Here is a 60,948-nt window from a genome sequence, read left to right as displayed (position 1 = left end):
TGATTTATTAGATAAATAATAAAAATTAATTGGATTTCGTTATAATATACATTTAAAAAGTATTAAAAAACATAAATATATTTTAATCATAAATTTATGAATTATTAAATTTTTATTTAATTGATATGAATATTATTATTAATGTAAAAATGACCAACTTGGAGTGAAGTCGAAGAGATTTTGAGTAATGTTTCCTTTTACTTTTTGATAGCAGATGGTATAGATAATGTATAAGCTAACGACATACGCAGCGAAGAACAGAGAGTAAATTGCGGATGTGAAGTTAAAAATGGAAGGGGTGAGAGCTTGTTTTGAATTGATTGTTAGACAAAGAAAACCCACATGGTGAGGTGGTGTTTGGGTTCTTACCACACTGCACTGCAGACACCTTTCCCACATAAAATAAATTTGTTTTCCCATGTTGCCTCTGTCTTCTAGCATCTACCTTCTCACTCTCACTCTCACTCTCACCCTTTCCTTTCCCTTCTCACTACTTACTTGCTCCACACTTCTTTTTCTTCTGTTCTACATTTTGTCTACAATGGATACCCTCAACCTTCCTTCTTTCACCATTTGAGTCTGGGTTCCTTTTGGTCTTCTTCATTACCTGACCTTCGAGATCTGGGTTTTCAACATTTGTTGTTTGCTGGTTGTAGTGTGAGTAAGACCCACTGAACTGAAAATGGCTCCAAGCTTAGATTTCTCGAATTGGTGGCCAAAGGATGCTAGGAAAGGGACACCCGTGGTAGTAAAAATGGAGAACCCTAACTACTCAGTGGTGGAAATCGACGGCCCAGATGCTGCATTCAGGCCTGTGGAAAAAAGCAGAGGCAAAAATGCAAAGCAAGTGACTTGGGTTTTGCTTCTCAAGGCTCATCGTGCCGTCGGTTGTCTCGCTTGGATTGCTTCACTCTTCTGGGCATTGCTTGGAACCATAAAGAAAAGGCTGATCTTTAGGCAAGATGTTGCAATGGCCAGTGAAAAACTGGGGAAAGGAAAGCTGCTCTTCACAGTCATTAAAGCCTTCCTAGTGACTTCCCTCACAATTCTGGCCTTCGAAGTTGTGGCTTATCTCAAGGGATGGCATTATTTTCGAAATCCAAGTTTGCACATTCCGAGGAGCACTGATATCCAGGGCTTGCTTCACTTGGTTTATGTCACTTGGTTGTCAGTCCGGGCCGATTACATTGCACCACCAATTCAAGCTTTGTCTAAATTTTGTGTAGCTTTATTCCTTATCCAATCTGTAGATCGTATGATACTTAGTTTAGGCTGCTTTTGGATTAAATACAAGAAGATTAAACCCAGAATTGAGGGGGATCCTTTCAAGTCAGATGATGTTGAGGGATCAGCCTATGAGTATCCCATGGTTCTTGTTCAAATCCCAATGTGTAACGAGAGAGAGGTAATCAAAACTCAACTACCTCTTCTAGGGTTGGTGTTTTTTTTTTTTTCTGGTATACTTTACAATTTTACTTTGATTTATATAGCTCCTGAGGGATTTAGGACTTGCATATTCATTGAGTTGTTATAATAGTAAAAGAATTCTTGTAAGGAAACAGTAATTAAGTCTTGTAACTAATTTTACATGTAAATGGGAATAGCAAACAAGTCCCTGTGAATTGTGATAGAAAAGACTTAGCTAGGACCAAGAACATCCAAGAATGGAATAAGGTAATATTAGGTGTATTGTGTTGATTTTTCTTGGCGTTGATAACTTTTTTCACCGACCTCATACAGGTTTATGAGCAGTCTATCTCTGCTGTCTGCCAACTTGATTGGCCAAAGGATCGATTATTGGTTCAGGTTCTTGATGATTCTGATGACGAAAGCATCCAGTATTTGATTAAAGCGGAGGTTGCTAAGTGGAACCAAAAGGGTGTTAACATAATTTATCGGCACCGCTTGGTAAGAACTGGTTACAAGGCTGGGAATCTCAAGTCTGCAATGAGCTGCGAGTATGTACAGGCCTATGAGTTTGTAGCAATATTTGATGCTGATTTTCAACCTAACCCTGATTTTCTAAAGCAAACTGTGCCACATTTCAAGGTTAACACAAACAAGCCAGAATCCCTTTTTGGTTCAAGTTCTCATCTATTATCCGTTTATAACGCATTTACCTTGTATATCTCACTTGTCTTGCAGGACAATCCTGATTTAGGGTTAGTTCAGGCTAGATGGACATTTGTCAACAAGGATGAGAATTTGTTAACTCGTCTCCAGAACATTAACTTATGTTTCCACTTTGAAGTTGAGCAGCAAGTTAATGGTGTATTTTTAAATTTCTTTGGTTTTAATGGAACTGCTGGAGTTTGGAGAATTAAAGCTCTTGAGGAATCTGGAGGTTGGCTTGAAAGGACAACTGTAGAGGACATGGACATAGCTGTTCGTGCACATCTCAATGGTTGGAAATTCATCTTCCTCAATGACGTAAAGGTACAACCCCATTTTATGCTAATTTGATTTCTTTTTGCTTGTATCGACTTTCATTTATTTCTGTTTTCTTATTTTCACCCTGGCATGTCATACTTTCATCGTTTAAACTAAATATCGCATTTAGTTGACTTGGATCAGTCTGTTTTTCAATAAAAATTTTCATTTCATGAATAACAGCTACAAATATCAAATTTAAGCACATAACCCCTTGGTGAAAAATGAGATGAAAAAGAAGGCATGTAATAAAAGATTTTTCTGATGGAAGATTCAGGGAATGTTCTGACAGCTGTCCATTACTGTGTAAAACTTTTTAGGTCCTTTGTGAAGTTCCCGAGTCGTATGAAGCATACAGGAAGCAGCAACACCGCTGGCATTCAGGACCTATGCACCTCTTCCGCTTATGCTTTCCAGCAATCATAACTTGCAAGGTACATTGTTAAACAACTTTCAATCTTTGGCAATAATGATTTATACATTGTATACTGAAGCACCTTTAATGCTGTAATTCTGCAGATAGCTATATGGAAAAAGGCAAATTTAATACTGCTATTCTTTCTGTTGAGGAAGCTTATCCTTCCTTTCTATTCGTTCACATTGTTTTGCATAATTCTTCCTCTAACCATGTTCGTACCAGAGGCCGAGCTTCCTGTTTGGGTTATTTGTTATGTACCTGTTTTTATGTCATTCCTCAACATTCTTCCATCCCCCAAATCGTTCCCTTTCATTGTCCCTTATCTTCTATTTGAAAACACCATGTCTGTGACCAAATTCAATGCAATGGTATCTGGATTATTCCAGTTGGGTAGCTCCTATGAGTGGGTTGTGACCAAAAAGGCTGGCAGGTCATCAGAATCTGACTTACTGGCTTCTGCTGAGATGGAATCGAAGATAATGAACCAACTGCAAATTCAGAGAGGAGCTTCGGAAAGTGAACTCACTGAATTAAACCGATTGAAGGAACAGAAAGAGGCAGCTCCTGTACCTGTTAAGAGGGTCAATAAGATATACAGGAAAGAGCTCACTCTGGCATTCCTCCTGCTTACAGCTTCGGTTAGGAGCCTGTTATCGGCACAGGGAGTACATTTCTACTTCCTCCTCTTCCAGGGGGTGACTTTTCTCCTAGTCGGTCTAGATTTAATAGGAGAGCAGATGAGCTAATGCTGCATGGAAGCTTGAAAGAAAGCAAAATGTGCTAAGACTCTCTCCATTTCCACTGACAAAACCTGGTTTCTGGCTGTGCAGTCGAAGTTTTTCTCCTCAGGAAATTGTTTAAAGGTACCATCCTGGTGCTCAATAACCAAAGTTTCATTCTCTACGTCAGCATTGAATGCCGAATTGAAGGTTTTTATTCGTCAGTAACTCTACTTTCTGTATTCACAGTTTCTATCTACTTTCTAATATCTTTATATATATATATATTTCACATTGGATAGTGGTCATTGTTTTCTTAGGGGTTGAACCATTTATTATTATTGTTGTTACAGACTTATAGGTAGATTTTGTACTTCAGTTTTCATGTTTCACCCTGATTCTTGATTGTGTGGTTTGGCAATAAAGATTCAAGCCATATTGTATTTGTAAAAGCTTGGAAAGCTTGCTTGATGTCCTTTGTGGCTCTCAGAGTCCAAATTTACTATGAGATAATGTAAAAAACATCCAATATTTGTACATTGTGTTCTATCTAATATATAACAAATAATTCCTTTTCCCCCAATGTGTCTTTGCAATTTGTTCATATTTGGCATGTGTGAGAATGTGATTCAATAATGTTGGAAGTGTCGGTGAGCAAAAGGAGATGAACCAAACGTGGTGGTGGTTGCGGGTGGTTCGTGTGTTCATCACTTTCGCATTAAAGAAGGTTGACCTGGCTGGGGACCATGAGATCTTTAGTGGACGTGTGCTGATTCTGGTTGTTTTACAAATACTGTGGGTTGCGTTTGTGTTCCCTGGAGCTTGAGACAAACTTGATTCTGGACATGATTTTTCTTCCATGGTCCACTCCTCTAAGATCTGAGGTATAAAAGAATCAAAAAGGGCCCCCCATGTAGAGATGAAACCCCTAAAACACCATAAGTAACATGAACACCACACTACTGCATAAAATCTATGATCTTATATAATACAATTTATTGATATATCAAATTTTATATAAATATAAAACATCTTTAAAAACTCAAAATAATACATAAACATGGTATGAATACATGAATCGTGGAGATCATTAAATTGGTTTTAGTCAGTGGTCCTTGAGTTTGAGGGCAAGAGTTCTTTGAGTTAAAATGTAGGGCCTAAATTGAGAAATATCTTAGAAACTTTGTTTTTTTTTTGGTATTATAAAGAAAATACATGTACATCTTTTGTCAAATGGCTGTCATGTGGGGGATGCTAATCATGCTAATCACACTAATGTCATTTTCTTTCTTAATTATTTTGAATCAGTCAAAATACTTTGTTTGATTTGAAAGGGATATTTCTACCATTAACTATTTGCTATCTATTCTCTTTGTATTAATTCAATGAAGTGTAAAAATTTACAACTGTTACACTGACCTTACTGGAAACAACGTGAGACACATTCAGGATGAAGTATAATTGAGTGAGAGTTTCTCTAGTTTTGATTTGGCAAGGGGTCCAAAGAAATTTTGCTGGAAATATTTTATTCAATTTGACAAATGAACAAAAATTGAGAACTATAATTATAGTTATCACCATTATTTCAAAGACTCTGATGACAGCCAAAACTAATCACCTGTTTACTCCAAGGAGAAAAATTCGAACTATTGCTCCGTTGCTCCGAGTTACTGGATGACATGGTACACAAAGCTTCAGCAATCTCCGAGAAGGCAGGCCTAGAGTCGGTATCAGTTTACCAGCACCATTCTCTACGGGTTGGATCAGACCAACTAGGGGTAAAAGAAATGCCTCAAGTAACAATAAAGAACAACGTTTACATCCCAACCTTCTATGTTTAAGAACTACTAGTTACTTGACAGAATTTATTTGTGAAAGAAATACCAAATAAAGTTTACCAGTATCTCAAACATCATTTAGTACTAATTTTCTTTTGTTAATGAAGTTTCTGTTCGGTCGCAGCGGCTGCTGGAGTAGCTTATTTTATAGTTGCAGACAGGACTGTTTTGGCTAGGGTATGGAAGAACAACTTCAAGCATGCCCCTAACATTGAGGCATGAATTTGAATTGATCTGGCTTGTAGCCTTGTACTCCTTAATCAGTACTATTGTTCACTCAGCTAAGAAAAAAGGATCCAAAGAAGGGGTGGGACAGAGTGAAATTTATATTCTAAGAAGCCATTGTGCCAGTTCTTATGTAATATGTTGTCTATATTTATAAATAATATTTATAAATAAATGCTGGTTTTCATTTACAAGGAGAAGAGACTTAGTCACCCAGAAAACCGAGTGAGTCAATCTGGAGTGTATGTAACGTGTTTTACAAGTGGCATTAACAAATTTATACACTTGGATTTGGATGTGCCAAATAAATTCTTCCCAAATACTGCAAGTTGATAATGTTTCACCAGAAGTCGTTGCATGAGCAGGAACCATCTTTGAAATGGTGGAAGCGGTTTCTGTCTCTAGCAATAATTTCTCTGTTGAAGATCTTTGATATCAGCTTAGTAGCCGAATGGCAATTTCCACATACCCTAAGATTTTTTACAATTCTTATTGTTGTCCCAGGCTTTGTACTGATCAATCCAAAAGCAATTGCTAACTTCTCACTATGATGACTCAAGGCCCCTTCCTTCCATTCTTCATCCATGTCCTGAAGCACCTCGGATGTATCAGGTACAAATCCAGCCTTCTCCAAAAGCGTGTCGACTTCATTCAACATGTCATAAATTTCTTTGCAGCGAGGATGCACTTTGTCACTGACGAGGAACTCATGAACAACTCTGTCAACCTCAATAGAGCTGCAACCAGGAGCTTTCTTCATTCCCTTGTTATTTAGCAAGGTTCTTATTCGAGCTACATCATCCCATCTACCAGCTCCTGCATAGATATTTGACAAGAGAACATAAACCCCAGGATTTTCAGGCTCCAACTCAAAAAGATGCTTGGCCACGGATTCACCTAACTCAACGCGTTTATGGACTCTACAAGCTCCAAGCAAAGAACCCCAGATTGCACCATCTGGTTTCATTTCCATATTCTGGATCAAAGCTTCTGCTTCATCAAACAAGCCAGCTCGTCCCAGAAGATTCACCATGCATCCATAATGTTGCAAGTCAGGTGAAATTGCATAATCTTGGGCCATTGAACTAAAATACTGACGTCCAAGATCAAGCAAACCAGCATGACTACAAGCAGATAACACACCGACGAATGTGATATTATCAGGTTTGTATCCTTCGTTGGTCATTCGTGAGAAAAGCTCAAGGGCCTTCTCTGCTAGCCCATGCATAGCTAGACCAGATATCATTGCATTCCAAGAAGCCAAACTTCTGTGTTTCATACTATTAAAGACTTGTTGTGCTGCTTCTATACTTCCACACTTGGCATACATATCGATAAGACTCGTCCAAATAGAGATATTATCTGAATACTGAATATTCTTATCTATATAAGCATGAATCCATTTGCCAAGATCAAGAGCACCAAGGCTAGCACAAGCAGGAAGAATGCTTAAGAAAGTGACATCGGTCGGCTCTATATTTGATTGTAGCATTCGCTGAAAAAGCCCTAAGGCTTCTTTATGGCAGCTCATATGTGTATAACCACCAATCATCACATTCCATGAAATCACATCCCTTTGCTCTAAACCCTCGAACAAATCCAAAGCTGTGTCCAAATCGCCACACTTAGAATACATATCAATAAGTGCATTGACAATATGAATATTAAAACCAAATCCATGATCATCAATCCAAGACCTAACCCATTTCCCCATTTCGAGAGAACCCGACTGAGCACAACCTGAAAGGACCGTCACCAATGTGCTTTCATTAGGAACAACATTTGCTTCAATCATCTCTTTGAAAAAGGCCAATGCGTCTTCGTACTGACCAGCTTGAACATACCCTGCAATCATCGCATTCCAGGACACTACATCTCGCACGGGAATTTCGTCGAAAAGTTCACGAGCACTTTCCATATAACCAATGGAAATGTACCCCGTTATCAACGCTGTATAAGAGACTGCATCTCTTAGAGGACTTTTATCAAACACCAAGCGCGCTTTACCCAGTTGGCTAGTCTGGGCGTACATGTTAATAAGGGAAGTGTGAACAAACGCATCAGAGTCAAGTCCAAGCTTCAAAACTTGTCCATGAACCTGTTCCCCTACCTGGGTACTATCCATTTTGGTGCATGATTTCAAAACGAAAGGAAAAGTATAAGAATTCGGGAGAATACCAGACCAAATCATTTTAACATAGAATTCCATGGCGAGTTCGGGGGTTGAACTCAATGAAAGCCCTCTAATCATAGTATTCCAAATAACTTGATTTGGTTCATCAATGGAGTGAAAGAGCAAAAGGGCATAAGGCAAGTCACCGAAAGGAGAAACGGCGCAGAACTCAATAAGTTTGCTGAGAGCAAACTGGGTGTGGTGAAGGCCAGTTTTGATGATGTGGGAATGCACTTGTTTGATGGTTTGGATGCTTTTGCATTTGGAGAGGAGGGAGAGAGATGGGTGGCTTTGGAGGAGCTTGTAAGGAGGGTCTGAAGCAGGGAGGAGATGGAGAGGGAAAGTAGATACGGAGACTGAAGTTGACGGTAACGCCATTTTTCTACTTTCGAGGGATAAGAGTTGGAGGATTTTTCGAAGTTCAGTCGGTCGTTAAAATTTAGACAACCCAAAAAAACATCGCCGTTGCCGGGGATCGAACCCGGGTCGCCCGCGTGACAGGCGGGAATACTCACCACTATACTACAACGACCAAGTTGCTATCTAAATCATTGTCACACATTTACATCAGTATTTAGTAAATGGATAATTCTTGTATTTATTTACCCAAAAAGAAGTCGTTCACTACTCCATTCTAAAACAAAGAAAACATGAACGAGGACAAAATATAATCAACCTATCTCTTTTAGTTTATACCCCAAACGCTACACGATTGTATATCAACAAAATCAATCATCAGGTGAAGTAAGAAAATTTTGTTGGGGGTTGAAATTAAATTGTTGTTTTTATGATAATAAAAGTACAATTTTACTATTTTACTTGTATTTTTATAATTTGTAAAAATTAAATTAAATTTTTATTATTTGTAGGGGTTAAAGTAGAATTTTATTTTTATTCATTTAAAATTTTAAAAATCTAAATAAAAATTTTCCCTCAGCTACCCCTGCTTTATACCCCATAACCTCAGCTGTATATTTACTTTTTTTTTTAAAGATAACTTTTTCCTTTTTTTTGAATAATTTTTTAAAGATAACTTAAAATAACTAGTTACTGCTAAATTTTACTTTATAATTAATTTTTATTTTTAATAATATGTTAACTCCCTTGCGTAAGTGGGGCATTAACTCTAATTTATATAAAAAGGGGCCGGGATTGGTTACAAGAAAACTCCGTAACGGCAGGGTTTTGGAGGTTTAGACTTCTTTTTTGGGTTGAAAAACGCCTTGTTTGTTCTTTTAAGATTTAGGGTTTTCAAATTCTCTTTTCTTTTGTTCCTGAATTAGGATTTTTGTGTGAGGCGGCTAGGGTTTTCATTTGACCATCTGTCATCTATTATAATATACTGCATTCCTTCATCTTCATTTTTTCATGCTGCTCTTCCTTTACCTCTAGCAAACTTCCCAACAATTTCTTGCATTTTTTTTCCCACTTCTTTTATTAAATTCCATACTTCAACTTTAAGAATTCTCATAGTTTTTTCATCTTTAAACTCGTTTTTCATCCAAATTATCTTCTGGGTACCTTTTACTATTCGCTGAGCATTGAGCATTCATTATCTCCAGTCTCAAGTTTTTCGTTTTGGATTCTTTTTTATACTGGTAAGTTTTTGTTGTTTACTATTTTTTTTACACATACCGATCTCATTTTTTTATTTTTTTAATCGGATTGTTATATTCATTGAATCCAATCTGATTTTATTATTTTTGTCAGGAAAAATAAGTTTTGGATTTGATACAATTTTTGGTTTACTTTAATAATTTGATTGTTATCCATTTGAGATTTTGTTGTCTTGCATCTTTGTTAGGTTTAATTGATAGCATTGATCCAATACGCTTTGGCGGTTGATTTTTGGTAGATTAATTGAAAGTTAATAGTCTTGGGATAGAGTTGGATTCGATTATAACCTTTACTGATAATTGTCAGTATGAATTACCCTGAATCTCGCTCTTCCTTTATGAGAACGCCCCAATCAACTTATGCTGGCAGTGATGCTATTGGGATTTGGCCTGAATTTCCTATGAATGATTGGCAATTTGACCCACATTCAGAATTTGAACAACAACAGCAACAACAACAACAATCACCTCCCTTCAAAAGACCTAGACATTCTGAGGACAACCAATCGAATATTGTGCAATGCACTCCTACAATTCCCAGGATGCCCTCAAATCCTCCAACCAATAAGGGGACAACTAATATTTTCTTCAAAACTCGTATGTGTGCAAAGTTTAGATTGGGTACTTGTAGGAACGGTGAAGGTTGCAACTTTGCTCATGGCATCGAGGATCTGCGTCAGCCTCCTCCAAATTGGCAAGAACTTGTTGGCGGACGCGAGGAAGAACGCCCATCGGGGAATTGGGATGATGATCAGAAGATAATACATCGGATGAAGTTGTGTAAGAAGTATTACAACGGAGAGGAATGTCCGTATGGGGACAGATGTAATTTTCTTCATGAAGATCCGGCGAAGTTCAGGGATGATATGGGGAGGTTTAGGGAGAGTTCAGCTATTAGCATTGGAACAACAGCTCCTCCTGCAGGGCATGGAACTGCATCCGAGCAATCAGAAGGTAATAGGCCCTTAAACGGTGGCAGTTCAGATGCTTTTCGAGGAAATACGAAGCCTGTTTATCCTGTGTATTGGAAAACAAAGTTATGTACAAAGTGGGAGACAACAGGCCATTGCCCCTTTGGTGAGAAATGTCACTTTGCTCATGGGCAAACAGGTATATATGTCATTGTAATATCTTTGCTCTAGCTTGATATCATGTCATTTTTGCCATGCAACTTTTTAAGTTTTGACTAAGATTAAAGTAATATTTAGCATTTGGTAAGTGATTTCTTATTTAGGCTATAACTTAAGGAGTGCACTTACTAGTTTAGTATTCCTTTATTGGTCTTCTAAATTTGATTTTAGAAGAGGTTTCTATATAATCAAAATGTGATGCTGCTGACAGTTGCTTTAGGTGTTAGTTTTTGAAACAGACCAGGATATTTCATTGTTTGTGGTGTTTCATATTTCACTTTCCTGGAAAGTTTCGATGCAGATACATAAATGACAGGAATGCTGCTTTTATTTTTACGCATATTTGCCTGTGCCCAAATTGATGTGTTATTAGTCGTGACAAGTTCTGCCTGTATGAAACGGGAGGAACACCTTTTAAACAAGATATTTGATGGCAAATCTTTTTGTAATGCTTGCCTGTTTCTGTAATCAGAGTTGCAGGGCATGAATGGACGCATTGATGGTGACTTCGGGAATATGGGTTCTGGTTTGACAAGGATTGGTTCCGTTTCAACAAAAATTCACAACCTTCCTGCTAATGATCCACCTCCAGTGACATCAAGTGCCCTTTCTTTGGATGAAAAAGCCCAGGCTAAAAATTGCTTGTTCAAGTGGAAAGGACCTAGGAAAATCAACAGGATTTATGGGGATTGGCTCGATGATATGCCATTGGTACACAATTTGCCAAGTCAGGTGGAGAGCTGAATTCAAGTTCAAGAGCTGGCAACCTTCCTTTTTTCCTCTTAAAGCTTAGAAGGGAATACTATTTGCCTATTCAAATTTTGTCTTAGTTGTTAGCTATGGTGGTTTTCTTTGTTTGGTCAAATAGGGTCTTAAATATTGATTGTTATCCTTCTTTCATGGGGCTGAAACAAGATCAAGTAATTTTGAGTATAAAGAATCACAGCAAGAGTTCAATCGTTTGTTATTAAGCGTCTAGAAATTTTGATTTTCCATGAAAAATGTAGTTAATGTTTCATAGTAAATGATAAAAGCTTCAAATAATTGAAGCTAAAAGTGAAATTTTGTTTTTGGGCTAAATACGACATTTCATTCCCTAAGGAAGAATGGGTTATAAAAGGTCAACGAGGACTCGGAATGGATGTTCCATTTGGTTGAAGGACATTTTTCCTCTAACGCACAATTAGTAGCTGCATTGCAATGGCAGTAGGTACGGGTACATACGTACGGTTTTGGACCTAATGTTTCGATTTGGTCAAAATTTTGGTGCGTTTCCATCGATGTGTTTTGGCTTATTTTGATCTATATTAATGCGTATTGACTTGCATTAATTGCTATAGAATTTTCATATTTTCTTTATATAATAACATCTAAGATTAATAGTTATTAAATTAAGTTATTGAATTTAATTAAAAATTTTAAAATTTAAATTTACATAAATTAAAAATTAGATTATAAATTTTATAAATTTTATCACACATGTATGTACGTAGAAATTACGTGCTTAGTACACATGTTAATTTTAAAATAACATATGATAAATAATGAAGCGGATTATTTTCAATCACATGCACTACGATTTAGAACACATATGTTAATTTTAAAATAACATATAATAAACAATGAAGCAGGTCATTTGAAACTAATTAATAATAATGTATTAAATATATATGATATTAAAATAAAAAATAGATTAAATTGCAAGTAAAATAAAGTTAAACACATAAATGTATCATATTAAGAATACTAAATGCACTACAATAATTATTATGATTTTATATCAATCTTGAATAGCGTCAAATTGACTTGACACAAACTCAATGAACAATATTATTAATTTATATGCAATTGACGAAGGAAATAAAGTATGCATAATAATATTAAAATATAAATATTATATTTAATGGTAAAACTAATGTTTTATTTATGTAAATAGTACAAATTTAAATCCACCATAAGTAATTTTTTTTGTTAAATTTTAGAAAAACCCTAAAACACTGTTAAATAATATAATTTATTGAATAAACTATACTAGAAATTACTCAACTATGGATTTTTTTTTTTATCACTATGGAATTTGTTCTGTTGATCATTTACCAATAAGTTCGTAACGGTGGATCCTGAAGCGCTGTTAACTCTGGTATTAAATCAAAAACGATGCGTTCCCTCTTTCTTCTATTCTCTTTCTTCTCCTCTTTCTCCTCTTGCTTTTCCTCTTAGTCTTTTCCGCCGAAAAGATACAGAATTCCAGGTGCTTAATCCAAGCGTCGCCAATGTCGTAGAACTTGGCTGGAGTGTATTTGATAGCATCGTATTTCGTAAGGATCATAACTCCAGGCCATTTAACACAGCCAGAAGTGGAAGCACCAAGGCCATGGTTTTTGAACTCAGCGTCCCTGCACTAGAATCCAAACTTGTCCAACCTTTTGCGTGTATCATATCATCCATGTAAGTTTGCATAATAATCACACTCGATCGAGTCCTCTATGACGACCGCGATATGCTGGGAATTGGTCTTTCACCGACTCAAGCTTGAGACCTGGAATGATTTCGCTGTCCAAGATCACAATCACTACCGACTGATCCGAATTCGTTCTTTTTTTAGCCGTAACAACGTTTTGCAGTCCATTTTATGGCTTTCGGACAAGGAATGTGCAGTTCTGGGAGGCTGTCGTTGCATCTCCAAATATGAAATTGATTGTTTCAGAGATGGTGCAATCCAAGAAGAATTGGCGTTTGCTGAAAACGTAAAGCATGTTTTGGTAACTATCTATCGAACAGTTGTAGAACACTCAACCCAACCCAATTTGCTGCCTCTGTCGCAGCTGGCGGTTGGCCTCCCTCAACCCAAATCACAATACTAACTATAGTAAATGAAAAGCTTTGAATTTGAAGAACCAAAGAAGAAGAGGGCTCACTTGGATTCTCCTACCATGGCTCGTAACTCCTCCACTTTTCCCATCCACACAAAATTTGTAATCTCTCTTTCACACTTCTTTTTTAAAATAAATACTTTATATTCTCGTCTCTCTCCCTATAATTTTCAAGTCATTGAACTCGCACAATAAATTCACAAATTACAATACCTTCTGTATTCCATTCTTATATAAAAGCAACAACAATTCACATTAATTAACCCTTTGCCTTTTTTCTGTAATTTTTTAGTCTTAAAATTCGAAATTTTCTTTCAGTGTTTCATTCAAGATTTGCGAGAAGAAGTTCAAATTTTATATTTTCTTGTATGGATTGTATTTTTATGGTTTTCAATATTGGATTCAAGTGCGATTGGGTGTGATAATTATTTTGAAATTAGGGTAAACGACTGGGTTTTAAATTTAACTGGGGACTTTGTTTCGATGTGAAAATCAATGTTTGGATACAGAGAAGGGGGGAAGGAAGATGATAATCAAATGGACGACTATCAAGAGATCTATTTTTTCTTTTATTTTTTCATTGGAATAGTTAATCTTCAGGTGATAAATGTCTGCTATCAGATGAGCCTTTTTTTAAAAGATTGTGAATGTTTTATATTTTGTTAAAATTTGATTGTATTGTTGATTCTTTTAGATTTGGCTTTTCTTATAGATATGTATTTTTGTTTGGTTGCTGAGAAAGTGCAGGAAATGAAACGAAATTTTATATGGTTTTTAAACTAAAAGATAAGGTAAATCTAATACTTATAGTGTTCACAGTAATGGGGGGAGAAGAAACTTGGGTTGAGGAAAGAAATTTTTTTAATTTTTTTAGATTATGACATCACCATGACGTTATTTTTGCTACGTGTCACAATCTTATTTTGTCACATGTCTTAAATTTAACAGTGTTAGACTCAAGTATCAATTTAGTTGATGGAAAAAAGTTCAGGTACTAATCTGCGAAAAAAAAAATCATAAGTACTAATGTAGGAGAAATAGACAAATTTAGGTATTAATTTAATGTTTAACCAAAAAAAAACTTAAACTATGATTATTCTTAATACAAATATAAATTAATATAATTTTATGTTTTATATTATAATATTAAATAATTTTTTCATACTATTATTTTTAAAAATTGAGACTTTATAATTTACTATATTTGAAAATTGAAAAAATTATTATAAAAATTATATAATATTGATAATTTAAATATTATATATTATTTAAATATGGCCCTTTCGTAATAGAATTGTCAACAAAACAGCTAGAGCATATTTAAAATGAGTTATAGAACATATTTAGATAGGGAAAGATTCTTCTTTTAATTAATATAGTTCATATGATGTCTAAAGATATTTTTTAATTAAAATTAAAAAAATGATTTTTTAAAAAATTAAAAAATAAATCTAAGTTTAACTAAATTTAAAATAAAAAATTCGTTCAGATCAAGTCATAAAAGTAGACAATAGTTTAACTTAACAAATTAATTTTTATTTAAATATATATATTCCTTTTAGCTCGGCCCATAGCAGGGGAAGAAACTCGAAGGTTGATGAAAAAAGCTCTTCCAAGGACTAAAACCTCAAACGATTTGGCCCAGAGAGTACTTAATCTTTTTGACTCGATTTTAATCTTGGAAAGTTGTAGTATCTTATTATAAAAAAAAATTCCTAGTAATCAGCGAAAGCAGGATTCGCAAAAGCTCATTAGAATCTTTCTCCCCCACTAAGCTTGGAGTTTCATGGCTGCCCGCCAGTCAGTGGTTGGTGATAAGCAAGGACCCACAAAATAATACTAATTGATTACAGATCACAAGGCTCGGTTTTGCTCTCTTGTGAAGAAGATCATCGTCATTTTGCAACATAATCATAGAAACAGTTCATGGCTTCGAAATTTACTTGTAATTCGTACATATTTGAATATAAATACAAATATATACACACCTATCAAGCATGTGAAATGTTGGCTCAGCAATTGGAACCAACCAGGGGAGATATTGTACATGAGAACGTGTCTCACAGTTAATTTCTGGTATAATCATATACGCCTGTGCATTACTTGATACACAAATAATAATATCCTTACAAGACAGTACACCATTTGTTTTCACAAGTTTTGGGTGTGTAATACTAGCAAGTATTCTTCTGCATACCTTGTTTTCCAGTTTTAGCCCATTTTATGGTTGATCGGGCTAAGGCATCCATCGGATCCATACATTTCTTCAGAAGAGGATCTTCTCTAGGTAATATATTCTGAAGCTCATCAGAAGCAAGGATGACAACATTGACGGCCCTGATCAAAAGCAGCTGGATTGCTATTCTTAATAGATTCCGAGCCCCTTCGGTGTCTCGTTTGTTCAATGATTCGATCGCTGGAATTAGAATGTGTTCCATGGTTGCTTTGTCTGGCAAAACTACCTCAAACCCCTGCAAATTTCCCGTGTTTGAACAAACCAAGTTTACATCAGGATCAACATTTCTTCCTACACAGCTAAAACAAGTTCAAAACAAACATGTAATATGTTTCATATCATGTTATTGGACCATATCATCTTCATCTCTCACTTGTGGAATAATCTAAACAGTTCCTTTGTTTCCTCACATAATATGACTAGCTTGGCACAATCAATTGCAACTGTTACTCGAGGGATTCGGGTATGTTCAAATGTTTATGTACTTGGAGGGTCATATATCCCCCGAGAGAAACAATTTGCCAAAATTTTAACCCAAGATATCAAGACAACACATACATATATAAAACTCAAATTCATGTTCCGAAATGCACCGTATGAGAATTCGAATGTTCAATCTGGTACACATGAAAACTTATATGCTTCTTCTGATGCAATGTATATCAACTTAATAACATTAATATATCATCACAAAAACCCAATCCAGAAGCAGATAAGGTAGTGAATGTGCAATAATAAAGCTAAAATAAGGAGTTAAAATGACATTATTCGGGATACCTGATTCTCTAGTTGATCCTGGTAAGAAGCAGCAGCTATAGTTTCAGTGGCAGGCAGCACCCCAATCCGCACATTACTCCCAGTACCATGTGGCTTCAGTTTTGCTTCCTTGAGCTCCTTAGCAACACATTCACCAATATGAAAAAATGGCAGTGAGCAGCCCTCTGATATCTGTTCATGCCATGCATTTGAGATATGGCACGGCATAACTATGCAGCTAGCACCAGACTGCTCAAGGAACACTCTTTTGTGCCTCAAATTCCGGACAATAGCTTCATGGTTCGCTTCATTTTGAGCCGTTTCATCGAAAGATGAATGAATTGAAGCTTGAGAAGCAAGTGCCCCATCTATGGAAGGATCGCTGCAAACTACAAAAGGCACACTTTCTTCTCCATTTCTTGAGCTCCACCACACAAGTTTCTCCAGGAAAATAAGAGTGGACAGAACAGAAACCCCTCCAATTATACCTACAGTGTTTGCTTGGCTAAGCAGGGAATTCTGAGCTTGGGGTTTTACTTGTGCTGAATATGAACTTGATATCTTTTTGGACTCTGATAGGTTTCCACTCTCATCACTTTGTAAAAGAATTGAACACACCTTCACTGCAAAACATGGGTTCAACTTTGTTCTACTCCTACTTCTGTTTTTGCTTATGTTACCTAATATTTGGGGGCAGTTTACAGTATGGAAACACATAGTCATGCCTCCATCAAACATCCCTAATTACAAACAACTTTTAGAAGCTAAAACAGTTAGAATCTTTAAGGAAAGTGCTGCATTTCAGCACCAAAATCCCACCTCAAAACTAGAATTTTCATGTCTTTCATCTTCAAGAGTGCCCAAGCTCACCGTAAATCATGGTGCAACTCTATACAAAACCAAACCGACATATTTTAAGGGGAATTTTGAGAGCAAAAAGAGAGCCGTAATTAACAATGAGATTTTTTTTTTGTTTGTTTAGATTTTTGTAAAAAAGGCACAAGGCAAATGGGGATCCTTAGTTCTGCAGGGTTTTTATACATGACAATGAAGTAACAATGATATTAAAATAAAAAGGAATCTTCGTAATTGTCACCCTCTTAGCTTATGCCATTGCACCATTGTCCACCGTTCAATGAATGATTTTACAAATCCAAATAAAGACAAACCATCTATTACCTTTGGCCTCAATTATTTTCCCTTTTTTTCTTTTTCCTCTGGCAAATGTGACAGTGATGGCAGGGAGGGGGAAAGTTCTCAACTCAACAACAAAAGTCACTGCTGTGAAAAATTGTCTTCACATTTTACTGCTGGATGATGGTGATGATGATGACGATGATATCACATGATACAACAAATCTGACTAAAAGGGACTTTTATGGTGATGTTAAATGGGCAAACAAACATGAATGGTGAACTGAACAATGAACGATGAAACAAAGTGGCACATGACAAAGAGTTGATTGTCTTCAAATTGAGCAAGTGGTTTGAAAAAGTGTTTCTTTCTTGGACAACCTGACTTTAGAGAAACTCACTTGATGATGATTCAATAGAACAATGCCACGCACACACTAGTTCAAATGTCATTCTCCTACCATCTACACCCTACTCCATGAATGAGCTTCTTTCCTCTACAACATTTTTTTATCAACAGGGGAAAAAAAGTCATAAATGGTGATGGTTTTCTTGCTTAGGCCACTTAATAGAGGTATCATTAGCCAAGTTAGGTTGAATTTAAGTCTAAAATAAAATAGGTGAGTTTTATTTGATTATTTGGTCAATCTTAAGCAAAGAGTGCAAATTTCATTTTCAATTTGTTTTCACTACATCATAAATCAATTTCATAACATTTTATTTAAAAAAATTCATTGAATAATTATATTCATGTTTCATGGTCGAATCTAATCTGATTAGATTCAAACTAAAATATTAATAAATTAAAGATTCGTTCTCTAAAAAATTATTTTTAAGTTAAAAATATATTTGTAGCACAAAAACAATATACAACATTTGATTTTTACAGTCAAAATCATTATTTAAATTTATATAAAATAAACCATTTTAAAATTTTAACCAAAACACATGTTTCCAACATTTCAAATGAAGATCATCCATGTTAGTTCATCATTTTAACCAAGAATATTAATAGAATAAGCATGTTGCCATGTTCCATTATCTTTAGGCAATAATTGTTCTGTCATAAGGTCTTAGAAAATAGATGAAAACATGTTTTACCATTCATTGATTGCAAAAAAAAAAAAAGCGATGTATAATGAGAACTGGTAATTAAGTAATGGGTTTTAATTTTAGTTTTAATTTTAATTTTAATAAGAATTGAATTTGAATTATAAAAATTATTTGATTTTTATTAAAATTAATTACGGAATATAACTATATTTTTGATAAATTAAAATATTAAGTTTTAAATTATTTTATTTTATTTTTATCATGAATTTTAATTTGAATATACAAATATTTAATAAAATTAACGTGTTAAATATAAAAATATCATAAAACTAAAAATAAATATTTGTTGACAATATCTAAATAATAAAAATAATTAATTTAAATTATTGTGGATTGATTTGCAATTTAAAAGATAATAAATAATATAAAAGAAAAAAACTTAAAGTATAATTTAATTCAACATATTATTCATTAAGGCCCTATTTGATAAGGTATAGAAAAATTCAATCTAACTAAAAGTTAATATTTTCATTAACTAATTTTTAAACACGTTTGATAACTTATAATGAAAACTACTAGATAGAAAAAATTTATACAATAAAGATATAAAAATGATAAGCGAGATAGGGACTTATAGCCTACTTATCACTTAATAAAGAATAAATTTAATTATTTTTATTTTATTGTATTTCATTTACGATTATATTATTTTATCAAACAACCTAATTATACCCAATATTTAATTTTAAGTAATATACCAAATAAATTTTATAACTTATATCCAACACTTATTTTTCAACACATTTTTGAGCATTTAATTTTTTAGTTTATCAAACACAACCTAAGTGATAAATCACCCTTTATATGCCTTTTTTCAATGAAAAATTTCTATCAAATGGTTAAAGCTCTTGTACTTTCATAAAATTTTAATGTGGTACATGAACAATCAATATGTGTTTTGTTATGTGGTATGTCGTACTTTCATAAAATATCCAATAATAATGTATGAATTTATATGAAAAGACATAAATCAATTGATTATTTGTAATTATCAATGTAATTATCAATCTAATTACACTCAATTCAAAATATTCACTAATTATCTAAAAATATTAAACATATATAATTATAAATAATTAAAATTAGATAATTTTGGATCTTAAATGAAAACTTGATTGTAAGACTTCCATCATTAATAGCATCATCAATAGGCAATAGTTATAAGTTGTTGAAAATCCTTTGTTTATTGACTAGGTTTCTAATCGATATATGCTGCTTTCCATCCAGCTCATTAATGCTTATTATTTTCATTTTGGCCAATAACATCACAGTCTAGTGTACTATAATTGCCTCTGCTGAATTTTGTAATGTTGATAATATCACTTTACTTTTCCTGTAGGTTTGTATTATCAAAGTGCAATTTGCCTTTTAACATCAGCTTCCTACAACATTTTAGTTATTTGATTGAGTTTTAGTTCGGTTGGTATTAATATTGTTATCAGTATAGGAGGACGTGGGTTATTCTCCTATTTAAGAGTGAGTTATGCTCCTATTTAAGGGTTAAGATAGTTTTAAGTATTGTATCATCTTAGAAACTTTCAAATATTTTCACAATTAAATTAATTTTTTTAAAATGTATATATTTTTACAGAAGAGAGTTCAAATCTTTCTTTTAATTAAAAATTCTCTTGATTCAAATTTTAAAAGCTATAATGTATATACAAGTGCTTTCTCCTATACTTGTTGAAGGCTATTGAGCATATAAAAATGTTTGAGGTCACAAAAGATGGAAGGATACTATAATTCAGTTGAATTTCCTTTAATTTGGTTAAAGTTTAATCTGTTACTTATTATAAGTTTTTTTATTAAAGAAATATTTTAGTTTATGTTTGAAAAGCCGTTATTTTAGTTCTTTTACTGTTAATAAGATGATATGACTTAACCGTGATTAATGTCGTGACATTAAATCGATTTTAAATTAAAGGATAAATTATACAAATCGTCACTCAATTATACTTGTGTTTCTATTTTGGTCACCTAAGTTTAAAAATTTTCAATTTATGCATTAATGTTTTAATTGGTTCTTGTTTAAGTCACTCGTCGTTAAATTGATAATGAAAAGCTCTTTTTTTAGCTGATATAATAACACATTTAGTCCTCAATACTTACATATTCTATCATTTTGATCCTCAAACTTCCTAACTAAGGCTTTCAGCTTTTAAAACAGAGGCATTTCACGTCTATTAATTATTTTATTTATGGTTGAAAGTATCCAATTCGGTATATAACCGTTTTGTTTATATTTTTAAGAAGTTAGTGTTAGAGATTAACTAAGCACCATTAAAATAATAGAAAATTTAAAATATAATATATAATATATAATAAAATTATATAAATAATTTAATATTTGTAAAAAATAAATTTTCACTCTAACAAGCGAATTATAGTTTTTAATTAATTTGGTAAATGATTTGACACTAAATCAGATTATTAGTGATAAGTATTGCTTATTGTGGATTTACAAATTAAAATTAAAATAAATGGAACACAAATAATCTATTAATCAATTTATAAAATTAAAAAAATCATTATCAATGTAACAAAAGGAAATTCAATTAATTCTTTCATATTTTTTTCTTATGAAAAATTAAATGTTATTAAATTTTTATATAATTATTTATTGAACAATTGGATTTTTGAAAGCCATATTTTTAGCTCGGATTTAATCATATTGTTAACGATAAAAGTCAAGGTAAAGTGTTTTTTTAAAGGTTTTTCATTTTCTTCAAACAAAATTTTATCAATCAAAATGTTATAAAATATTATATTTAGAAGAAAACTAATAAAAAATAAAATAAAAGAAAATAAAATTTCAAGATAAACTCATTGGTATTGGGAATAAGCTTGGGAAACGGCTCATTAGTTGAGAGGCTTTTTTTTTGGGGGGGGGGGTTACAAATTTATAGATGTGGGATGCCTTTGTTTTAAAAGTTGAAAACTTTGTTAGGAAGTTGATGATCAAATTGATAGAATTTTTAAATGTAAATGGTTAAATTTAATGAATTGTTTAAAATTAGGATCAAATTGATGGAATATGTAAATATTGAGGACTAAATGTGTTATTATACCAATTAGAAAAAGGTTTTCCTTTATTAATTTAACAACGGGTGACCAAAACAAAAATAATTTAAACGTTAGTGTCTAAATTGAAAATTTTAAAGTTCAAAGGACTAAAACAGAACACGGGCATAGTTAGATGACCACTTGTATAATTTACCTTAAATTAAAAAGCTAAACAATAAGTTTGAAAATTGAGTAGAGATAAGAAATTGATTTTGCTTTTACTTCAAATTATTTTCGATTATATTTGTTTTTTGTAATAATTGTTGTGTTTGAAATATTTTTAATTTGATTCACATCAACCACTATCAAGCCACGTCATTCCATTTATTTTCAAAATCGGTAAACTTTTTAATTTTGGTTTAATGTCATTTTAGCCGCACTATTCTATTAACAATAAACTTAACATTTAGGGTTTAAAATATTAAGTTTTCAAACATGCAAAGATTAAAATGTTCTTTTAATAGCAGAAGATTTAAAATGAATTTTTTGATATGATACAAGGACTTATAGCAAAATTTAACCATTCTAAGTTAAATGGATGCATGGATTTGGTTGATACAAAAATTTAGGCCTTCTTTCAAGGTTCGAGCGGGCTTGAAAAATGGACCTAAAATTTTGCCCAAGTCCAGTCCATAGTAAAAATGCTAAACTTGAACCCGACCTGACCGTAATAATTTTTTTTAGATTATTTTTATATAAAAACAAATTTAAGAAAGTATAATACATAAAATACACTAAAAATATTAAAATTAATGTTTCCCAACGAATTGAAAATACAAAAAATATATAGGCGTGTGATTTGGGCCTAGCCAAAGCTAAAATATTTTACCTGAGGCCTGACTCATTTAGTAAATGAACCTTATTTTTTGTCTAAACTTATTTTTCAAATCTATTTTTTATCTAAATTTTTAAACCCATTCAATTGTACTCATATCCACGAAATCAAAGTCAAGCATCAAGATGAAAGAAGGATCAAAGAATTTTGTCAGACTAATCAACACTTTAGGCATTAAATATTAGTAGTACACTTGTATTTTGTACCAAGCCTTGATATTTTTTCCTTTATTTTAAATATTTAAGTGTTTTTAGCCTTGAGCATTTGCTTATGCCATTTAATGACTTATTACACAAAAACACAAATTAGGATTTTTGTAAGGAAACATCACAATCACCATATCTCTTTTGTACTAGGGTCAAGGGATTTCTGAAACCTAGCTGCATTGCTTTATTACTATAAGATGTTTTTTTTATTTAATAAATACATTATTTTTATTAAATTAAAAAATAAAGTATTAATTATATTTTATTTTTGAATTAGTATTCTATGTATTGCCTGTTAGAAAAAGATGTAGAAGAGAAACATAAATTAAAAATTTGAATTGTGAAAGACACTTTTTTAAGATATAACAAAGTCATAAATAATTAAATATGACATAAAAATAGATCTTTATATACGCAAAGAAGAATTACAATTTATATACGTTTCTCTTGGTACCAGATATTTTATTTCATAACACTCTTTTGTGTTATTTTTTAATATAACTTTTAAGACAAAAATAATTTCTATAATTATTTGGTGTACCGACAAAATTTTACTCCATAACTTGGATTAAAATTTTATCACGTATCATTAAGTTGTATTTTAAAAAATAAAACACATGACAAATTTAAGCACAACCCCAATAAATAATGTTGAATATAATGTGGTTAACACTTGATCGTTTATATGATAAAGGAATATCTTTCTAGTGTTCTTTATATTTGATATGAAATGTCTCACTTTATGTTCAATTTTAACTTTGAGTTTTATCTTCTTAAAATTCGGTGAGAATAAAACCAAGCACATACATTTTAAAAATAATACCGGAAGTGACCCACTCCACAATATATATTCCCTCAACAAAATTCTCTATTTTTCTTAGTTAACATGAGTTTAATAATATTATAAACTATTAATACTGCGACTCAAATTTTGAGTGCTTGTAGATTTAAAAAATCTTTATCGATGTGCATCAATTTTTAACCCAAGTCATTGGAGTGACACTAATTAACATTTTTGTTTAATATAATGTATATTTAATAATTTTTTAAAAGCCGGCGGCCATCAATATTCCAATTTTTAGACCAATGACAAAAGCAGCTTTCTGGTCCATCGTCTTTGATTCGGTGATTTAAAAGTTTGCAAAAATGGGGGAAAATTTTAGTCCCTAAAAATAAAATCCAATTCTTACACAAATAGATACCATTTTATGAATTTTCCCCATATTGCTTGTCATTTTCCCAATTTTCCCATTCCTATATATGCTTATAACAACACATTGAAAAACTCACACTTCGTCTTCACATATCTTTGGACTCCCACATCAACCAATAAAGAGCTTTGAACAAGTAAGAGATGGAGAAGAGTGGTCTGCAAAGGTCTACCACTTCGTTCAGGAGACAAGGCTCATCAGGGTTGATTTGGGATGACAAGTTTTTATCAGGTGACTTGAACAAAATGAAGCTTAACAATCAACGTAGCCGATCGGAAAATGGTGACGGGAATATGTACCGGACGACGATGAAGGTGGCGCCCCCTAGCTTCGACCCTCCTTCTCCTAAGGTCTCTGGTTGTGGCTTTTGTGGGATTTTTGGCAAACCGGAAGCAGCGCCCACAAAGAGAAGATCAAAGAAACGTTAGTAATGATCAAGTACAGCATAATTATTATGTTGTATGCTATATATACAGGGCATTCCGATTCCAATTTATGTATGTTATTTTATTTGTTTGGGTGTTAAATTTCCACATAATACAGAATTCCAGTTGAAATATGTGTATGAGAGCACAAACCCGAAACTTATGTGTTCTTCTTGCATTGGTTTCCAACAGCTTGTATTTCATGGGATTTTGTTATATATAGAGATGGTTTCTTTTATTTTAAGGAGCTTTGTGTTGATTTCTTTAATTCCTTGGTATAGTTTGTATGTATCAACAACTGTCAGATGTTTAAATTTTGGTTGGTTCCTAGTAGTTAGCTAATTCTATTACAAACCAGCAAACGTGACCCTTTTTGTACATGTCAATGTAACACTACGACCTTTCACCAACTTAAGGAGAGGAGCCAATGAGATTACCATGGTTTGTAGTAGAATTAACTAACCAAAATACCTCTCTCGTTAAAACCCTTATTTTTTTTACGTGAAATCTCGGAGTTGGGTGAAGGCCTCGCTGCATGAATGCTCAATTGTGTAGGGCCTCATTAGATCCGGTGGGTTTATAATTTATAAAATTTTAAATAATAATGGTAAAATTGTATTTTGACTTTTAAAAATAATAAAAAATTAATTTAATCCTTTAAAAATTATAAAGATATAGATTATTAAAATGGTGAAATTATATTTCTATTATAGTAAAAATATACAATTTAATTTCGACCCTTCCTCTGAAATATTTTCTAGCTTCGCCCCTGATTAAATCCAATTTTAAAGAGTCAATTTTCGAGTTATGGAATATTATTATTGTATTTTTAGATATATCTTTTGAGATACGATGGTGATCGATGTAATAATAGGATGAAATCCCACATGGACAAATTGTTAAAAATCAATAAACATGTTTATAAATATTATGACATGAAAAGTTAACTAAAATAACATAAAAATTTGATATCGAATTATTGATATTTATTTATTTTAGATGTACTTAACAACTTATTTAAGTAAAATATATTTTACGAATTATTAAGCATAAAACCTTTACACAAATCTCTATATGCATAGCCACAGTTTTTCATCAAAACCTTTGAAATGAATGCATTCATCAATTTCTTTCAATTGAAATGAAGAAATTTATTATGTTTCCTTCAAGCAGTTATGAATCATCAATAGCATTAATAGTTACATAAATTGCAAAATATAAAACAATGTAACATTAATTAAGTTATGTCGTTCAAACAAATTTCATTGAAACATTAATATGCCTTAATTAAAGACATTTATTAAGGACGTAATTGTTAACAAGGAATTTTTTTAAGATTTTGAGTGCAGATTACTTTTAAGAAATGGGTCATTTTAACTTACATTCTTTAACTTCGGTATATGTATATCTTTGTCGATTGAGGCTTTAGTTCGATTGATAGCGACATTAATATTAGTTCAGGAGGTTGTAAGTTCAAGTGCGCTACAATACATTATCTTCTTATGTAAGAGTTGAGGAGGAATTTTTGGTAATGTAGGAAACTAGAGTTAAGTTTGATGATAGTTGCAAAACAAAAAGCAAATAGGTGACAAAATCACCAAAGTTTTTACTTTGGAGCACCCTCCTATTATTAAGTTAGTAAGATGAAAAAGATGAGAGAATAAGGGAGTAATAACAGGGTTCATGAATTTACCTTTGCTGGGCTTTGCATGACATATTCATAATCTGAAAGTCATCCTTAAAGTAGATGGGCAAGTGCTCGAATCTAACCATTTAGGGTCGATCCTACCTTTTAGAGTGCCTTAGGTGTGCTCTTTTACAGAGCTGATAGTTATTTATTTTGAAGCTTCTGCCAGTTGCTGTTTTGTGATTTGCAGTTTTAAACTTGTTTTTTCGGGCCCTCCAGTGGCCTTTGATCCTTTGTAGATAATCCACACATGGGGGTATGGATATGGAACACCCATTCTTTCTTTACTGGGCTTTTTGATTTTTGGATTAAATTTTTAGCATTATAGTAGATTTAAGTTCAATCAAGATTTCAAATCAACGAAAGTTTTTCGTCATTGAATTGAAGATTTAATTGACATAATTTGAGATAAATTTACAAACAATAAATCAGAAATTAAATTTTAAAAATAAAACATGAATATGATTTTCTTACTAAACATATATTGGATTTGAATTTTTCATGTCATGTTTATTAATTTTATCGACTAAACATATCATCTTTGTATCGTAATTTTATATCGTCATTTTGGCTCATTGGGTTTGGGTTATAATCCCTTGGGCCATGGCCTTCTATTACTGGACTTCATTGAGAGGCCATATTTATCAGCCAATTAATCCAAAAATTCTACGGGCAAAATGGACCTTCCCCTTTTACATCTCAGAATTCAGAAACGCTGAAACCGGAGTACTTTTTCTAGGGCTCAATTCAAAAATTTTCCTCCAGATTTTCCGGGAAAATAAAAATATGGACGGAAATCTTGAAATCTCCTTGGATAAACTTCCCATTAAGCGCCTCGAATCTATAGAAGAAAACGGCGTCGAACGATACCCTTCGTAAGCTTCTCTCTCTGATCAAGTTTCTTCTTCATTTTCTCACTGATACTTACTAATGTTTCCTCCCCCCCCCCTCTATTGAATTACTTCATTATATAGAGATTCGAGCTACGATGAGAAGCGAGTGTCGCTTATACGGAGAATAGACTTCGCGTGGGCGTTGGAGGATGACGAAGAAAGGGAGAGGAAGAAGAGGCAGAAGAAGAGCTCCAAAGATGCCTCCGCTACGTGGCAGTGGCAGAGCATGGTTGAGAATCTCCAGTTGGCTCACCAGGAGCTCTCCGTCATCATCGACCTTATCAACACTGTAAGTTCGGTAGCTATTGATGCTTAGGCATCTTTTCTTTGCTGCGTTTGCAACTAACCTTCGTTTCTTTTAATTCTCGAAAGTGAAATTGCATATGATAAAAAATTCTGTTAAATATAAGAATTTAATGTCTGTCTCATACAAGAGTAAAATCATGTATATTGTGTATGAATGTTTTAGTTTCTCTTGATTGAAATTATCATCATCGTCATTCGCTATTGTTTCTGTTTGTTTTTCCTCCTTTTCTTTCTTCTTAAGTAAAAATCTGAATACTAACAATTGAAATTTGATGCCCTGCCATGAAGCACGAACACTCTATGCAGTGGAGTGACAACACATAAAAAAAATACAGATAAAAATGGCTACAGTCGAAATAGATCACGACACAGCTAGACACGTGATAAAGAATTTTTTCTACTTTTTTTTTTTCAGAAATAAATGAACAGTGAGTAAAAACACATACCTGAAGGAAGTCAAATTGCTTGCAATCCATAAAAGAACAAAAAAAGCCAGAATGGAGACTTAAATGCTGAAAAGAAAGGAAGTAGAAAGCAATGTATCTACTTGTTACAAGGGTCCGAACAAGAGAGAAAGCAGATAGAGGTAGTAAAGAATGGTACAAATATGAAAAGAACAATAATCCAGAGTATGGGCCCTTTGCCATTTGAGTTTGACCTATTTGGTCTTAATGGGTTTTTCAAAGTTCAAGTTTTTAATTCAAAACTGATTTTAAAAGACTGAAAAGCTATTTGCATGTTAATATTTGCTTGAAAAGTATCAATTTTACTTCTTTTTTTTTTTGTATATTATTATACAAAAGTATTTCTTTATTGAAGTATCTGTGTCTTAATTTTCTAGAAATTTCTATATCACCGTGTCCACGTTGTGTTCTATCCTTATCATGTGTTCATATCCATGTTCCCTAGGTGCAGTGTATTTCCATATCATTGTCTTTATCCTTGAATTAATGAGTTCTGAAGGTAAAAGAGTGAGAAAACATTCTCTTCAGTAGGGAAAAAAGGAGAAGAGAACATTCTCTTCAGTTAGTAAATTCACAATCTATATTTGAAGTTGCCATTTTGCCTATTTGTCTAAATAGGTTTCTTTTATTCTTCTTTTCTTTTAAAGGTGGACGCTAATGATGCTGTAACAGTTGCTGGCATGACCAGGCCTAAGCCATTACCTAATGAGGTCCTGTCTGATCTTGCTGTATCTGCTGCAACTAAGCTACAATGTTACCGGGTATTGTACTTCTTCTGAGGAATAGAAGTGATGATGTTAACTCTTTTGTTCAATTTAAGTTTGAGAAGTATGATGAGTGTGGCTAATTGCTGTTGAGAATATGCTTATTTGTCTTAGTACCAAATTATTTCTTTTCTTTTTTTGAATTTCTTATTGAACTTTACTTCTATACTGCAGCAATTGGGCAAATACTTCAAACAGTCTGCCAAAGCTTTGGAAGAGCAGATTGCTAGGGAAGCAAGATTTTATGGTGCTCTAATAAGGTATCCCTCTGCATTCGTTTAAAAGAATATATATTCTGAATGTTCATTGCTATTATGTTTGATGTTTCATCTTCTTGAATTTTTATTCTACAAGCTTGTTGTGTGATTTGTATTGTGCAAGCCTTGTTCTTTTACATACTCCATTTCTCTTATTTCCTAACAAGCTAATAGATTGCAGCAAAATTGGAAGGTTAAACGACAACGGCTGGCTGCTGCGGCATCTAGTAGTGAAGGTTTCATTATTGATCTTTTTGATAATTCATTATATGATTCAGCAGCAATGTGTCGCCCATCTTCTCTTTCTACCATTCGTGTTGACCATGATTCAGCTGGAATGCTTGCTATAAACTTACCTCCAAATTCATGTCGGTCTCTTCATTTTGGTTTTCTTGGTGTGCATTCTGCTGATATCCCAAAAGAATTGGGTAAGATCAGGACCCGTGGCTCAGTTGAGCAGTGCACAAGAGAGCGTGAGAAAGAATCAATGAGTGATGATGAGTATATCAAAGAAACACATACTCTCCTTCGAGAAGTTCATCAATCAATCTTTGATGATCAGGTAGGTTTTTATCTGTTAGCCTTTTCTTTATGACTTTTATATGCTTTCACTCATTTAATATTATTATGTTGCTTCGTTTCAGGTGTTTGAGATGTTGAATCGTGAAGCATTCAACCAATCTATTGGTGTGAATGTAACTGGAATACGAGAAAATTATTTACAATTAAGCATAGGTCAAGGAAACACTCTTTTCATATCACTTGTGCCATCTGGCAAGGGTGATGATCAGGACGCTGCCAATACCCAGGATTCAGAATCTGCAATTGTGCCTTTAGACTCATTTGATAATGTGAAATTAGAAGGAAAACATGGTACTTCTAAAAGGAAATGGGGTTTCCCTAATCGTACCAGTTGCGAAATTTATCTGCAGCAAATTGTTCATGAACATGCATTTGTTAAGGCAAAGGATAAACCAAATTTATCTGGTACTCGTGTATCTGGTCAATCAGGAAAGGATGGACCTGGTCTTCTTGGTCATTTCTGTCTGTCTCTGGCTCATAGAATCTTTTCGAACAGAGTTCTCGTGGAGCTGGAAAATGTGGTATTTTCCTCGCTAATCATTTGACATGGATTACTACAAGTTTGTTGGATTCTATTGTTCATATTTCTAATGTAATTTTCATGATATCTCTAGGTTTGCAGGGTCCCATATCTCCATTTGATGACCCATCCTACTTGGCATTCTCAGACATCTTCTTGGACAATCTTCTTGAAAGTTCCTCAGTCCATTCTTCATGCAGAATCTCAATCCCTGAAATCAGACTTCCAGAACATGAAGGATGCTGTAAAATCACAATTTCGTACCAAGGTGGTGGTCAATGATGACCGTATTAATGTTGAAGGGGACGGTGCTCCTAATGTTGTTAGCCTGTTCAAAAGAAGTTCTGAAAACATATCTTCTGTAAACAAATATGAATGTGACTTGGCCGATCTTCCTGTTATAATATTGCTGCAGGTAGGTTACTTTTGTCAATTTCTAGGAATGGCATCATTAAGTTTTATTTTCGGACCATGTTTATGTCTATTAAATTGGCTAATAATGCTTTCGTGATCTCATTTGATATGTTATATTGTGAATGAATGATGCTGGGTAACAACCTTACTTTGGAATAAGTTGCTATTGAGTTATTTGAAGTAGATTATACTACTATCATTTGGCAAATGTCTGAACAAACTCTGGGTCTTCCAAAGTATGAATCGTTACTGCTACCCCTGCTGAGTGACTGAAATGAATCAGTAGCAATACTTAATTGGCTGAGTTTATGTGGTAGAGAATATGATTTTTCTAATTTTAGCAAATTTAGAGTAGGGCATGGGAGGAAGCTATACTTTGGAAACAACTTTTTACCCACTTGGTGATTAAGATGATTCAAGTTACTGTTTGTGCAAATAGTTTATATTTTCATTATTAAAATTAGGACAGAATAAATTATTCTTGGAAGTTATGAGGGTAGTGCAATTTCCTTACGTTATTTGCTTGTGCAAGCACCAATCATGTGGTTAAAGGGGAGAAGGAGCTGATATTGAAGAATGAAGAGAAAGTGATATGTAAAAGTTGTCTACTTTTTATTCACTGTTTGAAACATGGCCCCATTTCTCATGTTGGCTCTTTTCCCTGCTTTTTCTCCTACCAAGCAACCCAAAAATGTTTTTATCTTCCATTCTGACCCACTAACCCCTTAGGGTTCTCTCCTACAATATATTTTTAGGGTTATAATGTGTTACTGTTATCTTATTTTCTCACACTTTTCTTGAGGTGTGATTAGAAAATGTACGTATGTTCATGTGTATATATATATTTTTGCGGATATAGTTGTCTTTCCATGTAATTGACATGTTATTGACTCTGGCCACAGGCTGCGAGCCAAGTGATTTGCTGGCTTCATGAGGAAGCTCTTATGGTGGGAATAAAAACAAATCGTGATTTCTTGTGCTTGACTTTTGAACTAGAACAGGGGGATACTGTTAGTCTGGTGGCCCATGTGAACCCAGAGGACATCAAAGGCGGCATCGCTTGGTGGTTAGTGATGGAAGATGGTTCCCCAGATGATTGGAAACTTCAAATGGACATGTATGATGGTGCATCTGAGTATAGGAAGTTTTTGGGGCATTTAACTTTGGATGTATTATACTCCACCTTGATGGACTTGGTTAGCTTGTGTGGTGGAGGCCGAAACCACTGAGCCTGTTAAGTTCCATCCCGTTCAAGTGGTTCTTGTACGATCTAGTCAACATGTCGAATTTGCTTCCTATGGTGCCCCTCACTAATAGATGATTTGAATGTTACTAACTGCATGGATCGGGTGTAAATGGGCATTTGGGATTAATGATGGTTGTTGATTTTAGTGACAATGAATCCGAGTGTTTAGTGATATCCTTTTCAGTTATCTTCATTAGAAAACCTCCACACTTTCTTTCTTGCCTTCTCTCGCTATCTACACAATGTTTGATCTTTTTTCTCCAGCTACCGGAATGGACTCTTTTAGCTTACTGATTTCACAGGTTCCAAGTTTACGGCTTACTGTTGATTCAAGGTTTATAAGCTCCCTACAAATGAAGCCCAACTTCCAGGTTAGTTACACTTTCATTTCGTTTGTTACTTCACCAGACCAAGAACATGTCACTTTCATTTCAAAGAACAAAAAGATAAGTGGTCTAATTGCTTCAAAATTATCAGAACGTGCCTTCATGTTCAAGCAAGCTGTAGACTTTACATTTCTGACTTTATATATTGCTTTTCTTTCATTCAATTACTTTTTATATATATTTGAAATGTACGTCTGGATTTGATTCAGGAGTTAAATACTTCACATGGTTATTGGTTACACGTAATCTGCTTTACAATTAAAGAAAACGATGAACATTTGAATCAATAATAGGTGTACTCAAATAATAAAATAAAAAATTGCCCTAAATTAATGGAATTACATGGTTTTTTTGGCAAGAAATAACCCCAACTTCCCAAAATTTCTTAATGCATTACAACTAATGATTAACTAAAATCTTATCCAATTCCAGCTCAGTATGAAAAAGCAAAATTCCCTTTAATATGGCAGTTGGAATTGGGAGATAATCATGTGTTTTTAGTGAAGTGGCGGCCAAGTATCTCTCCGCCAATCTTGCTTTTTTTTTTTCTTATACAATTTAATTTAATTTTGTTTTGGGGCATAACCAATCTTGCTTTTCAAGCAGCTAAAAAGTAAAAACTAAAGCACAAAAAGACCTTCCTTTCCTTTTCTTCCTTTGATGCAAAGTCAAACCCTAAAAGGAAGCAAAACCTTGACATTCCATATCCCCACCAATCAACTCTCACCAGGTCATCAAATTTACCCAAATGTGACCCAAAAAGAACCCATAAGTCGTCAACTATCATTGACTTCATTTTAGGTTAACCACCATATCTCCAAACTCTTTTTTTTTTAATACAAAAGAATTTCCATAAAGCCTAGGTAATGATTTATAGAAGTTTCAAGATTGAAGAAAAAAAGAAAAAGACAACACATTCTTTCTTCTATCTTCTAAGTACAAGAAACGAATCACTTTATAGCTTCACCCATAAAACGACACAAATTTTTAAGTTTTACCTTACAAATTTGTAGCTGAGACGAGCAGAAAAGATCGAAAGACCAAAATATCCCTTTTTAAAGTTATTATTACACCATAATTTTTGGTTTTTCTTTCCCCATCGGCATATTGATGACTAGAATCCGGAGGAAACTATTACGTGGGTATCGAGGGAAGCTGAATCTGTATCCGGGTTTTGTGAGATTTTGTGGGGCTTCTTGATGGGTTTGTTTGTTGTACTACCCTTCTTCTTCTTCTTCAGAATTTTTTATTGAATTTTATTAGCCGATAAAGTTTGGAACTTTCCTTTCTCGGTTCCTTGAGTGATTTCGTTTCTACTGTGGGTTTCATTTTTCATTCAATTTTCAATCCAATTCCTTGGAATTTTTATTCAAAAAAAGGGGTTATAATTTGGACATTGGAGTAGGGTTTAACAGTACTAGATTCTTTGTGGAATTCCATTCCAGAAAGTGAGTGATTTTTAGTTCTTGAAAAGATTTTTTTTTCCTTCTTTCGGTGGATTTCAGTCTTGTGAGGAAGGGTTAAAAAAATGTCTGGTGGGACACCAGTTGCTGGTGGATATATGAGGCAAAGGCATAGCCAAGGATATGCATCAGGCAATGATGATCTTGAGGATGATGCATGCTCCAGGTTACAGCCTTTGCCACCGGCAACTCTGAGAACTAGAACTTGGACTGAAATTCTGGAGAATGTGCTTTGGGTTGCTTCGGCATTGTTCATAATCTACTTTGGTGATAGGCACTCCAATTTGATTTATCTATTGTGGCACGATGACCGAATCAGAAGGTAACTGAGTGGATCCAACTTTAACTTACAATGGTTTAGACTACTCTTATGTTGTATGGTTTACGAGATTTTTGTTGTTAGTTCAGTGCTTATGATGCTTGAATCTTGATATTTTCCTGTTGCATAAATGCTAATATCCTGTTCTATACAACTACAGCACCTGAAAACTTATCATTCTCCTTGACAAGGTTCATTATTATATTTACTTTGGTTGCTTCAATGTCTAAGTTCTTGGAGCTAGTTTAAGTTGCAATTAAAATTGGTGAAACTAGTTATAAGAAAGGCAACAATACCAAAGGGCTACTCAAATTGTTAGCTTCAATTAGTTCAAAAGTTGAAGTGCTTTGTAGTTATTTGATATTGTAGCTGAAATGGAAGAACTGCTTGAACCACTAAATCTGTGGACATAAAAGTGGAAGTACATTAAGTGTTGCTTTGCACTTTGTTCTTAAGTCTAAATGAGTAGTTATTCTTTTTGGTTACTAAATGATTGTTTTTATATGCCAAATCTGCTTTGATCAACTCTAGCATGGAATTTATGTATACATCAGAGGAAGCAGCATCTTGGTAATAGAGGAAGCTCTATTGTTGATAGAGATATTAGATATCTTTCTGTGGATTATCTGTTTTCAAAAACTTTACCTTTTTGAGTAACTTCTATATATACAGGTTAAAAAATATTTTATTGTAATCAGGAACGTGTAACGTCTAATCTGTCTTTTTTTACTTTGTCGATGTGATTGTGACCATGTGTATGTTTGTACAGATGCGTGCATGCACTCCCAAATGATAAAATCAAGCTCATTGTGGGTAATCATATTGTTTACAAAAGAATGGAAGAAGTGTCCATGATTATTAACTAATTGAATTTGCTTTGACTTTTTTACTGCACTTGAGTACTTTTGCTTCATTCTATCTATTTTTTCATGATTAATATTGCAGCATATATGTCAACAATCTTAGCTATGTCTTCAGGATGAAGATTTTTATTTGGTATTGTATGATGAATTGATGATATAGAAACATCATGTGTTTTGTGTGTTTTTATATTATTCATCATAATCTATGTGCTTTCCTTTCATGTAATAAGGCATGCAGATTTCATAATGGATATGGATATGAAAATAGACACACTTAAGGGAAATATGTTTTATGTTGCTAGTTTTCATGTTTCACTTAGTTGAATTTTACTAGCATCAAGCTGTGCTGCTCATATCGTTCTCACAATCTATTGACACAAATGACAAAACCAGAATATTGATCATAAAATAAATAGCTTTTTAACTTTTAAGATCAGAAATCCAAATGTATGTTTACGGAATCATGCAGGATCATGAATTTTTGTACCTTTACATGGCTTTGACATCATGTTTGCCAGAATATGGACATGTTGAACAAATTGATAGAAAAGTGAAGTTCTATTTGATAAAAGTAACTAATAGGTTACTTGTGAGGACCTTTGCATTTAAAACGCAACTTTCCTGGGTACGTCAATAGCCTTGTAAAAGTTATGGCTCAAGCCTCATTCATTGTACAATCAAGTATCAAGAAAGTACCGCCATCATCAGTTGTCACTTCCTTCTGTGATGGAGTTGATGGGTTCTGTTAGGAACTGGAATCTGAAATTGTTGAACTTTTGAAAGAAATGCAACTCACATTTTCTTTTTTATGATTTCTTCAATGATATCATTGCCAAAGAAAAATTAACTGGTAGCATCTTTGCCCCCTTTAGGATTAGAATATTTATTCTTTTATTCCTTCTTTTCCCTGAAATCTTTTATGTAAAAGTGGAGAAGTGATGAGATTGTGGTTTCACCCAAGGCTTGTTCCATGCTCTTGATTTATCCAGTTATCTCCTATGGCTGCAGATGAAACCTTACTGATTGAGAGTGTCCTTCCAATTTATCCAACTTAAAATCAATTAATTGCCTCTGTAATATAGCAGACAATGAGAATATAATATATATTTTTTGTGATTTTGTGATGATATTATTATTTTCATTATTCATTCAACTGGTTTCTTAACAATGAATAGTCCGAATCATGCTCTTTTTTTTTTCCTTGCAACATTTGTTCCTCTTGCAGTTTGGAGTAGTGATTATATATATGTTCAGTTTGTAGTTGCTCAACGTTGAGATACTGTGTATATATTCATGGGTGTGGTTCAGCTTACTATCACCAATCATCTTATGTCATTTAGTTCCTGTGCAGAATGCCTTTATACCTTGGCTTAATCGGAATTGGGTTAAATGTTGCCATCTTCTTTTATACAAGTATGTTAGCATGGAGTGTAAGGAGGTTTGATGAAAAGTGGGAACTGTTAAGCATTATCGCATTGCCATTTCTTACCTTGCTCGGACTTGTCTCCTTTTGCTTGTAAGGAAAACAACTGTGTTATTTCTTCATAGATTTGTCGTGCAGCATCCAGACAAATTCATTCATGTTCTAACTTCTTTTTTTCTCCTTTCATACAGACTCTGCTTTGCGCTGTGGCCTATTTGGGGTTTCTTGACCCTTCCTCTTCTGGTACATTTCACGGCATTTATTTTATTGTTTTCACTTGACTGATACCTTCAGAAACTGTTTAATGGTATTCTTTTTCCCTGTAGTTCACGCTTTTTATGGCTGGCCTAGTTCTATACCCTCATATCATGATTGAGACATTGAGGCCACAAAATGATTTTTTCCGTATAGATTAAGCATTCTGGTATAAAGACACAGTACTGACTTACACGAAGATAGAATCTAAATGATGGATAGTTGGCAGCATCAGCTATCGGGTGGGGTGTTTTTTTAGGGTTCTGCCTTAACTTCTCATGACAAATTTTTCTCCCTGTTGGTGCCGAAGATGATACGGCTGATTGTCTTGAATTGGTCTTACCTCTTATGTCAACCTTGCCTCGTTAATACTTGATGCACCTTGTTATTGCATCTCAGGATTTTTAGTATGACCAAAGATAAGAGGGAAGGTCTCTTCTACTGTTAACTTTTGAGTTCATCTGATGATATTGAGGTACCATTTAGTGATAGTCATAGACATGATTTTTCCTTTGAGATGAAATTCTTTTGTTGTGAACCACAGTTTCCATTCCTCTGCATCCCCTTTGGTGTCTCTGTCGAGTGTCTGCTTATCCGAAATGAAGAGGATATTTCAAAAGAGTTTCTGAAAATATTAGCTCTCTTGTTATGGGTTGTTAAAATGACCTCCAATCTTTCTCTTAATGTGTTGTAAACCGTGTCTACCTTAAGAAAAGAAGAAGATGATGAAACATATAAAGACATTGAAACAAATTGGCAAAAAATCCTTGTGTATGTGTTCAGTATCTTTGAATTCACGCAGTTGGTAGGGATAGATTTTATTCAGTGTGTGAAAGCCTGGAAAATCTGAATCCATCCAAAGCTCTTTTGCTCATTGGCATTCCCCTGCTCCTTTTTTTATATTTTAGACTGGAAATATAATATGTAATTTGGGTAACACAAGCTCTGGAGGCCATAGCAAGCCATGACAAAGCAAAGCAATACAGCAATACGGTACTCTTATAGTGGATAGTAGGAGCAGTGTAGGAGCATCTTTTGTTTTCCCAGTATCCTTTAGTTTATCACAGCTCCAAATATAGATTTACTCCTGGTTTAGTTGGATAGAATGTCTAAGCCCCACATCGAAAAAATAATCAAATTATTGAAAATATTTCAATTGATTTATTTTTTAAAAAACTTGTTTGATAATTTATAATAAAAATAATCAAATAATAATAAAAAGTTGCTTATAATAACTAATGACTAAGGTGATGTAATCCATAAAATGTTAAGTTTTTCAACCTTCCAATAATTTATATTGTATTTAAGTTTTTCATTGAGTTTGTGATACAGTTAAGGGTACCAATTAAGTTCGTAATTGACTATAAATACTTTTATTTAAAAAGTAACAAATATTAGTCTAAAATATTATTATAAGGATTTTTTATATTTTTAAATAAAGTTTATAAAATAATATCAGCTTAAAATAAATTTAAAATGGTGATACTTAAACTTGGAACACTAAAATCTTCAAAACCTCAACTTTACCATTTCAGCTAATTTTTTTTCATATAAAAGTAGGAGTATGATTGTATTTTGTTCTCTCTACTAAAAATGGGTAAATGAGTCATTCTATGTTAGATAAAAAGTAAATTGGTTTGTAAAAAAGAAGAGCAAACTGGTTCTTCAGTTAAAATTTTATTCATTTCTACTATTAAAATATTTTTAAAAATTTAAAATCCAAAAATATTGTTTAATAATTATTTAACAAATCACATCTAAGATGAATCTAGACAACCATAAAAATTATTAAAATAAAATGAATCTAGTTAAATAGTTGATTCTTAAATAATTATGCAAAATTATTAAGAATAATTAAGAATGATAAGAAATTATAAACAAATATTATGAAAAGTTACTATTTTATATATGTATATATATTTAAATTATAAGAAATTATAAAAAATTTATTAAAGAATTCTTTAAACACATATATATTTTATAGTTTTAAATTTTTACTAACTATTTACAAATTCTTATAATTCCTAATATTTTTATAATTTTGTTTAACTTTTAATAACTATTTATTATAATTCCTAATATTTTTATAATTTCGTTTAACTTTTAATAACTATTTAAGAAACAGTTTGAATAAACCTTGACAAATAGTTGTTCGATTCTCATTTGAGCGTAGGCAATCATTTGTTCAAATTTATTCTAGACTTTTTATTTATTAATTTTAATAATTTTAACAATTTTTATAATTCTTAATAGTTTTAAATAAATTTGTATGTTTTATATTTTTTTATGGATGAACCTGGACAAAACATGGTTTTCGAATAATTATTAAAATTTATTTATTCTTTTAGTTCTTACTTTTATATTTTTAAATATTATCACATCATCATAAGATACACATGACACATAACATATTACTCTTTTTTTGCTCCATCTATAAGAACTAATTTGTTAATTTTTTAAGTAGAGGGTAAAAATAAATCCGACTCTGATACAAAGGCTTCTATCATATTTTTTAAAAATTTATAGTATTTTAAAAATTATTTTTATTTTAAATTATTTCAATAAAAAAACTTAAAGAGCACACTATTTCACCCTTTTTTTTTAAAACCCCACTTGAATGAGAAAGGTCAATAATCCTGAAGTTATATCCATTGCTTTATTGTGGAATTGTAGATAAGCCAATGCATGAATTTGTAGGAGAAAGATAAAAAAGGAAGAGAACCCCACACTGCGACGACTTTGTTACATAAAAGACCTTCAACCATGTTTTGTCCCCCAATTAGGGAAAACCATCTTTCAACATCTCCACCCTCACCTCATCTATTAAAGCATCATAATTTCCCCACCTTGGTGCTCACAATAATTCTTTGAAGTGTTAAAATCACCCAAACTTATTCCCATTCAATCACACCCTACTTCATATCCATGTTTACTATACAGGAAGAGGAAGACTTTTTTGTAGAAAATAAAAAGCCGATAAGATCAAAGCAGAATATTGGGTTTCTTTTCTGTTGTATAGTTTTTATTCCTACAGCTATGTTCAAGTTGAAATCCACAAACTTTGTTGCAGTTCTACACCATCAATCAGTTTTCACTAACATTTTCCACCAGAAAACCTGCAGCAGCCTTTAATTTTTTTCTTTTTTGTGGTTTTCATTCAACAAAGTGGCCTATGATTTTCTTTCTCCTCTGCTTTATTTCCACTTCTCTTTTTGAACTATGGTAACATTTTTTTTCCAAGTGATGGCAATGTCATGTAAGCCATAGGTCAAGCTACCTACAGTTTAGGTACATGACCACAAGTTCACACTCCCTCTGATAGTTTTCATGTAAAAATGGTATTTTTTTTTTATACAATGCCTATGATAAAGGTGTTTTAGCACGCTCGTAACTACGACTTTCTACACTAACAAACAATACTGATGTCAACTGATACTTACTCTTGAATCAAACATCCAAATGCAATTAAATGGTTTTCTATTATGCTAAGCTATCTGTTTGGAAGTATCTAAAGATTGTGAGGAATAGTTGCAAGTGTCAGTTTAGATGACCTGAAAACAATATAAGCAAAGGAAAAACGATATCCCCAACTCAAAACAATGGCATAATAGGCTGCTGAAAGAGTAAAATGACTGACGATATTTTAGTCACCTAATTAAGTCCAACTGTGAGGTGTCTTTGCAAAGGGAAAATTCTTACATGCAAACCTTAAATATAGAAGGAAAGTGGCCACCCGTCTAAATAACAATCAATTGATACAGGAGGTAGCGCAGCTGCTTTTCCCTCTCATAAGGGACATGTATTGTATCATCCCATCAATCCTTATTTGGTGAAATGGATGACACCTTTATTAAAAAAGAAATTGATGGTCCTAGGGAACACCCTGGCTTCAATCTACATCTACTATCATATTAAATGGTTACAATAATAATTATCGACATTGTTATAGCCTACCAAGTATAACACATGCCACCACAAAAGATATTTGTAGACAACCTTTCACTTATCTCCCAACCTACAATATTTGGCATATTATTCATCTATAAGTACCCGTATAGTTCGCCTATCACCCGATTGGCCGTTGGGTGACCAACCACTCAGGCACCTCATCCTCCACACCACCCACTTTTAGTTGGTACACACTCACCTCCAAAGAGAGGACCACCAAAGGACCACTAGGCGTAATAATCTCGTACTACCTTAATCATCAAGGGAATGTCAGGATAGTACCATGCATGAGGACAACCCATGTATAATGTACTTAACACTTGGTCGACCGCATGATCTATATATACTAAATTTGTTGGTGACATGACCTCATTGAACACAGGATCTTTTTCTCTATAAATACTCTATAGAATAATAAAGGAGGAATCGATCATTTAACCTTTTAGCAACCTTAAGCACTCAACCTCTTTTTCTACAGTCTCCTCCTCACTTACCTCTTTTATCATCTTTTTAGGTGAATCAACTTTCCTTATACCCATCTTTTACTCTTTATCTCCTTCCTTATTAACACTGATATCAACAAACATGTTACATTATTATTATTTCATTAACATATTACTTAATATTCATTTGGATTTTCAATAAAAAAGTTTACCTTCTCACTGTATTTTCTATGGTGATCCACAATCAATAATCAAATGTTCACTAAGATTTAAAAATCGAAGCTACCTACCCAGTAAAAGAAGAAACAATATATATGCTGTAAAGATGTATCTTAACTGACTAGTCGGGAAAGAGAATGAATAGAAAGCATGCATATAATAAACTATAATATGGATGTGACAGCTATGTGTGGCTATCATAATCTAATCACTGTGATATTATCTTTTAGATCTACTAGGCATGGCCTATTATATTGATCATCATCTTCAGACTAGATCCTAAACTGACCAAAACGCCACAGGAATTTTCTATTCATTTATCACTTTTTATTTTTTTTCAATTGTTGAGAAGTAATTTCTCAAGGTAGCGTTTAATAATTTTGATTTAAATTAAGTTGTAAATTATTTTAATGTAATATTTATGATTATTTTTCAAATTTATTGATGTATTATTAACCTATTTAGTAGTAATTTGAGATTTTTGAAATTTTTCTAGATTTGATAAATTCATATTTTTATATTTAAATCATAACGAATTTCAATTCAAAATAAATACTCTTGAATATATTTTGAACTTATTTCAAAGAATTTTTTTATAAGAATGCGCAAAGTCTAAAACCAATGAAACATCAATATGGGGTTCAACATTTACCCCACTGGTATCATCAGCGTCATTCAAGAGAATATTAGGGTGAGTTTGGATGGGTGGTAAGATGCAGTGCGTGTGTTTAGCTTATTTTTTGTTTCACGCTACAGTATCTAATCTCATAATCACCGTTATTTTTACATTAGCCACAGATAAATACACAGCCCATCCAAATTCACCATTATTCAGTTCAAAAGAAGCCTCCCAAGTATATGCATATTATAGTCAGCTGCTCCTCCCAATTCGGCCAAGAAATCGGCTGCTGCCCTCTCTACTCAACCGGCAAGGATTGTCAAGTATTTTGACACATACTCCTTACACTCTTCAAAAGTTAAATGTATCAGCTAAAATAAGGTAGTGTTTGATGTTTTTTCATATTATGATTCTAATAGAATGTAGTTTGTGAATGTTATTTTGCAATGCTTGGTATATATCAAAAGATATTGATTAAAATCTCAAAAAAATGATATTATTATATTTGGTTCACGAAGTACTTTCTTAAAAATGTGACGATAATTTACTTAATTTAATTTTATTAAATAAAAACAATATTCATATATTTACTTTTTATAATAAACTTAATTCTTTGAAAATATTTAGATTAAATATTTAATAATAAAATTTAATTGAAAGTTTTTTAAAAATAAAATTAACTTAAACATTTTCAACATTTTCAACCTTAAGTGATAAGTAGATATATACATGCTTATCTTACTTAACCCTTTTTGTTGAAAATTTTTATTAATTAGAAAACTAATAAAATCATCAAATACATTCAATTAAAACTAAAAATTTTCATTTAAATAAAAATGTTATGATCATTAAATATTAAAATATATTTTAAAATTATTTCCCCAACAACCCTATTTTGAGAATTAAAAAACAACAAAAATGAATAAAAAATCCAGTTTGTGGAGCAGGTGTAGATGATGTGTAGTAGACTAACGTGGGGTGGTTCAACATGAACAAGAAAATCTCTCTTTTTATGTTTGTAAACTTAAAAATTAAAAGAAAAAAGTAAAGAAGTCTATTTGTTGGAATTGTGGAGGCGGTGAGACCCACAGTTTTTGATGTTGAATCTTTGTCCAATTCTTGGAAAATAATTTAGAAAGAAAACTCGCCAAAATCTTTGTCCTAAAACTATAAGACCTGTTCATACTTCAACTACGGGGCGACAGCTATTTTCCCATTTGTGATTTGGTGTTTAACATTTCTAGTCTTCTCCCGTAAGAACAGTCCCACCTCCACCAACACCAAAGTGTCATCATTGAACCCTCATGTTTCTCTCCTCCTTTTTATGTTATCACCTTTGCTTTTCTTCCTTTCTTTTGGCGTTTGAATACACTCTTGTGCTTGGTAGGCTGTGCAATTGAGGTAAAATGGGCCCTCAACCCCACTCAAACATTTTAATGGTACTCCATTTCGTCTTTCACTGCTCTCTTTGACCCCATATTGTTTGCTCTCTCACTTTTTAATTTTTCTTTTTCTACTTTTAGCTCTTAATGCGCTAAACATAAGATTCTGAGGTTTCTGTTTTCTCCCTTTTGAAACCATCACTGGTTGTTTTATGGGGTTTTTGCATTCGGGATTTTGGTTTTAGACGTGGGTCTTGGTAACAATTTTGGATTTCTGAACTATGGGTTCACTTCTGTCTGCAAAATTTCCATCTTTTTTATATCCTTAAGGTTCAGGTCTTCAATTTAGATTCTCAATTCAAGCTGTGGATTTTGGAAAGATTAAAAGTCAGCCGCTGTGGATTTTGGTTTATGTTTGGTGGGTCAAAGAATGATGGTTGTGAGGTAGGGGGCTGGTGTCCTCGAAGTGGATTGTGGTGATTTTGGTGTTGGCTAGTTGTTGAAAGAGGAAAACATGGACAGAATGGTTCAACCTCCATTGGTAAGTTAATTAGTCCTTCCTTTTTCTGCCTTCTGTTCAATCATATTATCTGTTAGAAAAAAACGTTATTTCATGGTTTTATGGTGATGAGAGCTAAATGGTTTACAATTGTGATGCATCGTGTATGCCATAGTTGTGTTATAGATGGTTTACAAGTTCTTAGATGAGGTCTAACCTCAAAATTTATTCTCCTGTAGACTGAATTGTTATCTTATTGAAGGTATGATGTTTCATGTGCGAGCATATGTGTAGATGAGAAGTACCATGAGGTGGTCAAACTGCATTTTGCTCCCTTTATTAAAAAAATGGCAAATTTCTCCTTATATTTAGATCAAAGAGTTTGTTAAAATTTTCACCTTTAAAAATTGATCCCTGCATGTCGACATAGGCTACACGTGGACGTGTAGCTGTTTGGTTATTCCATCAACTAAGCCAGTTTTTAACTGTATAAATGGATGAAATTTTTAACAAAAGAACCAGTTTGCTTTTTTATCCACCATACACAGCGAATTTGTCCATTTTTTAAGTAAAGGGAGCAAAATCCAATCTGACTTCTAGTATAAGGGCATCAATAGTATTTTAAGCCATAATAACATTAGAAATGTACTTAGAAACATGTTTCCCGGACTTACATCTTTCATGACTATCTCCTAAACTTTTTTCAAACTTAAAAGTTGGTTTTCTGAATCCTTAAGCACTTAAAATGTCAAAGCCAAAGAGTTGACCAACTCAAGGAGGAGTTTTGAGTTCAAATGATTGTAATAGAGACCGAGTTGCTATCTGTACGATCCAGTTTTAGTTATGAAAGTACATTAGTGTCCACAAAGTTGAAAATCTGTTTTCTTTCAACTCGTTATTTGGCAGTTTAGAGCATTGTATCAATTTCTGGTTCCCTCTTTGGGTAGTATTGTTTCATGCAAATTCATCATACAAGTTAGACATCTCTGCTCAAGATGTTAATCTTTGCTTGTATGCTGGCATATAGATTTAACATAAAAGATGATATCATAACATAGAAAGTCGCGCATTATTTGCCAGATTATACATGCTAGAACAGTTCTCTCTCATCAGAGATAAGTGATATCAGTGGCACCTCGTGGCATGGTTTCCATGTTTTTGTTGATTCTGACACTGACCTACTGCATCTTACAAGCTTCCTGTACCTATAGCAAGACAATATTAGGGAAGAAAAAACTGTTCATCCATTGTGAATGTTTTTGGCAGGTTGATACAACAGCCTGTTTATGTAGAGTAGATGCTGGACTCAAAACTGTTGCTGGAGCAAAAAAATACGTACCACGTACAAAGCTGTGTCTCCAACCCAGTATTAAACCGTCCATTCATCCAACAAGAAACAAGGCAGCACGTAGTAATAGGAGCTGTTACCAATCTCCTCTGCTCCCAGGACTCCCCGATGATCTTGCTATCGCTTGCCTAGTAAGGGTTCCCCGAGTTGAGCACAGGAAGTTACGTGTGGTCTGCAAAAGGTGGTATAGACTTCTATCTGGTAACTTCTTTTATTCACTCCGAAAGAGCCTTGGAATTGCAGAAGAATGGATTTACATCATTAAGAGAGATCGAGAGGGAAAAATTTCTTGGCATGCCTTTGATCCTGTATACCAGCTCTGGCAGCCACTCCCTCCAGTCCCTAAGGAATATTCTGAAGCCCTTGGGTTTGGATGTGCCGTCCTTAGTGGTTGTCACCTTTATCTGTTTGGTGGTAAGGATCTATTAAAGGGATCGATGAGACGAGTCATATTTTATAGTGCCAGGACAAATAAATGGCACCGTGCTCCAGATATGCTTCGTCGAAGGCATTTTTTCGGTTCATGTGTGATAAAGAATCGCTTGTATGTTGCTGGTGGAGAGAATGAGGGAGTGCATCGGTCATTGAGATCAGCTGAAGTTTACGATCCCAACAAGAATAGATGGTCATTTATTTCAGATATGAGCACTGCAATGGTGCCCTTCATTGGGGTTGTATATGAGGATAAGTGGTTTTTGAAGGGACTTGGACCTCACCGGCAAGTGATGAGTGAGATCTACCAACCCGAAACAGACAGCTGGTACCCTTTCTATAATGGAATGGTTGCAGGCTGGAGGAACCCCTGTGCTTCCTTAAATGGGCAGCTCTATGCCTTGGATTGTAAGGATGGTTGTAAGTTGAGGGTTTATGATGAAGTGGGTGATTCTTGGAGTAAGCATATTGACAGTAAGATACACTTGGGCAATTCTCGGGCTCTGGAGGCGGCAGCGCTTGTTCCACTTAATGGAAAACTTTGCATCATTCGAAATAATATGAGTATATCTCTGGTTGACGTTTCCAAGTCCAATGATCTGAAGGGATCTACTGCTCAACATTTATGGGAAACTATAGCAGGGAAAGGTCAGTTCAAAACCTTGGTTACGAATCTTTGGTCTAGCCTTGCCGGCAGGAACCGGCTGAAAAGCCACATTGTTCACTGCCAGGTTCTCCAAGCATAGCGCGACCGTAATGTTTTCCACTCATGCCTTGAGGTATCTCTTGAATATGATGGGGGTTGAAGCGCCAACAGCTTGGCCAGGTTGATGCTTCTCATGTTGTCGGAATTTCTGTTTTTGCTAGATTGCTAGGGTTACAAATATTTATATGATACACAGTTGTTAAATATAGAAAATTGAAAATGCTTGTTTAAATATTCCTTAGCTCTTCAAATGACTGCGAATTTGGTTTTGCCGTATTAAGGATTGGCTATGTTGTTGTAACTTAAACCTCCATTTATAGCTTGAGATAACCTCTGTCAAATGATCACATTAGTAACTCTTCCAATGAGCCAGTTTGAGCTTTGCTGTCACCGTAAGAGGAGGCAGGAAGACTAAGCTACTTCACGAGACATTAATTATCAGTCCATTGAACTCGAGCAATCAATCAGAATGGAAGTCAAAAAAATTCCTTACCCAAATTTCTTATCTAACTCGATATTGAAATACGTTGTGATAAAAACCGTGAGAAAATACCAAATGTAGATATCATAGAGAGCATGATCATCAAAAACTAAAAGATACATCTAGGACAGTCACCTGCCCTGCTAAAACCGGGGTGACCCCGAAATTGCTTTATTCTTTCGATCTTGTTTTTTAGCTTCCTTCTCATAAAGGTATACAAATTAGGGAAGAATATTTTACAAGAATACCAACACACACGGAATCAAAATACTCAAAACATGCAAATCCATGACATACAGAAACTGGCTATTCGTGCGAACGCTATCAGAGTCTTATGCTTTTCCAGAACCAGATATGTGAGATTTTGCAAGGTAGAAACACATTCTCTTCTGCTTCTTATACTCATTGTACCGCAAGAAGTAATACCCGAGATAATCAAAATCGATGGGTGACATCCTTGCCTATGATTAGCAGAAAAAAATGACGAGACTCAGATGAATGTCATGGTTTCTGGGGCATGAAAAACATAGATAGGGAATGAAGATACCTGGATTAAGGCCCATAACGCCCAATATAAATGTGAAGCTAACATGAACGTATTAGTCTCCACATACAGAGCTTCAAGGTCTTTTTCTGATACCTGTTGTGGTTAACACAATATAAGGTACTAGTTTCAAATCTAATTATCTAAATATATCTAGAGTACAAAAGGCTCTTTAAAGGCCAATATGTTACCAAGATCAATTTCTAGCAATATTCAATGTGTTTTTCATAGTTTCAACATGCAAGTCTTGAATGATAAGCATGTGATTGTTTGAACACATGCAGATAAAAAGTTAAAGGATTCCAAGTTCTGATTCTAAGACCATTCTAATATAATAATGGATAAAATTTACCTCAATATGTAGTATTACAAGTGCCAACAGTAAGATCAGTCATAAGACTCTAATAGATTCATTCTATTATCCCATCTAGGATACATGCAGTTTCCAGTACTCATCTTAAGACGCAACAATAAGTTCCAATTAACATTCACACCAGATAATAGGAAGCATTAGCTCCTATTAATTGTGAGATAAAATAAGTAAATAAACCCTCCATATCCATCAAATAATGCACATAGAATTTACTCGATCATTGTTAATAGCTAAGTTGTTACAGACTAGCAACGTATTTTATCTCAGGGGCAATCTTGTCAAACTCGAAATATCATTGTTGAAACCAAAATGCACAAATCAGATATCCTTACCTCGTATGGTTTTTCAGGTTCTAAATAATGCCTGAAAAAATGATATTGTTCATCTTTACTCGGATACCTGCATTTACACCATGTTCAATAATCAGTAGGTAGGTGCCAATCTGTTCAAGAACTCATCATTGTTGCACAAGAAAACACAAGAGAATTGCAATTCAAATAGAGAAGAAACATACAAGCTATAGTCACAGTCATAGCCAGCATATTCATTGAAGTGATTTCCAATGTCAAAGCCTCTGTAATTGTAAGATCCATACTCAAAGTCTATCAAGTAGAGCTTTTCTGGACATTAACGAGGTAAACAGTTAACACACAAGACATTGGAAGAATTTATAGGTAAGCAGGAAAAATATTCTTTATTCCATCCAGTAATTAGGCACCAACACAATATCACATTTTTCTGCCTTTAGGTTACAGGTTTCATGATTCATTGAATGATGCCTTATCTTTGAGAAAAGCCCCTGCGTACTAGATCTCATATCAACATGGGAATGTTCTCAAATCTACATGCAACGGTGTTTTGTTTTTAAGAATGTTATGCAATAATTTATAGATATTCTTATTCCTTCACATGTCTAACCAGCAGTGTTGGTTCACTTTCACTACATAAATTTGCTTATCTACGGATTGTATCAAGAGCAACAGTCAAACCCAATATCAGCAACCAGAAATTGCTTTGGATAAAGACACTGCACTGCACCCATACGGACATCTATGCTTAATCCAACCGAGTTTCCTATTGAAACTAAGTATTCTCATATCTACCACCCCAACATCCAACCGAGCTTCCTGTTGAAATTAAGTATTCTCATATCTACCACCCCAAAGTGTTCTATCTTTAAAAACTATCATGCAACAGTTTATAGATATCATTTATGTTATGCCTAACAAGCAGCATTGGTTCACTTGTCACTACTGATAATATGTTTATCTATGGATTGTAAAAAAGGGCAAAAACCAAATCCATTATCAACATATGGAAATTTTCTAGAGACAAGGACACTACACTCATCTTGAAATATAGGTGTTAAAAAGGGTGCACATCCATGTAGAATGAAAAATGTGAATACAGCAAAGAGGAGCTTCTTTGAGAGTCAACAGAGCAAGAAGATGGCAGTTTAGCAAAGTGAACAAACTCAAATTATAAGTTTACATACCTTGTTCCTCATTATGCATCAAATTTCCAGAAAGCAAATCATTGTGAGCAAACACCACTGGAGAATTGAGAAGGGTTGTCAGTTCCTGGTCCATCACCAGGACACACTCTCATAAACAGGGGTAAAGTTCTTGATATTGAATCAAACATATAATCAGAAATCAAAAACAAAATAGGATCTGAGAAAGCGTTTGCCGAGCCAATAAACACATAGCACCTTCCCTTCATCAGCACCAGATGAATCAACCAAATATAAAAAGAGATCTTACCTTCAGCTCTGTAACTTCCTTATGCACTTCCTTGAACGAAATTGTCTCATATGTCCTTTGTTTATCAGTATCTTCAAACTGGAGAGTAGATGCTGCAAAAGAAGGTCTCATGCATTAGACATGCATCTAGTACTGCTAGGTAATAATCTTGAGAAGAAAGAAACTAAATGAGCCCCAGCCCCCATGTTACTGATGACAATTGGCAGTAGCAGACTGTAACCAGTCAAAACTCCAGACAAGCAACACTCTTAAAATCCAAAATTTGAAAAATAAAAAATAAAAAGATAGATATTGAGGCAACTGCAACTGCAAGACAGTCCATTTCGATTTTTATGGAAAAAAAAACATTGTGTAAAAGAAGTCGGTTCTCAAACCTTTCTCAAAGAACTTGAAGATGTCAACCCATAGCTGAGGTTCTTTAGAACCTGGAATTTCCACTTGATGGAATCTTCGAAGTTGCTTCGCGATTTCAGAAACCAGCTTTGGCTTTCTCATATCTGGCAAGGGGAAAATAGGTAAAAAGTATATTAGCACGCAGCTTGCGGGCCGAACAATACCTTCAGTTAAAATAACAATTGTCAGTATTAAAGGTAGAAATTAGTTGCCACAGAAGTCAATGCCTTGTAGACTATTTAAGCATACCACCTAGGCCAAATATCTATAATACCGTAAAAGCTTCAAGAGGCAGAGAACTTTATTACTGATGCCGCCAGCACAGAACATGAGACTAAGATGCTCGAAGGCATAAACCCTCTCAAATAACTGATGTCTTAAGAACACAACTTCATGTGACAGTCCTACTCCCGGAGTTTATCTCTCTGATGCTTACCTGCTGGAGTTAAGGTACGTGCATTTATAAAAGATTGTACCATCCCATTTCCAAATACACCAAGCAACTTGGCACCAAATCCTGCAGCTGAGAGGTATTTGATCGCCTAAAACACAATATGAAGATACAAGTTTATAATGGAATGAAAAGGTCGTCAAACAGAAAGGTGTTAACGGAACCAATAGATAAAAACGTTGGATGAATCATAACTAGCAACAATTTAGTTTAGAAGAACACCAAAAGACATACAAAACCATCATTTGAATTACCGTTGTACTTGAAATTATTAGCATATCCTTGACCCACCCTGATACATGCATGTAAGCAAAACATTTCAAAAGAAATCATAATAAGCAGTTCCTTTGGGTAAGATTAGATTACTTCTCCATTAAGTCATTAACAACTTAGTTGACTAAAACACTTCCAGAGAAGATTCAGAGTTCAGACCCAGGAAACACAACAATGACGAGTTTTACGTTAATATTTAAGCAAGGTTTTAGCACTTTAATATAATACCAACCAAAACCAATTAGCTAAATTAGCGATTATCCCTAAGGAAGATTTTCTACAGATAATTAGTAGCGAAAAGCATCGGAGAATACCCGTAACTCACGTTCCCGATTGATGACATATTCAGTGTTGGGTCCATACAATCTAACTGTTACAGACACATATTCTCCATTTTCTTCCTTGACAGAAACCTTCAGCACTGCATTAAATTGTTCGTGATTAGCGAATAAACTGCCACAAAATCGAACAAAAGCAGCAAACAGAACCAGAAAATATAATGTATAAAAAAAACATCAAAAGGCAACCAACCCAAACGACGGTTTTGCAGCCTCGGAATACGGACCTTTTTTTCCTTCTTATTCTTTTTGAGTTTTTACTTTTCCAATTTAAAACGCAATTACTTATGTTTACTGTTTGGTTGGAAAATCCGATCTAATAAAAAATACATACTGCTAACAAATTAAGTCGCTACTCTACAGAGAGCAATAAGTTTTTTCCATGAAAGAATATAACAAACATCAAACAGCAAAGTGCTCACGAAGATTCGTGATGCCGCCTGATACAGTGTCAACGGAGAAGCAAGAATCGTTCAACTTAGCCCATTTCCGAAACAGATCCTTGCACAAGGCGCTGCAAAAGAAGTATAAAACCGAGCAAAATGTCATAAAAGTAAAACCAACACAAATTCGAATTTCCTGGCGTTTGAGCTGGTCGTACTTAGCTTAAATAGAATAAAACAAATATTGAAGATCCGAAAATATCAATACGAGAAGCAAGCCCTAAAATAAGCTAAGTTAACAGCTCGAAATGAAAAAAAAAACGAAAAACAGAGACGAGGAAAAAAAACGAACATGACGCGAGGGACCATAAGGGGAAAAGGAAGGGCGGTATCAACTGAGAGATTAGAGTGAAGGATTGAATGATCATCGAAGGTTGAATTGCCGTTGTGGCTTTGTTTAGCATGGTTTGCTTCCATGGCGGTCCAGATGTTCTTCGTTGCTCCCATTGGTGTACTTATTTTTTTATGCTAAGAGCTTATATTGAACAAGTGAGAACAAGTTTCGTTTCATAAAGGGTGGAATTATTAAGAAAATTAGGAAATGATGGTTTTTTTACTGAAAAGACGCTTATGGGCCTATATTTGGAATTTTGTGAATCAGGACACCTTAAAAAAATTCAAAAGTTAATGATTATATTTTATTTTATTAAATTTTGCCGAATTTTTATTTTAGTGATTAAAATATTTTAATTTTGATGTTTTATTCTTTAAAATTTATTATAAATAAAAATTTGAAAATATATTATAAAAACTTTCAATGAAATAGTTTTAAAATATAAATAAATTTTAATTGATTAAAATATTTAAAATATTTGAATTCAAAGTTTGAAAATATTGACCCGTGTTCGGGATCTACCCGATTAAACAATAAACAAGTAAAAATAATAGAAGAAATTGATAAATTGAACATACAAATTTAACGTAAAAAAATCTCTCCAAAGAGGATAAAAAATCACGGACAAAGATAATTTTACTATAATGGCAAAAGAACGAAGAGTACAAAAGAAAGAGATAAAACTAAACCTCGAAAACAAAGAACCTTTTAATGGTGTATTTTCTAAGGTTGTAAAAGAACATATTTATAATGTTAAATTCATAAGTCAACTAATAATAAAATAAGCTAGACTAATCATAGTTCGACTGAAACAAATAAACAGAGTTTAAGTGGGAAATTATCTTTCAAATTTGAATGAAATACGTGCCATACTCGACAAATCTCCACATTGACTCATATTTCCACAACACCATCTTTGCGAAAGCCCGCCACAGGCCTATCTTGAACCATGTAGGGAATTAATTGAGTTGAATATGTGCTCAAAAGTTGGAAGACTTTTAACATTCGACTTGTGCATTGCCAAATCAAAACTAATCTGGGTCTGATTTTCACGAACACAGTGCCCTAACTTTTCAAAATCTGCATCCAAAAGAGAACCTCCATTCAATGAAACGGTCATACTTTTTTCCTTCCTATTACCAAGTTGTATCCGCTCCAAACGAGTTGACTTTGACTTCGCAACAGATGAGGGACGTTCAATTTTATAAATTTTAAAATTAGTAATGGTAAAATTACACATTGGCCCCCCAAAATAATAAAAATTTGATTTAATCATTTAAAAATTATAAAGATATAGTCTATTAAAATGGTGAAATTGTATTTTTACTATCATAAAAATATACAATTTACTTTCAGCCATCCCAAAAATTTTTCTTTGGCTTTGCCACTGTGTAGAACCTTCCAGAATATTAAGATTGTTGATCGTTTTACCTTTTAACAAAACAAGAGCCCCACGAGACACCTTAATGTCGTTCGACTCAATGTTGATTCTACAACCTTTTTAGTCTAAAATACTCAATAAGATGAGATTTTTTCGTAAATTAGGTACATACCTAACATTTGAGAGTGTCTTATTTGTCCCATCGTGCATTATAATTTTAACAGTATCAATACCGATTACCTTATTGGATGAATCATTTCTCATGTGCACAACTCCACCTTCAACCGAATTGTATATAGAGAACCATTCTCTATTAGGACACATGTGGAAAAAATATCGTGAATTTAGGATCCACTTGGACGTAAGATCAGAGCTATCGCTCGTTGACACTAACAAGAAATCATCACCGCTTTCGTCGGCCAAATTAGTACTAGCTACATATTTCTCGTTACTCTCAACAACCAATTTATTTCGCAGTTTAAAACAATATCCTCGAACGAGAGTTTATCTCTATCATAAATTAGGGTTTCCCTGAAAGACTTGTATCTCATTAGACCCTATCCTTCAAAGCTTGGAAAGCTATCTTCTTCTGTCAGCCACCATATTTGGAAGCCCCAAGTACCTTTCTATCTCATTAGATTGATGAACCCCCAACAAACATGAAACCCAAATCTGATCCCCTTCAAAAGCATTTGGACTAAAACACACAATGGATTTTTCATAATTAATGCATTGGCCAAAGCAGGCTTCATATTCCTTCAAAATTTGTTTCCTACTAACCTCTGGACCCTTAATCAGTCATTCATCTAAAGCCAAACTCATAAGAGTAGATAACCCTTTTACATATAAAAAAAAGAAACAGACTCAAAGAATCACATTGCCGAAGCCCCCTACTCGGCGCAAACCTCTCTCCCACTTTTCCATTTAATATCACCGAGTATGAGACCGATGAGATACACCTCATAATGGTTTCCACCTATCTACTAGCAAAACTCATATGTTCCATCATTTTTTTCAGAAAATCCAATTCCACTCGATCATAAACTTTACTCATGTCGAGTTTAAGTGTCATAAAACCCTTCTTCCTCACCCTCTTTTGATGAAAGGTATGTGAAATCTCATAGGCCAATAAAAATATTATCTGAAATTAAACGGCTCAACACAAAAGCACTCTGGGCCCTATCAATGCAATCCTGCAACACCCTTTGGAATAGATTTGTTACCATCTTAGCAATCATCTTATAAAGAATCGTGCATAAACTAATAGGCCTAAAATTCGCTAAATTCATTAGGCAAGGAATTTTAGGAATTAGCATAATATTTGTAACATTTAAAGGAACTAAAGTTTTACCTTCATTTAGTACCTTCAGACAATAAAAGAAAATATACTTCCCATCAAAGTGCCAACACCTTTGATAGAAGAGAGTCAGAAAGCCATCATCCATTGGTGCCTTCGTAGGACCCATACCATTCAGTGCCTCCAAGACTTCTTTCTCTGTGTATTGTGCTGTCAATAAATCATTTGCTTCATTAGAGATACATTGTCTTACCCCAAACAGAATATAACCCGTATCATCAATCCACTTTGACTAAAAAAGAGATTGAAAATAATTCCTAGCAATGCATTCCATCTCAATCTCCCCTCTCATTATCCGTCCATCCCCCATTGCAAGCCACCAATTCTATTCATTCTCATTCTTTGAGAGGAAAAATTATAGAAAAAAGTCATGTTTTTATCCCCCAACCTCAGCCAATTCGCCCTTGCCCTTTGTTCCCAGAAAAATTCATCTTTATCAATCTCAAATTTAACTGAACTTTATTATCAATCAATTACGCAAGGTTATCATCTTTTCTATCCCCTTCTAACAAAACTCCAAGCTTCATTGTAAACTCCTTTTTTATCCCCACTTTCTTTCTTCTAATTTCTATTGCCCATCTCCCCAAGCTAGCTCGAACCTTCTCTAACTTAACAAGCATATCATCGTCACCCTCTCTTTAAAGATTCCTAACCTCTTGTTCAAAAGTCTCATTCAACACCCACCATGCCTCGAAATGAAAACATTTGGACTAAATAAGAAGTGGACAGTGATCAGAAAAAGAGTATGGGAGATGACGTACCATCGCATTAGGAAACAGAGCCATCCAACCTTCATTTGCTATCCTCTATCTAATCTCTTCTTGATATTTATTTCTGGGAGGTTACCTTCTCCTAAGTAAACCATGGTCCAAAATATCCTACATCCACCAGTTGACAAATAATTAAGAACCTCTCTGAAAGCCTCTATTCGCATTTCCTCCCTAGGAAGCCCTCATTTTCTTTTCAAAGAAATACAAAATCTCATTAAAATCACCTCCCACAAACCAAAGGAGATTCTGGGAGTAATCTAAAGTCCTGAGTAAGTTCCATGTGTCATCTGTATTATGCGAATCTGGAAGCTCATAAAAACCTGTAAGTCTCTACTTATTTCTCTCCTCACCCTCATTAACTTCAATGTCAATATGATGTCTTGAGAAACTCCTCAAAGTGATACTAGAATTTCATTTCCACGCTAGACTCAAACCTTCTTGAGAACCATCAGTTGCAACATCAATCCCGTTCAAAAAACCAAACCTCCTATGAACATTCTCCATCTTTCTAGAATTTAATTTAGTCTCCATTACGAAGATAAATTGGGGATTATACACCTTTAGCACATGCCGAAGTCTCCTAATAGCCCGTGCCTCCCCAAACCGCGGACGTTCCAAAAGAATGTTTTCATTGCGATTGATCGACTTTCCCCTTGGCAACCGCTGATGTAATATGGTTACTTCCCAACATCCTCCTACTTCTAACAACAAGAGATCCCAATTCCTCTCCATCAGCATATTTGTCACCCTCCCTTCTAGATCTCTTTTTCTCATCACCCCATTCAATCACGCTTTCTTCCAAGTCATGCTCCATATTCGTTTGATCATGTATTTTTAATGACCCCCTATCCAAACGTGATACAAGATACAGATCCCCCTCCACATTTACTCATAACATCGGATCAATGTGCCTACCCAAGTCATAGTCTACAAAAGTGTTCCCCCTCTTTACCCCTTCCCCATCTTCTCGTAGCCACACGCTGCTCATTGTAAGGGTTCTTCTAGATTGAGCTCACAATGACAGATCCTAACCCATCTCAGCTACATCAAACCTTAGCGCCATTTTAGCTTAACAGAAAGAATCACTGTGCCCTAGTCGTCTACAAAAAAAAATAAAATAGGGTCAAACATTCGTATGTAAAACTAACATAGGAACAAACCCAGTCGAAAACATAACTCTCTTTTTCCTTTTCAAAGGTCTCCTAACATTCAACTGTACCCTTATACGCAAATAGGTACACAACCCCTTTTCCAGATTGGTGCCGTCGAACTCCAAAATATTCTCAAAAAACCCCCCGATTTGACGTGCTAAAGTCTCAGTATAAAAACCTGGTGACACTTCATGAATTTGTACCAAAAAATAAGCAAAGATTAATGGTACCTTTAACTGATGTTCCTCCTTCTCCAGTTGTTATAGCATCAAAAGATAGTTGTTAAAAGTCCATGGTGATCCCTTTAGTACTCATTCCAGATCCATCTTATGAAAAAAATTGAATAAAAACCTTTTCTCCCCCAGATATCAGATTTGGACCCCTTTTACCAATGCTATAAATTTGCCATCGTACTTCTCATCGTTGGGAAATGTATAACACTTGCCATAAAAAAAATCAAACTAGATAGATTAATTTTCACAGGTACAGAATCAAAATCAGTTTGTGCCTGCAATATTTCGTCTTCCTCATCATCCAACGATAAATCTGCCAACTCTCTCTTGACAATTCAAAAGAAAAAAAAAACAAAGCGAATAGAATGTAAAAATGAAAAAAATGAATTCAAACTAAACTCAACTCAACGTGTTCAACAAAACCACCAATAATGAATCACTAAAAATAAAACAAAAACCTACTAGAAACAGCAGACAGAGGCGTGCTAAAATAGCAAGATCGACAGTCTTTGTATTATAACAATTTAATTTGTCAATAACTTTTCAAATTTTATTTCGAATTAACAGTTGTGCGTACGCCAACCTCCACCAAGCTTCAAATGACTATTGAAAAAAATTGAGAGAGACTGACACATCTCATAAAAATGAAGTAACTACTAATTTTGGACCACAAAAAATAAAAGAACGAATATATCGAAAACTTCAAAACCACCAATTTTAAATTATCAATTTTGCTATCAGATCTCGATTGAAAGCTCATTTTAGTTTTATGAAAAAAATTGTAATGCTTTGAAAGCCACTAACGTTTTGCCGCGTAATCCGTTCTAGTTATTTAAACATAAACATTTATGTATATTGTAAAAGTAAAAAAACTCAAATTTTACTGTATTACGTGTAAATTGTAAATTCAATTTTATATTCTAATTTGATTAATTTTATTTCTATATATTTTGAATTTGAAACTGTGATCATAATTTAAACAATAATAGTTAAATTTGTTTGATCGAATTCTGTTATTAGCCTCGCATTATCCGTAAATTATTGATTTAGTCATTATTCTCCAATTTAATGTTCTTAGTCTTTATACTTTAAAATTTTGAAATTTTAATCCTAACTCAAACAATAGGAATTAAATTCATTAATTAAAATGATGTTGCTTTTTTTTAATATCATATGGATATAGTAAGTTGACACGGCATTACACATATAGCAATATGATTATCGCATAAATTTTGAAAATATCAAAATTTCACATAACAAATTTAACGGCTATAGTTTGAATTAAAATTGAAATTTCAAAATTGAAATACAAGGACTAAAATGACTAAATTAAAATGGATTAAATCTTCAACTTCCGCTTAGTTAAAGAATTAATATATAATTTGACCTTGTAAAAACTAAATGATGATTGTTTGGTATGGAAGTCGAGTTTTGTTGCCCTGTAAGCGTGTTAAGTAATCATTTGTGTCTCTTTTATTCTTTTAAATATCAATTAAGTACATGTTACGATTTTTAAATCCATGTAAAGTTAAAAAAATCATTAATGTACTAAATAATAACCCAAAACTAAAATAATATAATTTTTAAGTAATTCAAATTTGAAATCGATAATTTGGACAAAACTGGATTTTTTTGTTGTTAGAAGAAATAAATCTTGAAATTATATATAAACTTTAATCTAATATACAAAATCATTCACTAACTGTGATTTGGTGTAATCATATACATGAAACTTAAGTTTTTTATTTAATTTTCACATTGCATGTGGCACATTTTTGTTATTTCATATAGAAACCACTTATATGACAATCTGTTAAATTTAAGAAAATTAATAAATTATCTTCTTGTAAAATAATAAATATAAGCTTTTATATTGTAGCAACATGGAAATAATTTAAATGTAGCATATGTTTTTTAATTTAATGAAATGTGACATTAAAATTAAAATTTTGTATATTAAAGTATGCATTAAATCTTTTAAGTGTAAAATTAAAAATTATTATGCAATTTTTTATCGTGAAATTGGACAGCGTTGAGGCAAATTTGATAATAAATCCATTTTGGTGATTGAAATGTGTACAAGCAGCAGTCCCTTTCTGAAAACAAAGCGCAATGTTTGTCGTCATCGACAAATATAAAATAAAATAAAATTATAAATCGTAAAGCAAGAAGTTAATAAAATAATATGATTTTTTTAATGTATTAACATACACGTGTCTCTTTTCCTGTGTTCAATTGGATCCAGCGATAGATTCTTACTTTATGGTTGGATTCAAACATTTTAATCATAAACCGATCGCTTTATTTTATGTCCATAAAAATAAATAAAAAATCTAACTCGGATCTGTTGTGAGAAGACATTTTTATTGAATTATTCCCGCAAGTCCTTGGCGATATGTCACACGCTACACTTGTCACCTATTGTTTGGGAACATGATTCACAACTTCTTTTTTCCTATCATTCTAATTTTGAAATTTCATTACTCAATTTTTAAAAAATTATAAAATGTTATTAAATTATTTAAAGGTTTTCATTTAACTTATTGAATTATTTAAAAAATTTTAATGAAATCACTAGCGAGTTTTAAGTAGCAATTAAATAATCGATATAATAGATCACTACCCATTGATAAGTAAAAATATATATTTTAGGTCCAAGTTGATCTGATGATTAGTGTCGCAGATCAGAAAAGAAAGCTATTTGAATTTTGGTTCACAGGTTCGTGACGACCAAAGCTGTTTCATAAAAATAAACTAGACTTAAAAGAGAATGGGAAGGATGTTTTCGATTGTTGTAGGTCGTGTGAACAAAGAAGGCCACACAATAGTAATTTTAACAGTCTAGTGACTTAAATGAAAAGTTCCAAATAGTTTAATGACTATTTTGTAATTTTTTAAAGTTAAGTGACCAAAACGTAAGTTACTGTAGTTCAATGTTCTTGGGTGTAGTTTACCAAAAAAATCCAGTTATAAGCATTGAAATTAAATGGGATACTAGCAAAAATTCCCCCTATACTTTGACAAAATTGTCAATGTGGTACCTGCACTTTTAATTTGTCTATTTAGGTCTCTAAACTTTTTTATCATCGAACATTTTGGTATATGGGGTTGACGATGTTAATTTCTATCAAATTTTGATATGTGGGCCAATGAATGGACACCACGTTGTAGTGGGGGTTTGGTAAATGGGTAGATAGAAGGGCCTTGAAATAAATTTCCTTTTTCTTTACTTTTTTGGTCAAAAACATTTAAAATAATACATTAAAAAATTATTAAAAAATAATTTTAAATTTTTTTCAAAATTTTTAAGTTTTTTAAAAATATTTTTTAAGAATGGTTAAAGATGAATTTACGTGTCATCCTCTTATTTCTTCACATGTTAGCCTCGTGCTTGTCTACATTAACACATTCTTAAAAAAAACAAATGATGTTAGTGTAATGATCAATCTGTGTAACAGATGCGAACCTTAAGGACCAAAATGATCTAAAAAAAAGTTTAGAGGTCATTGTAAAATAAGTTGTCAAGTTCAATATCCAACTTATATATTAAGTGAAAATTTTATTAAATGATTTCCCTGTAATCGATTCACAATTTCGCACAAACTCAATTAAGAAGAAAAATAATCCTTGTTTAAACACAATCTAATTTGAGTCAAATTTGTCAAGTCCATGAATAATTTGATCTTTTAATTAGAAAATAACCATAAAATATCAAATTTGAGAATTGAAAAATGAATTAAAAACATTTTTGGATTCTCTTTTGGTGATTTGGTACAAGTTATTGTTACTTGCTGATTTGGTACAAGTTATCAAAAGTATAAATAAGATTTAAATAATGTATTCTTTATAAAGGGTAAACTACATTAGTAGCCATTCAAAGTATTAATAATTATTTTTGTCACCCAACTATGAAAAGTTACAAAACGGTTATCTATTATTTCAACTGTCTTTTTTCTATCACCAACGGGCTAACAGTGATAACTTTTAAAATTGGCAAAATAGTAACTTTAACCCTCAACATTTATAGATTGTGTAAATTGGTCTCTTTTCTGTAGTCTTGCTTTTCTTTGTGATCTTTTCACTTAAAAGTGAAAAAAAAATAAGTTTATCAACTAAATTTGATTGAAAATATACAAAAATAGAAACACCCAAAAATCTAAAATAATAATTTTCATCTTTTCTCATTCTTTTAAAATTAACCCTCAAAGTCACAAAAAACTGCAAAAAAACCAAAATAAACAATGTATAAATGTTGAGGTTTTTTAAAATCAAAACTAAATTGACATAATTTATAGATGTAGAAAGTTAAAGTTGCTATTATACCAATTTTAAAAGTTGTTTGTTAGTCACTAGTGACCAAAAATATAAAATTGAATAGTTAAGTGACTATTTTATAACTTTTCGAGTTGGGCCAAAAAGAAATTTACTAATAGTTGGGGACCATTTTATAACTTTTCATAGATGGATGACAAAAAAAATCTACTAATAGTTGAGTGGCTATTAATATAATTTACTCTTATAATAATAAATGATTCCAATTTCAATATATGAAAATAATTATTTATAAATCCTTTTAAAAACATAAAATGTAACGTAAACAGATTTTATTTGTATTACTATTTAACTTATTGTATTCTTAATTTAGTTCTTTTAGAAAAAAAATTAATTAAGCCTTTAAAAAATTTAGCCGTTAAAAAATTCAACCTATCGAATCTTCAATCACACAGACAAAAAAAAAAAACAATAAACTAAACACAATTGTTGATAGAAATTGTCAACTGAATGGTTTGACCATTGATAACTCTAACGTAGATAATGATAAGC

General features: G+C 33.2%; 9 protein-coding genes and 1 non-coding gene across 14 annotated transcripts; 6 read left to right on the top strand and 4 right to left on the bottom strand.

Moving 5' to 3' along the window:
- The first annotated feature begins 255 nt into the window (after positions 1-255).
- LOC105777111 (probable xyloglucan glycosyltransferase 5) lies at positions 256-4,150 on the top strand. Its single transcript, XM_012600213.2, has 5 exons — positions 256-1,405; positions 1,741-2,049; positions 2,146-2,436; positions 2,751-2,864; positions 2,950-4,150. Exons 1-5 carry the CDS (start codon positions 683-685, stop codon positions 3,592-3,594), a joined length of 2,082 nt encoding a protein of 693 aa, XP_012455667.1. The 5' UTR covers positions 256-682; the 3' UTR covers positions 3,595-4,150.
- A 1,706-nt stretch (positions 4,151-5,856) lies between these two features.
- LOC105777182 (pentatricopeptide repeat-containing protein At1g08070, chloroplastic) lies at positions 5,857-8,494 on the bottom strand. The gene has a single exon (XM_012600328.2). The coding sequence runs from the start codon at positions 8,179-8,181 to the stop codon at positions 5,971-5,973; it is 2,211 nt and encodes a 736-aa protein (XP_012455782.1). The 5' UTR covers positions 8,182-8,494; the 3' UTR covers positions 5,857-5,970.
- Positions 8,264-8,335, bottom strand: TRNAD-GUC (transfer RNA aspartic acid (anticodon GUC)). The gene has a single exon. It is a non-coding gene; the product is annotated as a tRNA-Asp (tRNA).
- Positions 8,495-8,966: 472 nt separating the features above from the next.
- On the top strand, positions 8,967-11,516 carry LOC105777249 (zinc finger CCCH domain-containing protein 39). Its single transcript, XM_012600438.2, has 3 exons — positions 8,967-9,401; positions 9,608-10,529; positions 11,022-11,516. The coding sequence occupies exons 2-3, from the start codon at positions 9,728-9,730 to the stop codon at positions 11,291-11,293; spliced, it is 1,074 nt and encodes a 357-aa protein (XP_012455892.1). The 5' UTR covers positions 8,967-9,401; positions 9,608-9,727; the 3' UTR covers positions 11,294-11,516.
- A 3,817-nt stretch (positions 11,517-15,333) lies between these two features.
- LOC105777360 (uncharacterized) lies at positions 15,334-17,425 on the bottom strand. Its single transcript, XM_012600644.2, has 2 exons — positions 16,436-17,425; positions 15,334-15,893 (listed from the first exon to the last, which is right to left on the bottom strand). Exons 1-2 carry the CDS (start codon positions 17,150-17,152, stop codon positions 15,597-15,599), a joined length of 1,014 nt encoding a protein of 337 aa, XP_012456098.1. The 5' UTR covers positions 17,153-17,425; the 3' UTR covers positions 15,334-15,596.
- Positions 17,426-24,087: 6,662 nt separating this feature from the next.
- Positions 24,088-24,553, top strand: LOC105770277 (hypothetical protein). The gene has a single exon (XM_012591407.2). It carries the CDS (start codon positions 24,120-24,122, stop codon positions 24,402-24,404), a length of 285 nt encoding a protein of 94 aa, XP_012446861.1. The 5' UTR covers positions 24,088-24,119; the 3' UTR covers positions 24,405-24,553.
- A 2,217-nt stretch (positions 24,554-26,770) lies between these two features.
- Positions 26,771-31,735, top strand: LOC105777442 (mediator of RNA polymerase II transcription subunit 17). Of its 4 annotated transcripts, none has more exons than XM_012600828.2 (8): positions 26,771-26,963; positions 27,063-27,270; positions 28,399-28,512; positions 28,690-28,775; positions 28,947-29,334; positions 29,417-29,875; positions 29,969-30,289; positions 31,290-31,735. In XM_012600828.2, the coding sequence occupies exons 1-8, from the start codon at positions 26,875-26,877 to the stop codon at positions 31,515-31,517; spliced, it is 1,893 nt and encodes a 630-aa protein (XP_012456282.1). In that variant the 5' UTR covers positions 26,771-26,874; the 3' UTR covers positions 31,518-31,735. The 4 variants fall into 4 exon arrangements, with proteins under 4 accessions (XP_012456282.1, XP_012456203.1, XP_052489278.1 ...); XM_012600749.2 differs by having other exon boundaries at positions 31,191-31,735; XM_052633318.1 differs by lacking the exon at positions 26,771-26,963 and adding an exon at positions 27,703-27,873 and having other exon boundaries at positions 27,123-27,270; positions 31,191-31,735.
- Positions 31,736-32,745: 1,010 nt separating this feature from the next.
- Positions 32,746-36,875, top strand: LOC105777564 (uncharacterized). The gene is made up of 4 exons (XM_012600938.2): positions 32,746-33,705; positions 35,917-36,081; positions 36,180-36,231; positions 36,315-36,875. The coding sequence occupies exons 1-4, from the start codon at positions 33,449-33,451 to the stop codon at positions 36,402-36,404; spliced, it is 564 nt and encodes a 187-aa protein (XP_012456392.1). The 5' UTR covers positions 32,746-33,448; the 3' UTR covers positions 36,405-36,875.
- Positions 36,876-42,651: 5,776 nt separating this feature from the next.
- Positions 42,652-46,140, top strand: LOC105777647 (F-box/kelch-repeat protein At1g55270). Its single transcript, XM_012601040.2, has 2 exons — positions 42,652-43,395; positions 44,620-46,140. Exons 1-2 carry the CDS (start codon positions 43,369-43,371, stop codon positions 45,877-45,879), a joined length of 1,287 nt encoding a protein of 428 aa, XP_012456494.1. The 5' UTR covers positions 42,652-43,368; the 3' UTR covers positions 45,880-46,140.
- A 297-nt stretch (positions 46,141-46,437) lies between these two features.
- Positions 46,438-51,399, bottom strand: LOC105777723 (probable ethanolamine kinase). 2 transcript variants are annotated; one of them, XM_052633644.1, is made up of 12 exons: positions 51,191-51,399; positions 50,878-50,969; positions 50,443-50,538; positions 50,099-50,136; positions 49,830-49,935; positions 49,375-49,497; positions 49,001-49,092; positions 48,733-48,817; positions 47,752-47,857; positions 47,570-47,636; positions 46,868-46,960; positions 46,438-46,781 (listed from the first exon to the last, which is right to left on the bottom strand). In XM_052633644.1, the coding sequence occupies exons 1-12, from the start codon at positions 51,343-51,345 to the stop codon at positions 46,653-46,655; spliced, it is 1,182 nt and encodes a 393-aa protein (XP_052489604.1). In that variant the 5' UTR covers positions 51,346-51,399; the 3' UTR covers positions 46,438-46,652. The 2 variants fall into 2 exon arrangements, with proteins under 2 accessions (XP_052489604.1, XP_012456607.1); XM_012601153.2 differs by lacking the exon at positions 50,099-50,136 and having other exon boundaries at positions 50,432-50,538; positions 51,191-51,397.
- Between the last annotated feature and the right edge of the window lie 9,549 nt (positions 51,400-60,948).

Source organism: Gossypium raimondii, chromosome 7 (genome assembly GCF_025698545.1).
Source record: "Gossypium raimondii isolate GPD5lz chromosome 7, ASM2569854v1, whole genome shotgun sequence".
Taxonomy (NCBI): domain Eukaryota; kingdom Viridiplantae; phylum Streptophyta; class Magnoliopsida; order Malvales; family Malvaceae; genus Gossypium; species Gossypium raimondii.
The sequence above is the reverse complement of the archived record's forward strand: the minus strand, read 5'-3'. Positions and strand labels throughout refer to the sequence as shown.

Bases quoted from the DNA above. Each gene is read 5' to 3' on its own strand.
- LOC105777442 (XM_012600749.2), top strand. From the start codon at position 26,875: ATGGACGGAAATCTTGAAATCTCCTTGGATAAACTTCCCATTAAGCGC. The intron at 26,964-27,062 runs GTAAGCTTCTCT...TTCATTATATAG, and splicing joins GGCGTCGAACGATACCCTTC to AGATTCGAGCTACGATGAGA. The intron at 28,513-28,689 runs GTATTGTACTTC...TCTATACTGCAG, and splicing joins CTAAGCTACAATGTTACCGG to CAATTGGGCAAATACTTCAA.
- LOC105777723 (XM_052633644.1), bottom strand. From the start codon at position 51,345: ATGGGAGCAACGAAGAACATCTGGACCGCCATGGAAGCAAACCATGCT. The intron at 49,936-50,098 runs GTAATTCAAATG...ATTGTGTTTTAG, and splicing joins TAATAATTTCAAGTACAACG to GCGATCAAATACCTCTCAGC. The intron at 47,637-47,751 runs GTATGTTTCTTC...GTGTAAATGCAG, and splicing joins TATGACTGTGACTATAGCTT to GTATCCGAGTAAAGATGAAC.
- LOC105777360 (XM_012600644.2), bottom strand. From the start codon at position 17,152: ATGTTTGATGGAGGCATGACTATGTGTTTCCATACTGTAAACTGCCCC. The intron at 15,894-16,435 runs GTATCCCGAATA...GGAAATTTGCAG, and splicing joins AGGATCAACTAGAGAATCAG to GGGTTTGAGGTAGTTTTGCC.
- LOC105770277 (XM_012591407.2), top strand. From the start codon at position 24,120: ATGGAGAAGAGTGGTCTGCAAAGGTCTACCACTTCGTTCAGGAGACAA.
- LOC105777249 (XM_012600438.2), top strand. From the start codon at position 9,728: ATGAATTACCCTGAATCTCGCTCTTCCTTTATGAGAACGCCCCAATCA. The intron at 10,530-11,021 runs GTATATATGTCA...TTCTGTAATCAG, and splicing joins CTTTGCTCATGGGCAAACAG to AGTTGCAGGGCATGAATGGA.
- LOC105777182 (XM_012600328.2), bottom strand. From the start codon at position 8,181: ATGGCGTTACCGTCAACTTCAGTCTCCGTATCTACTTTCCCTCTCCAT.
- LOC105777564 (XM_012600938.2), top strand. From the start codon at position 33,449: ATGTCTGGTGGGACACCAGTTGCTGGTGGATATATGAGGCAAAGGCAT. The intron at 36,082-36,179 runs GTAAGGAAAACA...CCTTTCATACAG, and splicing joins GGACTTGTCTCCTTTTGCTT to ACTCTGCTTTGCGCTGTGGC. The intron at 36,232-36,314 runs GTACATTTCACG...TTTTCCCTGTAG, and splicing joins TCTTGACCCTTCCTCTTCTG to TTCACGCTTTTTATGGCTGG.
- LOC105777111 (XM_012600213.2), top strand. From the start codon at position 683: ATGGCTCCAAGCTTAGATTTCTCGAATTGGTGGCCAAAGGATGCTAGG. The intron at 1,406-1,740 runs GTAATCAAAACT...GACCTCATACAG, and splicing joins CAATGTGTAACGAGAGAGAG to GTTTATGAGCAGTCTATCTC. The intron at 2,050-2,145 runs GTTAACACAAAC...CTTGTCTTGCAG, and splicing joins AAACTGTGCCACATTTCAAG to GACAATCCTGATTTAGGGTT.
- LOC105777647 (XM_012601040.2), top strand. From the start codon at position 43,369: ATGGACAGAATGGTTCAACCTCCATTG. The intron at 43,396-44,619 runs GTAAGTTAATTA...TGTTTTTGGCAG, and splicing joins GAATGGTTCAACCTCCATTG to GTTGATACAACAGCCTGTTT.